At 41.4% G+C, this 72,089-nt stretch overlaps 1 protein-coding gene and 1 pseudogene across 1 annotated transcript; one reads left to right on the forward strand and one right to left on the reverse strand.

Moving 5' to 3' along the window:
- Positions 1–21,906: 21,906 nt before the first annotated feature.
- On the reverse strand, positions 21,907–22,417 carry LOC147464053 (26.7 kDa heat shock protein, chloroplastic-like; annotated as a pseudogene).
- A 46,283-nt stretch (positions 22,418–68,700) lies between these two features.
- On the forward strand, positions 68,701–69,428 carry LOC147464054 (uncharacterized). The gene is made up of 3 exons (XM_086530136.1): positions 68,701–68,800; positions 69,012–69,133; positions 69,327–69,428. The coding sequence occupies exons 1-3, from the start codon at positions 68,701–68,703 to the stop codon at positions 69,426–69,428; spliced, it is 324 nt and encodes a 107-aa protein (XP_086386262.1).
- The last annotated feature ends 2,661 nt before the right edge of the window (positions 69,429–72,089 follow it).

A 72,089-nucleotide genomic window follows, 5' to 3' on the forward strand; every position in this document is an offset into this window, starting at 1 on the left:
GACTTCCTCATCACCGGTCATTGTCAAAGTTATTTTATGGTTGTCGACAAAACTATCTTCTACATCTAAAGCTCTTGGAGTTGAAATAGATAGTAGATGTTGAATAATTAATGCACGGTACCTTTGTAAATATTCCAAGGTATAATCTTCCTTAGCATTCTGCAAAACTAGGTTAACTTATGGTCAATACTTCAATTAATAGATTTTGGAGTTTCTTTTGGGACTGGTGATAAGTTTGACTTGGTCTCCTGCATTTTTAATCCTCCATTTAATCTTGATGTGTTTATAGCTGAACAGAGTGAGCACTTGAATCTGGAACGAGAGAAGTTTGAGCTTCATACTCAAAAGGACAGGGTTAATGTTGGTGAATGGTGGCAGTCCATTTAAAATACTGTGATCCTAAAAGACAGCCTTACAAGAAGTACAATCAACTGCCTCTTATGTACAGACCCCATTGGTGCAGCTTACATGAACGGGAGTGCAAGTTGGTGAGAGGCGGAAGTGAAAAATAGACCCGGTGGCCTCTACACCAAGACTATGCACAATGGCCTCATCATGGGGGATACACAATAGGGGCACCACCTAGCAAGATATGCAGCTAGGACGCATACATATACACAATGAAGCATGCCATGGAAAACAATTTCAAGATCCACGCCCAAATGTAGAATGGGGTGGTCGGAGAATAAGGTGAGAGGAGTGGTGAATGAGTGAGAATGGGCTTGCTACTCGTGCATGTTATTAACGAAGATAATGAGGTAGGGGAAACTTGCGACTATGCTCACTTATCATACAAGAGGTGGCGAATCCGCACACCTCAAGATGGAAGTAGCAAGATAATAGGAATATGAGAGGGAGAGAGAGAGTGTGTGTGTATGGTGGCGAATCCGTACACCTTTACATAAGCAGAAAAAAAAAGGCAAGGAACAAGCATATACCATACTCACAATGAGATGTATCCAAAGCGACACAAAGTATGACACCAAGATGGAGTGTGTTGATTGCTTGCAAAAGATGAATACAATAGGTAGCGTATGGCAGGAAAATGAGAAGGGGACAAGATCGTAGGAGGCATAATGGAGAGATGGGAGTTGATGGTGAGGAATATCATGAGTCTGTCCACCCTTCTTCTTCTTGAAATTGTGCCTTCAACCCTTAATTACAAGTGGTGTGGAGGTGTGGTGCTCATCTTTTTTGCATGGTGATGGTGATGATGATGGTGTTGTGATTATGTGATTAGGGTTCATGCTACAAGCATGTAGCACAAGAGTGTGTCTGGATAGGTGTGTGTGTGTGTGTGTGTGTGAGAGAGAGAGAGCTCTCATGGCCTCCTTATATAGGGAAGGAGGGAAGGTTTTAGCAATATTTCTAATTGAGGTGAGTGTCCCACTCTGGTGACTAGGAAAATGGGGTGCATGTGATTGTGGCTCCCATCTTGTCTCCTCATTATTTAAAATACTAGAGTCAATAGAGAGAGAAGAAGAGAGAATGTGGGTAGGATGTAGAGGATAGGAAATATTTACAATAGTCTAGCTTTGACTAGACATAAGCTTATTAGGGAGAAAAGAGAGAGGTAAGAAATTTACAAGAGAGGTTGTCGAAGGTGGATAGTTGTTGATGAGGATGGATCCTCCAAAAATGGTGATAGAATCACTCTAGACTTACCAAGACCTCATTAAAAGAGCCTTGTCTTTTGTAATCATGCTTGAAGACTTGTAGAACCATAGCCATTCTAGAGTGAAGAAAATTGGGGATGGCTTGTGTCACCATTACATGAGAAAACTGGGGTCCACTACAAAAATCATATCTCCGTGTTCATAACTGTAAAAATTCTGAAAAAAATTGAGCTAAAAGTTGAGATCATGAGCTACATCTTTCATGTTGAACGCTTCTTCAGATTCGAGGTTCTTCTTTACTTAAAAAATTCAGCCAAATAATGTATTATTTGTGGCTGCAAAAGTCTTTTGGTGGTCCCCTTTGAGTGGACTTCTCTCTTTCCTTCAAATGTAAGCTCCTTCATGTGTATGAAAACATGACCTAGAGTTTTGAAAAGATTGGCAATCATCTAGATGGAGGTATTATTGAAATTTGAAAGTGGGGTTGAGGTTTGAAAATGAAAACTAGTGAATAAAATATTTGGTAGGGTGGAATAATATACATACATGAAAAATATATTAGAAAATACTAAAATATATAATGTAATTTAGAATATATATATTTAATATTTAAGTTCAAAAGAGAGATCAACAAAAAAAGCTTACTTATTTATGCTACATCGTGATTGATTAGCATAAGTCTTATTTATTTAATAAAGGCTAAAACATTTGTGAAAAAGGAAGAAAAACTCAAAAGTAACTTATATAATAGGAAATATTTTGGTGACAGGGCAAAGATATATGGGGGGGTTCCCATGCATGGAAAAGCTTGCCTCATTAGCCCTCCCCAGGAGGCTAGAGGTATTCATGCCTCTAGCTCTGTACTTGAGCATGTTGAAATAGAGTAAGATTTCTCCTTGGTGGCTGGTAGATCCTTGTAGGGAATAATGGATCCCTTTGAAGCATGAGGCTCCCCAAAGTTCTTTTCGGTGTCCACTTGGGTCCCACACTAAGCGTAAATCCATTGTATGCAATAATGTCCTCTTTAGAAGATCACACTTATAATGATTCTTGAGTCCACAAGCTGCACAAGAATTAACTCTTGCATAAGTTATAGAAGGTATGGAAAGAACTTGATCACTCCTTGAAGGTATTCCAAAGCGGGACCATGCATGGCTTCCTCGTCCAGACACATAGCCAAAAGGGAGTAAGAAACCATAATCCTCATATCTTGCTTGTTTTCCTTCTTCATGCCAAATTGATAGAGACCTGTTGCCCACATGGATAGATTGCATGGTTGATGCCTGTTGCACAAGAGAGCCCACCATGTAGAAAAGATAAACTGCAAACCACATTTTGAAAAATGACTCCATGTTACCACCAGTATGCAAAACCATTCTTCCTTGATTGGTGTGTCCTAGATTGATTCCACTGGTTGTTGATATCAATCCTTCCACTCTTGTCGCAACCCAACTTAAAGAGCTTCCCAAATTAATGTTACACACAATGTTCACAGTTAGAAAGGAAAACCTAAAGTGCCAGTAGACCTCAATTGCATTTCTCTGCATGAGTCTTTCACCAATCTCGTGCCATAGGGGTAGTTGAAGTGTCTTCACCACTTTCACATGTGGTTGCAAACTTGAAGGGTCCACCTTGTTGTGGTTGAATGTGAGGCCCATTACCTCAATGGAGCTATCACTTCCTTCACTCCTTGTTGACTCCTCCTCTAAAGTGGTTGAAGAGTCACCACTAGAAAACTCATCCATAGAGGTTTCTAGATCCATGTCGTATTGCCGACCTGTCTTCATGTCATAAAGTATTGGCTTCCTTTTTGCATCCTTCATCTGGATTATGCCGGTGTCCCAGTCCTGCTTAGCTCTCATAGCCATAAGCCAAGGCCTCCCTAGAATGATAAGATAGCCCTCCCCTTTGTGTGGCATGACAAAGATATCCACATCTACCTCGGTGTTGAATGCCTTTATCCTAACTGCATTTATGACACCAACACATTGAAATTTTAAATTATTTGCCATTTTGGCTCGGCATGGTGCCGGCCAACTAACCTCTAAACCCAAATTGTGCATCATTTTTTCACTCATGATGCATATTTGTGCGCCACCATTGATGTAGATATTGGAGATGTGTTGACCTTTGATGTAAGCATCCATCACTGGTAGTATGTCATCTAGATTCCTCCCAGAGATAGCCCCAGCTATCTTTGGCTTTGATCGTCTCGTGCTAACCATCTTTGTCCATTGTTTCCTCAACCTAGGTGCTAGGTGGAGTAACTGGGGCCAGGTGATTTTTGGGCCCTGCACAGAAACATCTTGAACCAAATCATATGGTTTAGAACATTTACCCAAAGAGAAATCTACAATGTCAATTTTACATCGTGACTTGGACGGATTTTTGCTAGATTCCCCTTTAGTCTTCATCTTTTCTTCCTTTTGGGAAGATTCACCATGCCTAGTGCATTTTACCCCTATGGAATCTACTCCTTTAAACTTGGTATTACCTTTTGCCACTCCCTTGATATCCTCCTCCACTTTCTCCTTTCCTTTACCTTCAAGACTGATGACGCTTACTGTTTGATTGCCAACTGGTGGTGGGGGTAAGGGTGGAATGAGAGGTTGTGGTGGTGGTGGTGGTTGTGGTTGAATGGGTGGTTGTAGGATTTGCACGGGTGGTGCTTGTTGTGGTGCCCTCGGTGGTGGTGGTCTTGCTCTCGGTGGTGAAACCTGGTTTTGCCTGGCTCCTCTGTTGAAATTTTGCCTCCTTGGGTGTGGACAATAGTACATGCCATGACCATCCTCCCCACAATTGTAGCAGTGGTATTCTTGGTTTTGCCTTCGTTGTCCTCTTCCTTGCTCTTGGTTGCGATTGTGTGCATGCCCTTGTTGTATCAAATGGACTGAGAGATTCTCAAGTTGATTGGTGATTCGATTGAGCAGGTCTTGCTGATCTTTAATTGGTTCTTGTGGTTGAATCCTCTGGGTGGCTGTTGTAGGTGGTGCTAGAGGCGATCGGGTCCTAAAGGCTTCCTCTTCATCGATATTCCTGGCTTGTAGGCGCAACTTCTTGTATTTAAGGCGGGCCACTTCAACTGCTAGCTCATACGTAGCAGGAAACCTTCCCTTCACCTTCTCTTTAAGAGTTGGCCATAACCCAGCCACAAACTAATCCTTCTTTAGGAAATCAGGTGCCCCCTCATCCTCTCTTAGCAATGCAACCCATCGCCCCCATAAATCTACAAACTTTGACTCATATGATGCATATTCTAGCATACTGCCCTGCTTCAACTCTGTCAACAATTGCCATAGCTTCTCTGATGTTGTGCCCTCTCCAAAACGCTCGACAAAGGCTGCTCTTAATAAGTCCCACCGTTCCTTGGTTGCTTGTGCCAAGGCATTGTACCATGATCTTGCCTCCACCTTCGTTAGAAGTGGGAAGATGCGCAAGCGCGAAGCATCATCATCTCTCGTAGAGATGACACATGCTATTTCCAAGTTGTCTAGAAAGTCTGCAGCATCCTCACCCACCTTACCAGTAAAGGTTGGAAATGCTACACTTGCCATTGTGAGAGTGAGAAAATTAACTTGACTTAGAAATATTTTTTTTTAAAAAAATAGAGATTCAATACATGGGTGCTCGGTAGATGGAAAACATACTATACAAGGATGAAAATAACTACATCAAAAGACACTTCATGATTAATCATAGGGAGGATAAAGGGTAGAGAAGAGGTGTTTATCTCTTGCAGTCGTTCTCTACCAAACATGGTTGTAATGATCTGCTGATAAAACATCTTGCGGTCCAAGATTACTTTGATTGATTGAATTCGTTGTGGTGCATAAGTTTGGTTCCTTGCAAAAGGTTGATGTGTTGGGTCCATCACATGATAATTCGGAAAGGCTCTCTCCTTTGTGGTGGAAGGTTATAGTCGGAGGTGTAGAGCTCTTGGTAGTCGAGGTCAAATTTATAGTACCACAGTACAAGGTTGTCTTCGTCTTCTAGCTCTAGGACTGCCCCTCTAGCAAGCTCTTGGAAAAGCTTGAACTCTCTCTCTTCGAGAAACTTCACTTTCCTGCAAGATAGAGTGCCATCTAGTGTATACACAGGTGTGATGAGGTAGGTGGTGAGTCTTACCACTTGTATTAATCCAAGTTGGATGGATACATAGCAAGCTGTAAAGTCGTCATCATAGCCTTGATTCACAAGCAACACCCCTTGAAGGTGGAGGGTCTTGTCTTTCCGCCAAGAAAAACCAGTGTCAAAGACCTTGTCGATGACAAGCTCCGCCACTTCACTCGGTAGACGACGTAGAATCCATGCTACTATTTCTAGTTCCTGGCTCATGAGATGAGAGTGAGGTATAGAAAGACTTTGGAGGATTTACCCTTTTGTTTTGGAGACGGGGTGATTGTCGGCGCTGGAAAACCCTTGAATCTTTTGGTGCAAGGGAGAGGGAGGGACCACGCGTTCGTAGTAGCTTCCTCAAGTTGTGAAGGCTTGTTGTGGACGTAGATGTAAAAAGGCTGGTGCTACTTGAAAGCCTACTGATGTGAGAACGCCTGTGCGGATGTCGAGGGAGAAAATGATGGCCTTTTCTTCACTTTGGGTTGCACTCATGTCGAAGGTGTGGTTTTTGGCTACAATGTGAGCATGATGCAGCTTGTGCCTTGCTTTTACGCTTGCGGAGATGATGAGAAATGTAAACAATCTAAGTAGGGAAAGAGGGTCTTACCACTTCTTCTATGCTAACAATACAACACCCTGGCAAGAATGTCTTGATGACTTGTGTCAAACCTGCTTGAAGCTCCTCCTCTTCGGTGGTCCAATTAGAGAATTCAAGAAGACACTCGTCCATGAAGAGAAGTAAACATGTCAGCCTTGTAAACTGAAGGTTTCAAGAGCCCTCCTCCGTGGGGGCACCAAATGAGAGGTGGAAGTGAAAAATAGACCCGGTGGCCTCTACACCAAGACTATGCACAATGGCCTCATCATGGGGGATACACAATAGGCACACCACCTAGCAAGATATGCAGCTAGGACGCATACATATACACAATGAAGCATGCCATGGAAAACAATTTAGAGATCCACGCCCAAATGTGGAATAGGGTGGTCGGAGAATAAGGTGAGAGGAGTGGTGAATGAGTGAGAATGGGCTTGCTACTCGTGCATGTTAGTAAGGAAGATAATGAGGTAGGGGAAACTTGCGACTATGCTCACTTATCATACAAGAGGTGGCGAATCCGCACACCTCAAGATGGAAGTAGCAAGATAATAGGAATATGAGAGGGAGAGAGAGAGTGTGTGTGTATGGTGTCGAATCTGCACACCTTTACATAAGCAGAAAAAAAAAGGCAAGGAACAAGCATATACCATACTCACAATGAGATGTATCCAAAGCGACACAAAGTATGACACCAAGATGGAGTGTGTTGATTGCTTGCAAAAGATGAATATAATAGGTAGCGTATGGCAGGAAAATGAGAAGGGGACAAGATCATAGGAGGCATAATGGAGAGATGGGAGTTGATGGTGAGGAATATCATGAGTGTGTCCACCCTTCTTCTTCTTGAAATTGTGCCTTCAACCCTTAATTACAAGTGGTGTGGAGGTGTGGTGCTCATCTTTTTTGCATGGTGATGGTGATGATGATGGTGTTGTGATTATGTGATTAGGGTTCATGCTACAAGCATGTAGCACAAAAGTGTGTATGGATAGGTGTGTGTGTGTGTGTGTGTGTGAGAGAGAGAGAGAGAGAGAGAGAGAGAGAGCTCTCATGGCCTCCTTATATAGGGAAGGAGGGAAGGTTTTAGCAATATTTCTAATTGAGGTGAGTGTCCCACTCTGGTGACTAGGAAAATGGGGTGCATGTGATTGTGGCTCCCATCTTGTCTCCTCATTATTTAAAATACCAGAGTCAATAGAGAGAGAAGAAGAGAGAATGTGGGTAGGATGTAGAGGATAGGAAATATTTACAATAGTCTAGCTTTGACTAGACATAAGCTTATTAGGGAGAAAAGAGAGAGGTAAGAAATTTACAAGAGAGGTTGTCGAAGGTGGATAGTTGTTGATGAGGATGGATCCTCCAAAAATGGTGATAGAATCACTCTAGACTTACCAAGACCTCATTAAAAGAGCCTTGTCTCTTGTAATCATGCTTGAAGACTTGTAGAACCATAGCCATTCTAGAGGGAAGAAAATTTGGGATGGCTTGTGTCACCATTACATGAGAAAACTGGGGTCCACTACAAAAATCATATCTCCGTGTTCATAACTGTAAAAATTCTGAAAAAAATTGAGCTAAAAGTTGAGATCATGAGCTACATCTTTCATGTTGAACGCTTCTTCAGATTCGGGGTTCTTCTTTACTTAAAAAATTCAGCCAAATAATGTATTATTTTTGGCTGCAAAAGTCTTTTGGTGGTCCCCTTTGAGTGGACTTCTCTCTTTCCTTCAAGTGTAAGCTCCTTCATGTGTATGAAAACATGACCTAGAGTTTTGAAAAGATTGGCAATCATCTAGATGGAGGTATTATTGAAATTTGAAAGTGGGGTTGAGGTTTGAAAATGAAAACTAGTGAATAAAATATTTGGTAGGGTGGAATAATATACATACATGAAAAATATATTAGAAAATACTAAAATATATAATGTAATTTAGAATATATATATTTAATATTTAAGGTCAAAAGAGAGATCAACAAAGAAAGCTTACTTATTTATGCTACATCGTGATTGATTAGCATAAGTCTTATTTATTTAATAAAGGCTAAAACATTCGTGAAAAAGGAAGAAAAAATCAAAAGTAACTTATATAATAGGAAATATTTTGGTAAAAGGGCAAAGATATATGGGGGGGTTCCCATGCATGGAAAAGCTTGCCTCACTAGTTCAAGAATCCTTTGGATTTCAAATATTTCTAAATGGATTGATCACAAGTCTTATGAAAGATCCTAAGGAGGTCATGGAGGAACACGACTTACCAGCAGATGAAACAGAGGGAAAGGATGAGGAATACATTGAAGTGGCAAAGATAGAGGAGTCCATTGATCTTGAAGAAGAAGCAAAAGAGGTGGAACGAAGCAAACTTCTCTCAGTGAAAACCTCAGATATCAAGCTACCTCTAGATTTGTCAGGTTTCAATGAGTGGCAAGCCACCTTAATGCTACCAAGAGTGCCAGAGTTTAAATTTGGAGATAGATCATACATTTCCTTCATGATATACAAAGTATTTTTGTTTGCGTGAGGACTTTGCACTAGCCACTATCTCCAAGTATCAGGAGGAGAGGAATGGATTTTTTTCAGATGACAGTAGTGATGACGAGGCAATGGAGATCTCGAGTAACCCACTGGACTGCCTTAAACTGTGCTTTAAAGAGGCAGAAAAGTATAGAGAAAGCCTTCGTGATGAAGCCACATTTCAAACTATTTGAAATACTCTCAAGCCATCAACTAGTAATCAAGATATGGAGGATTGGTTTAAGCGACCAGCACAGGAGTCAACCCGATCAGTCAACCTATAGAACAATGAGTTTTTTTTGCAAGATGAGAGTTTCATGGTATAACATCCTGCCCCCCCCCCCCCCCCCCCCCCCCCCCCCCCTCTCTCTCTCTCTCTCTCTCTTACACACACACTTCTTTTGTTCACAGTCATGGATTGCTGAAAAGGATGACTTTCTTCATCATCAAAGAAGACAGTTTTGTGGCAGGGATGCAGCTCTAGGAGAATATCTTCCTAGTCTATGTGAGGCACCCATCCTAGTCTTCCACAACGGAATGTCGCAAGAGGGGAATACTGCAACCTATGCTTTCAAGACATTATCTCGCTTCTTAGGTGGCTCAATTCTGCCACAAAATGCAGACAAAGCTATCCTCATCGACAAGGCTTTTGGGAGAGAATGTTTTGGTTACGAGTCCTACCATATGTTGAGCAAATATTTTCGAGCAAGGAAATAACTGAGCGAGGAATCTAGCACGCGCGCGCGCACGCACACACACACACACACACACACACACACACACACACACACACACACACACACACACAGAGAGAATGTAAATGACAATGCAATCCATTTAAAAAATCCAGTGTGGATTGTAGTACCCGTGTGTGATACAATCAAGATAGCCAACAACAATATGGTGAAAGACCATAATGGAATGACTAATTATCAAGTCTAATGAGTGAGTAAACTTTGCCACCCACCCTACTTCATCATCTTTGAAACAAGGCAAGGACATTGCTTTCATTGTAACCAAGCTATGTCTTTTCCAAACAAGACATCAATAGATATTTAGTTGAAAAATTGGAATGAATAGCCACCATGTTACAATGGCAGATGCCCATGAAGAGTCATATCTCCAATTATTTTCTTTCCCTTCTCTAGTGTGTTTTCAATGAAAAAATGAGAGCATGTCACATTTTTATATCTTGAAATTTGAGAGAAACAATGCCTAGTATCTCATAAAAACAAAATTTAATAATCATATCTCCATCTCTTTCTATTGCTTGTAACCATCATGTATGCTTACATGGGATGGGTATAGGTAATGGAAGGTAACAAAGAAAGGAGATTGTGAGCACTAGCTTTGATTTTTGGGTGAAGAGCACTAGCATCCATTCAAGGAAACCTGGACGGCTATGTGCAATATTTGTGTTAAAAGAGTGCCATCATAGGTCAACTCCGGTCATGTGATTTATAATTTTTGGTGTGTGTTAATGAATATTTTCCCCAACTGTTATGTCTTTAGCCATCAGGTTTGGCAAACTTGGAAAAACTATCTCCTCTCTCTCTCTCTCTCTCTCTCTCTCTCTATATATATATATATATATATATATATATATATATATATACATATATACATATATATGCTCTCTCATCCTTTTGTGATGCAATGAAGATAGAATTTTTGTAGGGCACCTCATGAAAGCCAACCAAGACTACTCATGTAAACAAAATTTCCACTCTTGTTGCATGCAAAAGTTCTCTTAGTAAGAAAATTATATTAGAATATCAACTAAAAGGGTCAAGGACAGAGAAGTATTCATGCACTTAAAAGTTCAATAAGTATGTTATCATTGAACGATGCAAATTAAAGGGTAAGACTTAGTCCTCATCACACAACACGGTTACCCAGACAAGGCCAATGCCCTTTGTGTCACAAGAGCGGCGACTATCTGTATTGTAATCATATTTTGTGCGAGTTGAGTAACCAACTAGACTAGCAGAGTAATAAGGCTCTCCATCTTGTCACCCATGCTTAATGTTCAAATCCACAAGCATTTTTGAGCTACTTGAAGTTCAAATGTGGACAAAGGGCTACTCACCCTGGCTACTTCTTGCCTCTCGTTGGATAGGTTATTGAGCCAATGAACGACTCTCAACTCAAACTCACACACATCTTGGTACGTGTGTGACACGGCCTCAAACTGTGACACTTATTTGATATAAAATGCAACTACATGTAGCCATATGTGCCGGCGTGGATGGCTACAGGCACGTTTCTATTGGAAATTATTGTTTAGAGTATCAATTGCCTCTAGCCATCCACGCCGGCGTGGATGGCTACTGGCATGTTTCTTGTATAAGCCTCTCTCTCACTGACTGCATTATGCGAGTTCACAAGGTCTAGCGGACTTCAGATTTCTTTAAGAGCGAGTTTTACAATTAGATCAGAGCTAATCGCACAGGTACAATAGCCAACAGACTGTAGCCCCTAGCCAAAAGCGAGCTTGCACACCACGGCAGGTAGATCGGACCAAGTTCCCCAGCAACGCAACTAATCAGCAACAACTCTTACAAAGCTGCCAAGCTGCAACTTTGAGCCGCCAATCGTCCGTTTCCCTCGGACCTTCCTGCAACGTCATGCCACTCCTGATTAGGAGGTGTCCTGATTAGCCCAAAGGCCAAGGCTGGGGTCGAGGGTTAGGTCCTTGGAGGCAACACGGTCGGGGCCGGGCTCGCGAGATGGCGGAGGCAAGGGTCCTAGTGGGCATCGCTGCACAGAGCCATCTCTATTGAAGAAGAAGAAAGGGGGGACTGATGCAGCCAGCTCCTTTTCCTACTACTGCTTCTCTTCTTTGTCACCCTGCTCAACCACCATTCTTTGGGAAGCACCTGCGCCTGAAATCTCAGAGACTACATGTGTCTAAGGTGTTGGGCAGCGTGTCAATGGTGTCCTCTTTTTGCTTTTTCTTTTTTGGAGAATTACCTAGGCTACAACTTTGAAATTGCACCCATAGGCACGGTCGTCCACTCCCAAGCCCATGGAGCATCACCCACTCGCTCTCGCAGGTGTTGGAGCGTCACCCAATAAGTTCCCTTCAATATTGCAGCAACATGCATGTCACTTATGCCTCGGCTTTTACATGGCAGTCATGACTACATCAGATATATTATAGGTACTATGCAACAAAGCAGGTTAAGGTTGTGCATGTCCAGAGGATGTAGATCTTTCACCTTATTAATGTTTGTATGCAAAATCTTGAGAGAGAGAGAGAGAAAGAGAGAAGAAGAAGAAGAAGAGAGTTTTAACGTTGTAGGAAACTATCCCAGAGTTCTAGTCGATGAGGAGAATTGTACTCAAGAACTATTATTCAAGAGGGAGAGAGCGCAAGCTTTTCCACTACGTTTTGAGAGAGAGAGAGAGAGAGAGAGAGAGAGAGAGAGAGAGAGAGAGAGAGAGAGAGAGAGAGAGAGAGAGAGAGAGAGAGAGAGAGAGAGAGAGAGAGCCCAAGCTTTTCCACTTCTTTTTAGACCCATGTTTTGCATGGTGTCACTTGCACAGATGCCCTATATAAGAGTTGTATGGTTTCCAACTTATAATAGGCAGAAAGACAATCCAGACAATCCTCACCAAGACTTTAAAAAAGTCTAAAATAATTCTCATTAACCAATGAGGTACACTAGGGTAAAACCCCCAATACCGGAACACCTAAGAGAAGTGACAAATTCTTGAGAGCCTTCTGCACTATTTTGAGCTCAAAAGGGTGCAAAGGAAGGGTGAGTGTAGCACCTATATGCAGCAACATTGGCACCACAAATAGTTAGACAGAGGTAGAGACCAACGTGATCTAGCAAATCCTATGTATCAAAAACAGGATCTAGTAGCAAGATGATCGAGTGGGGCAGTTAGAAGAGCAGGCTTGTACCCAATTGATTGCACAATATATATCTTATCTCCCCAACCTCTAACCACATGGTGGAAAATCTATCTTAGCATTGGGGGTAGACGGGTCCTTGTATAGGGGCCCATTTTGTTATTGGCCCCTTTACCCTATGTGAGTGTTGGACAAGGGGAAGGGATGGTTGTCAATAGCAAGGGGGCTCTTGAACATGAGACAACAACCATGCTCGAGTATAAAGTTGTGACCACCACCATGTGTGATAGACAAAGGCCATGGCAACCTCTTTTATAGGGCCAACTCATACTGAGGATCGTGCAACTGTACTTATATGACAAAGGCTTCAATCACAATGCCTTGAAACTCTTGTATTAACCTTTATTATCGATTAGTTTTGAGTAGATTCAATTTGGGAGAAATGTTATTTCTTCAATTAATTTACACATCCTCTTGATCACAAATCAGTGTTTCAAAAAAGTGTGTCAACTTAGCCTTGAGCTATTTAGAAATTTAGTACAACCAGCTAGGGGTAGATTGAAACAAGAAAATTTGATTAGATTTTGCCAAAAAGAAGAAGTAAATATAGCTAGAAATACAACTCACTTTGCAAACATTTCCACTTATATACTCCCTTGAAGGGATCTGTGTATGTTTGGGACACAGGTTTTTCCTAAACCGTTATGAAGGCATGCTATTAGTAGCAATCTATTGTAAGCAAAAAGCATTATACAAGACTACTAGAAATCTAAAGAAAATGAAGGTCATGTTTACAACCTTGGTAAGGTTTCATCCTCATTTGTGGGAAGAAATTCTCCATGTGCATCACAATGTGCTACTATCTAATGTCGTTAGAACTACCACTCTAAGAGTTATCTACTTCTCCCTAAAAAAGTCTCACTTTTAGTGTTGAATACCTCACTCCCTTAGCTACTATGTAACAATTGCAAGTACTACCCTTCCCTTTCCAACTTTTGCTAGAGAATAGCGTCCCATGGATAGACATATCTCTATCCTTGGTCCTCTTCTTGGCTATAGTTGCGCATTGATGTTAGACACTGTAGAATGTTTGAGATCAAGGTTATTCTTACAAAAAACATTTTGATCCCATTGTAGACCATACATCTTTGCATCCATTGACGTTTTGGAAGCACACGTGAAGTTTGGAGGCTAAAAACATAGATAATGGAGAGAATGCACAGGTGAAGTTGGAGGCATATAAATAAATGATGGAGAGGATGCTGTCTTACTTAATCATGACCTACATCAATTCTACAACATGGATATTATTAAGGTGATTTTCCAGATATTTCTCAATTTTGTGTTCGCTCGGAATGGCTTGCTCAGAGTTTGGGATTCCTCTTTGGTTACTTGCCAAGATATATTGGGGGTCGTGCAACATATAACTACACATACATAGCAATGGCATTATCTTTAGGGAAAGAAAACCCTATTGAGCTCTTAGAGTATGGTAAACATTTAATGATCAGATACAAGGGTGAGGTTCCAGATGATATTTGCAAACCATCAAAAGTTTCAAATAATTGTGGTACATATTGAATTTAATTCTACAGGCATTTGTGGTACATCCGATCATCTAAACTGTAATTCTCTTGTTCCACGGATGATTGGCATATTGCATTGTCTCCCTCCACCTCGTTGGACTTTCAAGAGCACTTGAGTTGTTGAATGCGTCTGCTTGCTTTCTTTTTTGAATTTGCAAATGTCTGATTGCCTGTACGGTTGCTGAAGAGGCCAATACTTGCTTTTGTTTCATGCGGTGAATGATTCTGCAATAAAACCACTGAAATAACTCCTTCAAATTGTTTGCCTTATTTTGAGAGCCTCCATGATGTGGTCTAAAGTAGCCAATTCTAGCCATATAATGAGACTCCCCAAGCCCTGGGTGTTCCACATACCTGGATTCCCATACTTTTGGATGAACTATGGCAAATGATTAAAAATAATGTGCTACAAAACAAGAAATTTTTTTAGAAATTTAAACACAAAATTAGTACTTTGACTATCTAAGATGCTTTGAATTTACCATGTATTGAGTGATTTGAGTGTCAGTCCATGCTGTCTTGAAGGATTTTTTCAGTAGTTGAAGGTTCTGTTTAAACTTTTGTTGAGATTATCTTGCGACCAGTCATCATTCTCACACATTTGAAATAATGTGTCAATGGAACGCCACACATCACCCTTTGCATTGTGAGTTGTTTGCTCTTGGTCTTTCACTGCTTAAATAAAGTTTTTTCCAATGCATATACTCAACTTTGCTAATGTAGGTAAGTGATATACTCTCCCTCGCTTTGTTAGCTTCACATATTTCATACCTTGAGGTTTAGATAGAAAACGGCGTGCCTTGACCCCACCTATGGATGGTTTGCAGGATACATCTTTCTCATTGCTTGACCTTTTTTCGTCCCGCTGGATTTTCACATTGCCCCTATGTAGATCAATATCTGACAAAACTAGTTCCAAAGCCTCTAGAGTGACCTGTCGTTCAGTTGACTTTTTGATTTTCCAAGCAAACCCAATGTTCAGACATACCAACTTCTCTACAATTTGGCAAAGACCATGCATTGTACAAATATGGACGTTAGCAAGTGGTATATCCAGAACTAGTCCAAAATTAGAGTTTATATTGTGACGAGTAGGAGCCTTTCTCCACCACTTTGGGTCCATCACCTTCGCAGGCTCCATGAAATACAAGCATGGAGACTTTGCCATGGCACCCATTCCACAATTATACAGACACTTCAGTGTTTTGAGGTCACCTGCAAGATGCCATAGAACTTGAAAGTCTCCTCTCCCATCTATAGCCAGTACCTCTCCTCCATTCATTTGCCTATCAATGATATCTGGAATAGGGGTTTGATGGAACACCCAAAATAAAATGTCATGGTCTTCTTTCTTTACCTACAAGATTAATCCTTATGAGATGCAAAAAATAAATCTAAAATTTATGTACAATAGAGGGCTTGCTAGAGCTGCAAATTTGGAAATAAGTGGATTACCTGAAATGCACCAAGCTACCATATGTTTGTTTTTTATTGAACAGTGAAGTATGAAGGATCATCAGTGGGACATTTGGAAAGATCCCTATTCATTAATGTGATTGTAACTTGCTCTAGCTTCTTCTCTTTAAGAATTTCACACTCATCTAGCTTCAAAACAAAATGTACAATGCCACCTGTCTCTTCAAATGTGATTTGTAGAACTCTACCATTCTATTTTTCAACAAAGTCAAGTTTATGAAGATATTGTTGTACTCATCATAAGTGACAGTAGTTCCCTGTGAGCTATAAATATCTTGAATATGAAATGGACGTCCAATAGAGCCGGTTTGTTCATTATTGAGTTGGAGTATTTCCCTCCAAACACTTGCATTTGTTGGTAAAAGCTTAGACTTTATTCCCTTCTTCACAAACATGGAAGAGATAGATTGTTTAATAGCTGAGGAACTTCTTTTACTAATGCCAAGGGAGTCCAATGTACCCTGTATTTTCTTGGGAGACACTGCATTCTTTGAAATGAATCTGCCAACAACATCCCATTGCAAAACCTTAAACTTGTTTTCATGCATTATATCCTTTGCAAGACCACTAGTTATCAAAGGCTTTAATTGCTTTCCTACATTGGCCTTCCGGTCTATGTTTTCTTTGTCTGGATATGTAGGATCTCTACAAAGAAATCATAACTAACATAAGCAAAAACTCTGATTAGTTTAAATTAATTAGACAGTTTACAATACTCACATCAATGCTTGGATTCTTTTCTTAAGGCCGCCAGAGCCTACCTTCAACGTTTGAAGATTCTGTAGTTTCTTCTTTTGCACACGAGTGCCTAACATTGTCTCTTTGTTTTGTAATGTCCTTACCTTTGTTCGCGAGACCTGGGATTCTTGTGTGCACTGCATATTATAGTCTTTCGGTCCTCATAATGCAAGTTGGAAAGTCTCTCAATCTCATCTGCTTGGTGCTTCATGATGTCTTTATAATTTTCTGATAGACTGTTTAGAGCTTTACAATAGCCAAGCAATCCTTTCTCTCCGTTACCTGCAAAGGTCAACAGGTTAGTGGGATTTGAAAATGCAAGGAAAGCATTGGTCATGGGTTTCAATGGATAGAGTGAGACTTTTGTCCAAATATCTAAGTGTTTTTCTCCCTTTCCTCTGCATCTCTCTGTCATGATTGGTGTCACTTTGATGTTAATTTTGCCTTGCTTACATAGTGGCTTATATTGGGGATCCATGTCAATATGTAGATAATAGAGGGGTCTTTTAAGGAGGACATTTGTGGGGGTGGAAGAAGAATCCATGTATGCAACATTGAAAGAAAGGGAGGATTTCTTTGAGTTCAATGCACAAACAGTGAGAGAGTAAGGAGAGAGCATGTTTGGAAGGACGGCGTCTTTTTCTCTTTAGTCATACATTCCACGTACAAGAAACTCCCTCCAATTCTATGACGTTCATTAAATGCAATTGAAAATGATTTATTCTTCAATCATCACGGACATTATGACGATGTGGCAAGAATCTACTTGTAAGTACACTTTTTGAATGGTTATTCCAAGTTTACAATTTCTTTTACCACACCTATTTTCTAGAGAGAGAAAGTCAAAATTCTATTTTTCTTAGAAGGCCCTCCAAATGACCTCCAAAATTTCCTAATGGGGGAATGTTAGCAGCAGCGGCTAACACAGGCTACACCGAATATGCATCAAGCGGAGATATGATATGGTTGTGCATAATATTTCCAACTCACTTTGTATAAGTCTTGGGCTCATTGGGAGTTCCAAAGTTGTATATGCTAGCTAGAGGGCTCAAACTTAAACCCATATTAGAAGGGATTGTGGTGAAATCCTTTATGCAAGGAGGCTTCATTCTTGAGTATCCACTCTTGAGGATCCACTTTTGAGAGCTCTCTCTCTCTCTCTCTTGAGTGTTCACTCTATGGATGGCCCAGCCTTGAGATTAATGCCCATGCTTAAGAGGCAAGTGCTAATCCATTGTAATTAGAGAAGCTTTGATTAATCTAATCCCTATTTTACTCATTAGTCGTATCTTCTCTACATTTCATTATGTCATGAAGTAATTTTATACTCTCATTATTCTAGATTTGAGAGAGGTAATTACTTCTTGCTTTGATCTTAACTCTCTTCTTCCATAAGTATTTCAATTAGTTAATGACTTCTCTAATTCTCTTTATTAGTGTAGTGTGTGTGAACTCTTGGTCATGTCATTAGAGTTTGTGCCTAATTGTGTGCTTAAGTGTGTGAAGGTTTAAGAGCCTTGAGCTCAATGCCACTTTTGTGTGATGTGATTAGAGTACCTCGGTTGGCATGTGATGATTTGGAAAGCCAACTTCAATGCAATTAGTGTGTGCTTTGATCATGGATGCTTGTGTTCACTGTGTTCTTGTGACTCCATAAGATTGTCAAGTCGGACTTTGGTGGGGTTGATGTGTGTAGGAGTTGATTGATTAGTGATTAGAGTATGATTAGGATTATTCTTGCCATGGCTAATCTCTACTTGCATTGGTGATGTATTCTCTTGAATCCTTTATTTGATGCATCCTGTGATGCTCGTGCCTCAAAGCCCTAGCCGGGTTGCCGATCCACGGATTGATAATTTTGTGTGGGTTATGATTAGATCGTTGCTACAACGCCTCCCAACAGAGAGAAAAAGGAAAAGATAAAGTAGATGATGCAAAACCTATAAAGCAGCCAAGACCTATAATAGCAGTAAAGGAACCAGCCCAAAAAGCAACAAGAGAGTGGGAAGAGAGATAATGTCTTTTGAGCTTGAGCGAGGACTTAGAGGGGACTTTGAGGAGAAATGGAACCCATCTCCTAAGAGGGTCAAAATTCAAACCAAATAACCCATGTACAACCATGAAGGACGATCCTATGGCGGGCTTAGATCATCTCTATCAACAAGAAGAATGTCAACGAGAGCAGTCCAAGGCACAAGAAAAAGAGAATATATCACCTAGAGAGTACTCACCAAGAGAACAAGCAAACACTGATGAAGGGGCTCCACATTTCACTCCTCTAAGAGGGCAACAACAACTAGAGGAGACAATTCCCATTGCTAGCAATATAGGAAAAGAATCCAAAACACCCAGAGAAGCTACAAATGAGGAAGTGGATGAACCAACCATCCCAACAGAGACTTCAAGCACACAAGCAAACCAACCAGATGACCCAATCACAACCGAAGCTCATGACACGTCAACGGATCAACTTCAAGCGAGCAGCTCAAGAAGATTGGAGATTATGGAAGACATAGATGAATACGCCTAGTATGCACATGATGTGGTGAACAGAATGAGAGACAAGATCTACGCTCGCCGCCGCCAACAACTCCACAATGTGTATCAATGGTTGTGGCACGCAAATAGAAGGATCAACATGGCCAACATTTGTAATGAATCATACAAAGAAGCATGAAATTCAAAGACAAGGAAATGGTTGAATTAACTACAAATTTCACACCAGACTTGGAAGCTCTCCAAACAAGGAATTAATAGCAAGAACATCAGTTCAAAGAGGCCATCTCTGCTTTACAAGAGTGAACTTTCACAATAAGCCGACTATAGATTCAGATAAATATTGCAAAATCTCATTTGGCATAGTCAGAAGCTTGATGCCAAGAGAAAAATACATTGCTAAATTAGCTCAAAGACAACCCTACAGTCTCCATGCTACAAGGCATAGATGAGGCATATAAAGTAATGGAACATAAGGTTAAGACCTTGAGATGGAGCTAAAGCTAGAGAAAATGCAAAGAAGAGAACTCTACATCCGGTTTATGCAGTAAGAGGAACTATATCGAAAAGACATTGACCAACTTAAAGCGGAATTGAGCAAAGCACAAGAGGCTTCCACGACACATGCAAAACCACACTGGGGGAAGAAACAATAGATTTTGCAATGGGAGATAAAGACACCCTGCAATTTATGGCTTTTGAAGTAGCTACCATCGAAGAGGCCAGTATCCTAGAGCTGGATTTTTCTCATGATGAAGGGGACCCTCAACTCTACCGAAAAGCTTGACTGTTGAGGAAAAAAAGGCATTAAAGAAGCAAGCGGAAGCGGAGACCGAGACAATCTAGAAAGAAGCCATGAAATGGGAAGAGGGGATATTTCACTCCATCAATGTCAACCTCCGCACACCGTCCACTATCAATGAGGCATGGCATCGGCAAGCTCTCCCCTTCCTGCTCATAAATTTTGACGTACTCCAAATCAAAGAAAGACTACTCAAGGACTTACAAGCCTACCCAACACTGATACATCCAAAATGGTGGGAGATCTGGATAAACCAACACCCAAGGTATCTTATTTTGTATAAAAATTCACCATTACATATCAAACAAGATCCTATGCAGTACCCGTTACTAAGAGTCAAAATCTGGCAGCAACATTCTATCATCCAACAAAAGAGGCCCACTTGGCTTAACTACTGCAGGTTTTGACCACCCCAAAATAACCAACCCATAGAAACATATATGGTGGAAAAATTATCCTCAACCATTCATCTATTTCAAGGGATTCCGGAGTTAGCATGCTTCATTTTGGTAAAGATTGCTAAAATGCTCCTAACCTGCTTGCAAACCTTTCACCACGCAAAGAAAATAGATGCAGCATGGATGTCATTCCTTGAAGGCGCCAAGGGCTTATGCTATGATTTATCTGGCCAACCTTCAAAGGAATTTCTCCATGGATTCTATGAAAGGATGATGTTTCTACCATCCTACTATATGCAGACATTTGAAGAAGCATTCTACACACGCTTCTTCACTTATAGATCCAAGATCTTTGGACCTGTCATCACCACCTGTGGGCAAGATTTGTCAGTTACTCCACAATTTGAGCAAAGAAACAAAATAAACATGTAGATTATGTCAATTGAAGACAAAGAACTCCACCTCAGGTACCAGCAAGGTCTCAAGCAGCATGCACAAAGGATTGCAACAAGGAAGCCCGACCACTACTTAGCACCCTAAGTAGCTGTGTCGCGAACGACACAAGGCAAGGAGGGTGGGAATGTTAGTTGCTCAGCTAACAAGAGCCAAAAAAAGAGCATCAAAAGAGATATTACTCATTCTTAAAGTCAATTGATTGTATTAAACCCCTTTGTATTTACTAAGAAATCCCGCAAAGTCCAAAGCCATTGTAATATTTTTTTATTTTTGCCAATGAGTCTAAAGGGGTTAAGGGCCTCCAAGTTCGTAATTGTATGAAGTTTTTAAGCTTTGAATTGAGCCCAAATAGCTAGGAATGCAGTCTTCAAACCGTGTCTAAGGTATAAAAGAAAACTTTTGTAAATATAAACGTAGGTTTTGGTATGAAAGTAAGCATTTTTTGCAGAAGCTCAACGTGAATCTACTATTTCTTCAATTCCTCGTGTCTCTCTCATACAATATTGCATTGTTATTCAGCACATGCCAATGTGTTTGCATGTGAAATCTCTTCCATTTAACATAAGTTTCTTGTGATAAAAGTGTGTTTCTTTTCCTTCCTATGCACTATACATGGAGTCTTACCATGAGACGAGAGACTCTTTTTGAGCAAGCAACTATTCCGAGCGAACACACACACACATAGCATTGGGGGGGGTGGGGGGGGGTCACAGTAGGAAACATGGGTAAAGACATAAGTTATTGTACAGTGTTAGATGGCATGAAAATAATGAAACTTTTGTGGATTTCTTAGATATGAAAACGTGCTGGTACAAGTTCTAGTCATAATTTCTTTCAAAAGGATCTAACATTTTTTTTTTCACAAACCACTCTTTCATCTCAAAATGACTAACCATAAATTGATTAAGTGGACATAAGTCATTGCATACATGCAATCATGGAACTAGGTGACCAATCACACTTCCCAAAATCTTAGAGGATTGAAAGGCATAAAGTTAAAAGACCATAGACATTTTTTCTAGGCTCAATCATGTGAGAGAGAGAGAGAGAGAGAGAGAGAGAGAGAGAGAGAGAGAGAGAGAGAGAGAGAGAGAGCTAATTTGAAACCTTACGTTAGATTTACAAGTTACTGACTCTAAAACTTCTAACCTCACACATTCCCCAACACATGCGGGATACTACTCCTCTATTGTGGTTATGATTGCCACTAGCCAATAAGGTCTCTCAAACCTACCACACAAACTACCTCACTCAATCTGTACTTCATATTTCTCCTTGGAACCCTCCACTTTTGAAGCTTGAATTTTCAAGAAATTGTCCTTAATTTTTGCCTTGATTCCATTAACATCGACATTTTTTTCTAACTTAAGGGCCTTATGTGGTACACACCTCGTTATCCTTCTTGGATTCATACTCGGCTCTCACCACGAATCACAATCTTCCAACATTATCTTCACATCTTTCTTGCTCATGCCAATCAGGTCCATTCTAAATTTAAAGCACTTGTCATCCTCCATCACACCCCATGGCATGCGCCTTTCACACTAGTGGATGAAGTGGGCACATCAAGCGATGAGAAGAAAACGTTACCATGTCCATCATCTGCATGAGGGATGTGTGGTGCATGAAAGAGGAAGTAACGTTGAACAAGGGAAAAAAGAGGCTTGGAACAAAGTTCGTTATCCATCCTCAGTTGGCAATTTCTCTCTCCCGGCCACCTTGTGGTTGCTTATTAGCTATTGCTCTTTCAAGACTCATTTCAAGATGACCCTTGTTGGAGGCAAAATATCAAGCAGTGATCACAAACTCCTGACCAAAGGAAGAGCAAATTTTTAATGGAAGCTCAGAAATGACCTTGTGTGCAACCATGTGAGCATCCATGTTAAAAGACGGGGAAAGTGGTGCAGAGATGAGTTGAGATTTTGGGAGAACAATTTAGCTCAGGGGGTTCACCTCCTAGACAGTGTAAGTTACCATGTGAGTTCAAATGAATGGGTTTTTTAATTGCAAAAAAATTTAAAATTTTAGCAAGATCATATAGCAAAAGGGGTTTTTTAATTGATTTTAGAGAAAACTCGTAAGTTTTGGAAGAAAAAGGGGTCATTTTACTACCTTAAGCATGTAAGTAAAGGGATTTTTTTTAATACCCTTTGAACGCACGTTAGAGTAGTTTCTTAAAGGTCCACACCTAAGAAATTTAGTGGGGATGGAGAGAACATCATGTATATGATGACAATGGGGAAACATTGAGAGAGAGAGAGAGAGAGAGAGAGAGAGAGAGAGAGAGAGAGAGAGAGAGAGAGAGAGAGAGAGAGAGATGCAATTATTGCTACCAGTATCCAACAGTTGATTCCCTCTCTGGTACTATTGGGTAGCATGTTAAAGCAGAGCATTGGGGTCGTCATCCTCAGGGGGTCACTTAATAATTATGTGACTATCACGTGAGTGTAGTAGAAGGAGTTATTAAATTTTAATTTTTCTCACATTTTCACATGTTAAAGGGTATCATAAATGGATTCGAGAAAAAAAAATTATAGATTTAATAGAAAAAGGGTGTATTTCATTTGTAAAAAATTCACAGATAAGAAGTTTTAAAAATAGTCCTTGAATGCTTGTGATAAACACAATCTATGCATAGTGAACCCCCCAACCCATCATCTTGTGCATTGTGTTTACTCCAAGCTTCAAGTTTCAATCGAAAGACACATGTGTCATTCTTGGTGAGGGACGAGAGTTGTAGAGAGTGAAGGGAAGAGGTCTCAATTGCTTGGTACCTTGAAAAGCCCATCGCCATTGTAGGCCAATTATGTGAGAGATAGATAGATAGGTTTATTATTGTCTTCCTAGGGTCGTATTCATGGGGTCAAATATGTTCCATAGAAACATGTGATACACTCTATATGGAACTGATAAGTGATTCTCGATAATCCATCATTGTGGTGATAAGAGTCATAATTGAGAGCCCACACTATGGTTGGGAGAGGAAACTGTGTCGGTCTAAGTCATGGGGAGGGAAGCAAGTTTGGATGTAAGAAATCAGATGTGAGCAAAAGTTGAGCATTCTAATCGTGTGTGGTACACAGACTCTCAAACTTGAAATGAGCATAATTTGCAGAGTCAATTTGACTCTTCTTCATTGCCTATGTGGGAGCTAAGCCAAATGGATGTGATCGTGCACATAGCACCGACAAGGAAATAGACTCAAGCATATAAGGGTAAGTACGATTTCCGCTTTTGGCAAAGAACATAGTTTTGTAGTCAAGGGCAATATGTGTGGTGTAATGTATGAAGCACGGCCCAACAGATTCCTCCCAAACGGAATTACATTGCTTCGTTCACTTGGTGTAATGCATCCCATCTCCGAAACCACTTCTTTACTTCTTGCATCCATCTCTTGCTCAAGATCTTGCTTTTATGTGTCTTTTGAACTTTTTGCTTGCTTCCCATGCAATTGTAGGAAGTCGATGTAAGGGGTTTTGACACAACTTTATCATGTACTCTACAACCCCATGCCCATAACCTCCATTAAGATCCTGACTCAAGGTGTAGGGTCATATATTGGGCTGGGGGAAGAGAGAGAGAGAGAGAGAGAGATAGATTTTATTATCGTCCACGGAGGTCAGATATGACCTATGGGACCAAAAACAAAACATTACAAATGTAAGGGATTGTGGGATACATCTTAGTTAAGGACTGAGGGTCCAAAAAGAAAGTTAAGATAAGATAAGATGAACAAAATCTATGCAGAAGGAGGTGAGGAGGGAACCGGTTTGGGAGTTCGAAACTCTTGAATAATGGCTCTACCTCCTTGGTAGACTGCCCATTTTCCTGCTATGCGTGCTTCTCGCATCTTCTGTAGTTCTGCCTTCTTTTGCTTGAGTTGAGCGGGTGTAAGATCTTCTGCAAACCACACTTTGGTGTCCTTTAGAAGTCTTGATTGCTCAAGAAATTTGATCCGGTCCCTCTTGGTTTTGAAAGTGTAGATTGCATGATTGGTGCGATTCTCGTGTGCAAGAGAAGTAATGTTGTTGGATCACACTGTACCATAGGGATTGCGGATTGGATGCGGGCAAATGACTCGCTAAACTTGGGATCCCCCTCCCCTTTCCAATCGCTTGGAAGCCCACCAATGCGAATGTTGAGGGCGATATCCTCCTTTCGTTGCCGTTCACGTAGCGTGAAAGCCACACGATCTTCGACCCTGCGAGAGATTACCTCTTGTACTTGAGTTTTGACCTCCTTTGTGACGGTCATCTCTACTTCTTCTTTTGCCTTTGTGAGTTTGATTTTGATCTGTTTTAGCTCCTCCTCCTTGCGGTTCTCTATTGTGGCTAGCCGAGCCTCGAAAGCTGCAAGCCTTTGTTTCAACTCGTCATTCTCCTTGCGGAGGCTTTCGACTTCCGTTTGAAGGCGGGTGATGTTGTCTACCTTCGGAGGTGTTTCCACGACTCCAGCAAAACTAAGCTTACTTCGAGACGCGGCCCGGGTAGCCATGAATGCAATGAGCTGCTTAGGTCGGAGTAGTAAAGACCGAACTTCTTGAAAAATCCGGCCTTCTTGAGGTCGCAGTGCAGAGACAAGACCTTAGGAATGCCAACCTTCTTGAAATTGTTTGAAGTTGCTCGGGTGAATCTCAAGCAGTGAACCAGGCCGAAATCAGACTGTCAGGCGGTGGTGAATCTCACGCAGCAAACCAGGCCGACAGACCGAAATGAGCTAAACCTCTTCGAGGGGCCGAACCAGGTTGTCACATGCACGAGACATTCTCGCAGGGCACTTTTTCGCTCGCAGGGTTACACAGACGACTCTATCTCGCAGACGAGAGAGAGAGAGAGAGAGAGAGAGAGAGAGAGAGAGAGAGAGAGAGAGAGAGAGAGAGAGAGAGAGAGAGAGAGAGAGAGAGAGAGAGAGAGAGAGAGAGAGAGAGAGAGAGAGAGATTTAGAAGAACTTTGAGACATTGTAGTATGCCATTTTTCCCTCCAAGCAATTTTTTGCTGAGAAACTCCAAATACTAGTTAGCTGGTGTGATTGGAGGTGGGGGATCCCCATGTGTCTCATGCAAGGGGATTGTCAGCCTGCCAATAACTACACTTAACTAGGTATATTGGTGTGCCTTCATTATAGAATCTAATGATGTGGTGGAAAGTTATAATGTGAGAATTATTGTTGGACTTGGCCTCAAGCTTGTTTATTACTAGTCCTCAAGAGTTTAGAGGGTGAGTTCCATCAAAAGCCTATCACCAAGGCACAAAACTTGAGAGAGAGAGAGAGAGAGAGAGAGAGAGAGAGAGAGAGAGAGAGAGAGAGAGAGAGAGAGAGAGAGAGAGAGAGAGAGAGAGAGAGATCATTCATTTGTGTCTACTCTGCTTCTAGCATTTGGTCTAGAGCTTCAAAGATCCCTTGCCTTCATTTTTTATTTCACCTCAAGCTTGGCTCCTGCATCCTTCAATTCTTCATTTGTTTTTGAGTTTCAATGCAGCACGACACAATGCAATTAGAATTTGTGCTTGAGAGAATGTGAACAATATTTTCATAGATACAATTTCCTACCTCCAATGAAATTGAAATAGCTATGATCCATAAAGAACAATGCAGCAAGGTAGGACCAGATTGTGTCATATAAGTATGTGACCCTCCATGGATTGATGGTAACCACATGGCACATGGAACATTCAAAACAAACCGAACATTTTGTTGATAAAATTTTCTTGATCAATAGGTGTTACTTGTTTTGCAATGGAATCACTCATATGTGAATCATTGTGCTGAGAGGCTGTGTCATCCTCTTGACTATTATAATCCTTTTCTTTATATTTCTCACAGTTATCCACCAGATAAAGAGCTTCTTTGATCAATTTATTTAGCGTCTTGCTCCTTATCATAGGTAGATCCTTCCAAAGATCCGCATGTCTAATTCCCTAGATAAAGATCAACATTAATTGTGCTTGTGTAGGAAGTTCCGCTCTTGGACAGAACTCTACATATCTCTTGAGCCATAATGCCGCTTTGCATACTGATTCACCCTCATGAATTCCTCAAACAGCTCATCTAGAGTCTCAAAATTCTGTCTTTCCACTGAGTCGAACCATGTACCTACGTCCTCTTCCAAAGTCAATCCAAATCCCCCAAACTGTGTCGCAAAATTTAAAACTTCCTCTGCTCTAATTACTCTTCTAAAAGTCGCTACGTGATCTCTCAGATCTTTATCTCCGACATATTTCTTGTTTACCCATTTCTGGATCTAGGATGGTCTAACTAGCCGATTGTCTACAAGTCTAACCATAGACTCTCCCAATGCTTCTCTCGCTTCAGGTCTCCTACTATGCCTAGGTTCTTCTTCAAAGGGATTAGTCATTCTTCTAGAAATTGTTCCTTGAGAAAGCATGTCTGTCATCTTTGTGATCACTTCATCTCTCATTATTGCTTCAGGTCTTCTACTATGCTTAGGTTCTTCTTCGAAGGGATTAGTTGTTCTTTTGGAAATTGGTCCTTGAGAAAGCATGCCTCCCATCTTTGTGATCACTTCATCTCTCGTTATTGCTCTAGAAGGGAATCCAGATGGCTCCCTTTTTGCAATTTGTGTAGGAATTCTTGTGTTCGGTGGGGTAATCTGTGGTCCTTCATTGACCAAATCTCCACACATTTTTAATGCAGTGCGTTGGTTTGTGCTTTCTACAGCTCTATATTCTCATCCATACTTGTCAACAACCATAGACTTCCACTGATAGGAGTTAGACCATCCCAGATCCAGAAATGGGTAAACAAGAAATATGCCGATTGTCTACAAGTCTAACCATAGACTCTCCCAGTCCTTCTCTTGCTTCAGGTCTTCTACTATGCCTAGGTTCTTCTTCAAAGGAATTATTCATTCTTCTGGAAATTGGTCCTTGAGAAAGCATGTCTGCCATCTCTGTGATCACTTGATATCTCGTTATCGCTCTAGAAGGGAATCTAGGTGGCTCCCTTTTTGGAATTCTTGTAGGAATTTTCGTGTTTGGTGGGGGTATCTGTGGTCCTTCATTGACCAATGTCCACCCATTTTTAATGCAGTGTGTTGCTTTGTGATTTCTACAACTTTGTATTCTTGTCCATACTTGTCAACAACTATAGAGTTCCATTGATAGTCGACTCCGTATGTATAGACATATAAGAGCTTCTAACATGTCAGCTCTTTTGGGTATGGCTCTGAGCACCTATAAAGGTTGACATCATTCTTGTAGATATGTCTATACAATCCTTCACTATCAATTCCTATCATCCAAAATCTCTCAACAAAATTGGTCTTTATCCACTGCAAATTTGGAAGATCCATTGAGGGCGGATGCTCCTCTATTGTTGGGATCTCAAAGCTCGTGTAAGAGCTGAGTTTGAATCTAAAGTGTACATTATTTCTAGGCTTAAGTGCTCTATCTTGATGTAAGTAGACTTAGTCCACTGAATTCAGTGCTTTGGTCAAGGAAAGGTTGAAACTATGTCCAAAACCTTGACCATTCTCTCACAATTCTCTCAAATTGTCGGTTGTAGACACCCCTAACTTTCGGATGAATTTTGAGGCCTTAAACGACGTTTTTTCGGGTGCTATTACTTAGGGTTTACATAGAAAGTTGTGGAGCTACTCTAAAGCTTCGTTTTGATTTTTAAAAAAAAGTTTTTGAATCCGATATCGGAAGCTCAAGATATGGCCAAAATATTTTCTTTTTTACTCAACCTATGCCTGGAGATACCGAAAGCTCAAGCTATGGCCAAAATATTATTTTTTTTACTTAGCCTATGCATGGAGACTTTACGTGAATAATGTCTTCTGACTCAGATTTGCTCCAAACTTAAATTGTAGACTCCCCTTGATGTCTTCTACCCACTGCAAGTCTCAGTTTGTGATTATGACCTTTATTTTGACATTTGAGACATTCTACGTGTAAAATGTCTTTTGTGGAAGAATGAGGTGCCTTTAATCCCAATGATTCCTTATCACTCAAGCAACTCTCAACAACTTTCAGAATTCAATTTGGAAATCTTTTGGGCAAGTTATGATCAATACAAGCATGAATCTATCCAGATCTGTCTTCTGGCTTTTACAAGCTCAAATGAGCTCCAAATGCAATGAAATTTCTAACTAAGGACTTCTTTTATGCTCTAGGACATTGAGGTATGCCCAAATGTTTGTTTTGACCAAGATCTGGCCACTAAGACATTATACGCGTATAATGTCTTTTGGCTCAGAATGACATGAAATTTTGTAAACATGCTCAAAACATCATTTCCAACCCTCTTATGTGGTCAAAAGTGAAATTTGACTTCCAGATCTTGGCATGAGACATTATACGCGTATAATGTCTATGTGCTAAGATTTTGACAAAATTTGGTCTGTGAGCTTGTCTTGTGGTGCTTAACACCCTGGTATGCTCAGATCTCAATTTTGGTCTCTAAAAGTGTCCTTTAGACATTATACGTGTATAATATCTAACTGGTCAGATGAAGCAAATTTCACTCCAAAGGTTCCTCTTCATACTTAGCAACTCACAGCAAGTTTCAAAATTCTATTTGGACATTTTTCGTGCAAGTTGTGATCAATTCAAGCAATCACTTGCCTAGATACATCTTATGGCCTTTGCAAGCCCAAAAATGCTTCAAATTTGATGAAATTTGGCATATATGCTTCCTACATGCTGTAGATCACAAGGGTGCACTCAGTTGTAACTTTTGACCTTAGATCTAGCCTCTAAGACATCATACGTGTAAGATGTCTAGGTGGTCAGAATTCAATTATGTTTCTACCAAAGGTGCCCCTTGGTGTGTACAACAAGAATATGTACTCACAACAATTTTTGGACATCAAAGATACACAAAATCATCACTTTTTGACAAGGGAATCCCCTGAAAGAGTAAAATCCCCTTAAATCTCAATCTATAAGCACAAATGAAACGAAATTTGGTGTATGTGCTCAACACAACATGCAAAAGATGGGTATAATGTCAAAAGTTTATCATACGCGTATGACTGCTGATGATTTTTTGGACAAAATTCATTCACAGGCATCCCCAAGTCTCTAGCACTAGTTTTCAAGCACTTCTACCAATTTTCATGCAAAAAAAGTGCTCAGAATCTATAAGGTCTCTACCACCCTTGGAAAGGGGATTCCCATGTAATGGAATACATATCAGGCCATTTTGGTCATAAACAAAAAGTTACTATTTTTGGCAGTTTTTGTTACAATATACATGTGGTAGTGATGTGTGTGAACACACTAGGACCGCCGGGGCATTTTTTCCCTCTTTAGGAGGTTTTTTCCCCCGAGCATTGTATATATGCCCATCCCTCTAGGGCTATCAATCTTTCCATTGCACACTAAGTAACACACTCTCTATTGTGTGCCTTGAGCTTCCTTCGTCTTCTCCAAGCTGTGTGTGTTTCTCTGCAACCCTAATTCCAACAATTGGTATCAGATCAGGTCATGTCCTCCCGGGCTTAGTTGCCAGCTACTCCAGCACACACCTGTTCACTTTCTCCGATTTCAGTGAGCTTTGGCGAGCGTTCGCAGGTCGACAAAAATTTTGGGAAAACTCAAAGAGCTTGGTCTGCTCAGAATTTTGATTTGGGCTCATTTCGGCCTCCATTTCCACTACAAGCAGTACTGCACAGGCTATTTCGTCATTTTGTACAGAATTTCTATTAGTGTCGTTTTCTGCATAACAGGTGCCTTATGGTCTTCTACGGTTTTTGCTATATAGCACACGTTGTTCCCGCTCCGTTTCTCCTATTTTTGGGCCGTTTTCACATCAGGTGCAGCATTTACCATGACTGACAACAACAACACAGATGTGTTCAAGATGTTTGTTGTTGAGGACAGGTTGGATGGAGACAACTACCCTATGTGGGCTTATATGATGCAACATGTTCTTGTGTCAAAAGGTGTCTGGAACATTGTGCAAGGCATTGATGTACGTCCTGGTTCTGAGGATGTAGGCGATGTTGAGGATGTTGCAGGTCTTGTTGCAAGGATTGCAGTTGTTAGAGTTGTTTTGCCTACGGCAAAACAAGCTCGTTGGGATGTTAAGGATGCGCAGGCTCATGCATTGATTGCGTTGTCTGTGAAGCGCACCATTGTTCCTCACATCCGTTCAGCAAAATCTTCAAAACAGGCTTGGGATATTCTAGCAGGTCTTTATACAAGCCGCAATGAGGCTAAAATTGCTTTGCTTCGTAAAGATCTGGAGTCAAAGATTATGCATGAGGAAGATGATATGGACACTTTCCTTGCTAGTGTCAAGGATATCAATGAGCAGCTTATTTCTGCAGGTGAAGTCATTTCAGACAGTTCCCTTGTGCAGACTGTTCTTGATGCCTTACCAAATTCCTACCAGACTTTTGCTAGTAATTGGAGACTGATGACCCAAGGAAATCCTGAAGTTGTCAAGTTTGATGCATTATGCACATTGCTGTTGCAAGAGTCACTTTCTAGAAAAAACAGGACTAGGCAGCGTGCAGTTGAACAGGCTTTTATTGCTTCTCAAAGAAAGGGTGGTAATAGCAATGCAGCCACTTCTTATGGTTCTACTGCGAGTGGAAAAAATTATGTTTCTAATGCTTCTGCTGGTAGCACTTCGTCTGGCAACAGCAATATGCATAATGCTGGTTGCAGCTTGTGCATAGTGATGTTTGTGGGCACAAGCAGGTTGCAGCTTGTGCATAGTGATGTTTGTGGGACCATGCAAACTCCGTCCTTGGGCAATTACGTGTACTTCGTGACTTTCATTGATGATTACTCCAGGCATGCATGGGTATTTCCGCTTAAAGCGAAGTCCGAAGTTTTTATGTGCTTCAAACCTTTTCTGGCTATGGCTGAAAATGTCTCAAAATGTACTATGGGCACCCTCCGTTCTGATCGAGGGGGGGAGTATATGTCTCATGAATTTAATGCATTTCTGGCTAGTCGTGGGATAAAACTCCAATGTATAGTGCCTTATACACCTCAGCAAAATGGTGTTGCTGAGAGGAAAAACAGGTCACTGACGGAAATGGCACAATGTATGGTCAAAAGTCAAGCTTTGCCGCATTCTTTTTGGCTTGAGGCCATTATGTGTGCCACTTATGTACTTAACAGGTGTCCTACGAAAGCTTTGCAGTCTATTACTCCATATGAAGCATGGCATGATAGAAAACCTTCTATTGAGCACATGCGTGTTTTTGGCTGTTTGGCATATGCTTTGGTGCCACAAGTGCAGCGCAGAAAATTGGATGATAAGACTGTCAAATGTATTTTTGTTGGTTATAGTGCTGAAAGCAAAGGTTACAGGTTGTATCATCTGCAAACAAAACGTATTCTGGTTTCAGGGGATGTAGTGTTTGTGGAAGATTCTGTTCAGCCCTTGCTATCATGTACTAGAGACAGTAATGTAAGCTCACATGACATTTATGACACTTTGTTGCCTCTTTTCAGTGGTGGAAATACGAATGTAGGTTCCAATGAGGCAAATGTACAACCTATGGGGGTTTCTGAAAATGTTTTAGATCAGCCTATTACTAATGCAGATGTACATGATGTACTTGATGAGGAAAGGGCTGAAAATGAGCAGGCTAGAGGTATGCCAAAATGGTTGGTGCACACTTTGCGTGACAATAAATTGGATGCACCTTTGTCTAGTCGTACTCGTTCAGGCTCTTGCCATGCATCTTATGCATCAGATTGTTATGCTTTGGCTGTGTCTAGCTTACATGATGTTGAGGAGCCTCTGTCTTTTGATGAAGCACAGAATTCAGAAAATTGGATGGCTGCCATGCAATCAGAATATGATGCACTTATAGAAAATGACACATGGACTTTCTGTCATTTGACTCCTGGCAAAAAGGCCATTGGTACGAAGTGGGTTTACAAGTTGAAACGCAAGCCGGATGGTGAGATCGATCGCCATAAGGCTCGACTTGTTGCAAAGGGTTATGCACAGAAAAAAGGCATAGATTATGAAGAGACTTTTGCTCCCACTTGTCGTATGACTACTGTGCGTTTTCTATGTGCATTGGTAGCTCATTTTGGTTGGGATGTACATCAATCAGACATTGTTACTGCTTTCTTGAATGGTGACATATTTGAGGAAGTTTATGTAACGCAGCCTCGCGGTTTTGTCATAAAAGGACAATAGGACAAAGTGTGCAAACGTAACAAGGCTTTGTATGGGTTGAAGCAATCTCCTCGTTCTTGGTATGAGAAATCTGACACTCATTTGGTCAAACAATGCTTTCGTAACAGTCCAACAGAAAGCACATTGTATGTAAAGCGTGAGGGTGATGTACTTCTCATTGTGGTTCTTTATGTTGATGATTTGCTGGTCACTGGACCAAATGAGAGACATATTTATGAATTTAAGGCTGATTTGAATGCTACTTTCAAGATGAAAGATTTGGGGCTGTTGCATCATTATTTGGGTATACAGTTTAAGCAGTGTGATGGTGGTATTGCCTTGTGTCAGAAAAGTTACATAGAGACATTGCTATGTAAGTTTGGACTTGAGGATTGCAAACCTATTGCCACTCCCATGAAAAAAAGTTTGAAGTTGAGTCTACATGATGCTTGTGATCCTACTGATGTCACTCTTTACCAAACTGTTGTTGGCTACCTCATTTATGTATGCAACACGAGGCTAGATATTCAGTTTGCAGTCTCACAGGTCAGCAGATTTATACATAGCCCAGGGTCTAAGCATTGGCAGGCTGTCAAGAGGATTTTCCGCTACCTTAGTGGCACTTTACATCTTGGCTTGTTTTATCCCAAGGGGGGATCATTGCCGCCAGACTTACATGCTTTTTCGGACTCAGATTGGGCTGGTTGTTTTGACACGCGAGTGTCCACAAGTGGTTTTTGTTTCATGCTTGGCAGTTCATGTATATTATGGTTGAGCAAGAAGCAACCTACTGTGGCCACTTCGAGTTGTGAGGCTGAGTACAGGGCAGTCTTCACAGCTACGGTTGAGTGTGTATGGCTCAGACGCCTTATGGCTAATTTTGGGTGTTAGACAAGACACTGTCAACACTATCTACATTGAACAGTCAGATGCGCCATAATGGGCAGTGCGAGGAACACGTTTTTCATTCTGCTAAAAGCAAATTGAGGTGCATTACCACTATGTCAGTGGGGAGAGGCTTCAGCTGCAGGAGAATCAGCTTGGCTTATGTGCCAACACAGGACAACCTTTGCAGATGGATTTTTTTCCAAAGGCATTTGTTATGAGAAGCTTGGAAGCTTTTCCACCAAAAGCTTTGGGCTTGGCTTACTCCTTTTGTGGACTGATCTATCCTCAGGGCATTGGCAGCTTCCTTCTACCTCATGTGCCAGGCTCTGTTTACCGCTCACTCCAGGGGGGATATTCTTACCATATACATGTGGTAGTGATGTGTGTGAACACATAGGACCGCCGGGGCATTTTTTCCCCTCTTTAGGAGGTTTTTTTTCCCCGAGCATTTATATAGCCATCCCTCTAGGGGCTATCAATCTTTCATTTGCACACTAAGTAACACACTGTTGAGCCAGCAGAGGATCACACCCACATTTTTGCTCACACCCATCATTTTGTAACCATTGATTGTAATAAATGTCTTTCCGACATTAATTTTGATTTGAGCCATTCATTAAGTAACGGGACTCAATTGAGTTTCCAGCTTGTAATCCCGAAGTAATTTCACTGCTGATGTAAATAATTAGAGATGTTCTCACCTCCAAGGCTGAGGTATATAAGCCAAAGTTTTGTAACCTAAGGGGGATTCAATTATTAATCAAAGTGAGTTTTTGAGCGCCGTGACTGTGTCTGAGAGAGAGAGAGAGAGAGAGACTTATCTTCTTGCTACGCGAGCTACGGGCCGCCATTGGAGAAGCGACACCACCATTGTGTTAGCAACGGTGAGAGCTACGCACAGATACCAAGAGTGCGCGCTATCGGCTTCTATGTGTGGTAAGTTCCTACGAGCTTCGGTGTGAGTTTTCTTCCAACTCGTGTGTCGGAATAGAGCGTGCAGCATATCTATAGAACCACAACGAGTAGAGCTACACATTAGTACCATCGGGGTCAAGTTTCGGTCACCTGTATTTTTCGGCCTGTCTTCATACGCGTTTACCGCACGGAGTGGTTATAGGTTGATTTTGCAGTTCAAGTCTTTAGGGTGTTGTTCTTACCTAGTGTATAGACTTCCCCTTGAGTTTGAGATCGATTCAATGATTCTAGATCCTGTTTCGTATAGCATTCGTTCGTAGTACGGATTTCAGTCACTTGCGTATTTTAGAACTTAGATTTGATTTCCTTAGTAGTGATTGTCATTAGAAGGTCGAGTAGGTGAATTTGACACCCACCTAGTTGTTTCCATGCGCCTGCGGGTCAAGCTCGTCCTCGTCTGACAAATTCTGTTGTTGGTTGAGTTCTCGCTATTTAGCTTCCGCTAGCGGCGTAACCGCCTTAACATTTGGCGCCGCTGCCGGGGACGAGAGCCCTAAGTAGGTGACCTTAGACTAATCCTACGAGGTGAGTCGTATAAACTACTTTGTATACTTTAGTTAGAAAAGATCTAGGAGTGGTGGACTCCGAAGGTCTCGAGAGATACTAGGAAGTGGGTATTCCTGGGTCTTCCGTGTTGACAGTATTTTTAGTTTAGCTTAGATTAGATTGTTTTTGATGGTGTTTAAGTGGTTGTTGACATAAAAAGCATTTGCTACTCCTTGTGTGGTAGTAAATCTCTTTATATTTTCAATTGCAAAAAATCCATTTTATGATTAGAAGTAGCTTAGGTAGGGCCTGATTTGATCCTGATCTAGAGCTATCAATTGGTGTTCTATTTGCTTGATGTGTTTGATTGCATGTTAGATCACTAAAAAGTCGAGTTGTAGTGAAATGCAATAAACAAAGTTCAGAAAAATTTTCTGTGTAACTGATTGTTGCTGAGCACTTAAAAGAGCTATTGGAAGAGTTCTGTGCAAAAAACTGGAAATCTGCAACTTTAGACATCATACGCGTATGATGTCTTAGGACCAAACAGAGACTAAAACAGAAATTTTGACTTTGCCAGAGTGTTTAAAAGGGGGGTTATACCCTAAGATCAACTTAAAACAAGAGCATTAACACTCAAAGAAACCCGAAAAGACAAGTCGGAGTCCAAGAAACGCAAAGAATAGGAAATTTTGGATTCAAATCTTGTTTTTACATTCAAACCTGACAAAAACACTTGAAACTCAATTATAAACATTGGAGAAGGCTTAAAACCAAAAATAGTCAAAATCTGGGACAAAAGACATCATACGTGTATAATGTCTTTTGGCACATCCACTGCTTATTTTTGATATCTGACCTGACAAGATTGTTACAGGCACTGTAGGAAGCATAAATATCAAGTTTGGACCCAAATTGATGAAAAAGACATCATACGCGTATAATGTCTTTGACCTAATTTTGGACATATTTTGATACTTTGCTAACACAGATCCATTGTAATAGCTGTCTAGAGGTTATATTTCAAGTTTCATCCCATTTGGATCACAATTGACCCAAAAAAACAAGTCAAAAGCGGAAAATTGCCAAGAAAATCCTAGATTAGCCATAACTTGCTCAAACAGAGTTCAAACTGAATTTTGTGAGTGAACAGAGCATAAGGGGGCTACTGAGAGTGAGCATAACCAAAATAGTCTAAATCTGTGAAAAAAGACATCATACGCGTATAATGTCTTTTTCAGCATAACTGCCACAAAATTCTCACTTGATGAAACAGAAGTTGTCCAACTGACAAGATTAAACAATTGACCAAGTATCAATCAGTTTGGATCAATTCTGACCACAAAAACTTGAGGAAAACAAATTGCCGAGACGGAAAAGTTAAAGTCCTTTAGGGAATTGATGAATTTGAGATCGGGCAGGAATCTCCGGAATAATCAACCAAAACAAGGGGAACCAGCAAGTGTCATATCAACCGAGGGAAGTGTAAACCAAAGTTGGGTGCAACCATTAGAGCCGATCTTTGAAGGAAGTGTTTCTGATACTTCTTCGGAGAGATCTTACGAGATTTTCACCGAACACTTGGAACACTTGAACCTGAACAACAGAGAAAATATGGCAGCAGGATCATCAAACCCTTCCGCCACAATGAAGCTATTGTTCATAAAATACCAGTACGACAATGAGCAAGGTGCCAAGATCTACAAAGATGGAATGGACCGCTATTGTGTAAAGATAGAAGATAGACCTAGTGAGTTCAAGGACTTAGTGCCTGTGAGCTATAGCGGAGATAGATATCTAGATGACGAGGGTACCATGTACTTGGTAGTCCTAAACCCTAACATTGTGGACAAGTGGGGATTGATGGGCACCAAAGCCAAAATAGATGAAGAACTCGAGGAGAAAGCACCAATAATGAACTTCCCTAATGCGAGGTTAAGAAGAGAGAATGAAACTACAAGGATCAACACTGATAACATCTATGTGGGGCTATACAAATATAATAATGGGGAGCAAGATCTCTATTATAGATGTGAAGAACCCTACACCGGAGAGTTGACAGACCAAAAAAGACTCTATGTCTTTACCTACACAGAGGGATCGGAAGTGAAAATTGCCGCTTACGATAAGTATGGCAGGCAATACTCAACAATGGGCAAGAAAGAATTAGAAGGATATACATACTTTGGGGGACCACTACATCAGTATTATGTTACTTCTAGCTCACATAGACCAGCACCAACAACTGGAGTGCAAAACTCAATGACAACAGGAGGACAAAGAACTCAGGTTGCTGACTCTTTCAGTCAACCTTGGGACTCGAAGCTCGGACCAATGGGATCATTACATTCCAGAGAGTCAATGGAGACGAATCGAGGTAGTGCAGTTCCAATCCCCACCTATACCACTCCAGGTCCAAGGTTTGAAGCGGAACCATCACATTTACCTCCCAGTAGTAGATTCAGGGCAGAGGAACCGACAAGGGTAACCCATGAAGTCCATGATGCTAGAGAAAGCTTTAGCCGAGACACAGGAGCAATGAGATTGGTAGCAGATCATAGACGTATGAGACCATCTCAAGTAGCCAAGTGTATGCCAAAGAAGTATGGTGGTTCAGGAGATCCGTATGCACATGTGTCACTCTTTAAGCAAGTCTTAAGAGCTGAGCAGATAACAGATTTCCATACACAATACGAGGGATTTGGTCTTACTCTAGAAGGTACTGCATTGACATGGTTTCAACCAATGAACATAGGGGGATTCCATGACATTGACCATTTGCTAAGAGAGTTTGCTGAGGAATTCTCAAAACGAGGGATTAAGCACAATACGGTCTCACAAATATATGCTTTTAAACAGAGAGAACACGAAAAAGTGAAGGAAGCTTCACTTCGCTTCAAACAATACATTGAGAGATGTCCAGTACGTGAACGACCACAAGATGACAGACTATCTGTTCTCTTTATTGAGGGACTGAGGAACGACACTCTCAAGAAGGACTTGCACTTGAAAGCTTGTACAAGTTTCGAGCAAGTAACGAGAGAGGCATTGTACTTAGTGGATAACTGTACGGTTTATGGAGAGGTGTCAGCGGATACAGATTTTGCATCCAGTAGCTCCTCCTCCGTAGCGAGCGAGACTACCACTAAAAAGAATGTTCAAACAACAACCATGCCAAATGTAGAGCAAATGATAGAAGATGCTCTAAAAAGGATGGCACCATACCAAAAACCATTGCCAAAAACACTGAAATGGTGTGCTATTGAACAAAAATGGACAAATCATCCAACAGAGGAGTGTTATTACAACAAAGGGTATGTAAGGGAGCGCCAGTATGCACCTCCTGCTCAATTAGCACCACCTCAGATACATCCAGTACCTCGATACCCAACGGGAAATGTACCAGGACCTATGGGGATAGAAAGACCGCAACCGGTATTGGGACAACAACCACCTTTACCAGGAGCAAGACCAGTGGGCATTAGATATGCACCAACCTTAGAGAATCAGGAAGAACAAGCCTTAGTGCCTGTTCAAGCCTATTATGAAGAATCGGGTGCACACATGTCTCCGACAGTGTATTACCCACCAGAAGAACCAAAACAACCAGAACCATGGGGCATGATGGGGAATGTTGGAACACCAACAGTTACAAGTGCTTCTGATGAAGAGAGATACAATTTGGACGCAAGAACATTGATGTTCATAGCTCATGGAGGGTTAACAGGACAAAGACCATCCTATCCACAAAGGACGAATCAAATGGGACCAAGACCAGCACTAGGACCCTGTTACAAGTGTGGAGGTGACCATCTGATGAATGTTTGCCCACATACGGAAATCATTAGAATTAACGCTTATTGCACTGAGTGTGGGGTTACTCACTTCATTGAGGATTGTTCAAAGAATCCAAACAAAGTGCAAAAGACGACATTGAATATGTTAGAAACTATTCCTACCAGCAGTGGGTCTGAAAATGAAACTCTGATACCAACGCAAGTTGTTACTAGAGCTCAAGCTAAGAAAACCACTAGAGAACCTGAGAATGGAAAGTTAGCGACTGAAGTGGTTAGTCAAGGACCGCGGAGTCAGAAAAACACATGGAAAGCTAGAAAAGCACGCATGAAGTTGAGAAAAGAACGTGAAGACGCTATTCTAGCTGAGGAACTAAAGCAAACTAAAGCTAGATTAGAAAAACTTGAGAGTCAAAACGGGAAACGAGAGATGAGCCCGGAAAGAACGAAACAAAAGAGTATCAAAGAAACAACGAGCTTAAGCTCAGGGGGATCAGTGCTAGTCGACAAAGTACACGAACCATTGGACGCACTGATGAGAGCTTACGAAGCTAGGTTAAAGAACAACCAAACACAAGAACAGAGGTGGATGACATACCCAAACGCGGAATTGGAAAAGCAGAGACTTGAAATGTGCCAGAGAATGATCGAGACTGCACAAGCCTTATTAGAACCACCAAAAGAAACAATGAATTGTGGAAAGGAAAACCCAATTCAGCAAGAGACTATCGTTTCACGGGTAGCTGAAAAGACTCCCAGTGCACAAAAGCCTGAAAATACACAAAAGGATGACCGCATAGTATTGAACACAACCGATCAGGAGATAGAGAGTTTTCATCCAGTCATACAGAGGATTTACGGAAAAGATGAGGATTACAATGAATTTTGGAAACAAGTGAGAGAGGCAAACTTTGCAAACGAGCTAAGTTGCCAAGCTAATCAGACAAATTGGGAAAAGGACATCAGGAATCCTCCCATAGTGGAATTTGAGGCAGGATCTCAAGTGGACTTGGATCTGCAATCTTACTGGGGAGATGGGGGCTCTGTTAGAACAATGGAGAGCAAACCTCATTCACTGAAAACCTTACCTTCATACTTAGGAGAGTATGAAGCAAAATCCGAGATTAGAGCACTTCCCTCACGAAAAATCTCATCAGAAAAAGTCATGGACTCGCAAGGATTGATAGAGATTTTGTCAACACCAGTGACATGCACTATCACTCTAGCTGAGCTTTTGAGGCTAAGACCACATATGTGGACCACTGTAGGAAAATGCTTGGAGAAATTCGGGATAAAAGATCCAACATCGAGATTGCAAGAGAGCATAGAGGAGCTGAGCAAGCCACAAAAGAACGCTAAGCCTGTACCCTTAAACAAGGTCGGAGAGTATTGCGAAGGTGAAGAGGGGAATACAACCTTACCAGTTGAATTCCAAGGAGTGAAGACGATGGCAATACTAGACAGCGGAGCAGGGGTAGCCATTGCTACAAAAGAAATCTGGAAAAAATGGGGGAAACCAGCAATAAGGAAGACTAGGTTGAAACTCCAATTAGCAGATGGACACATGGAGAAACCTATGGGGTTATTAGAGAAAGTTGTAGTGACTTCTTGCGGCATTGAATACGAACATACTTTTGCTATTGTCGATTTTGGCAAGGAGAATAACTATGATATCATATTGGGAAGACCATTCATGAGACAGTTGAAAATGGTCCAAGATTGGGGCTACGATCACATATACTTGAGAAATATGGAAACCACTACACGTGTGAACCTGAAAGACCATAGCTACAAAGATGTGAACCGAACACCGGTAGAGGAGTTTGATTCAGCTACTTTGGCGGGATCCGAATTTCCAGCTTGGTTAGGTAAACCCAAGGAGTTATGGATGTGTGGAGCTTCGAAATGTGGAAGTCTGAAACGAGAAGAATGTGTTTTAGAAAGGGCTATCGAAGACGAAACTTATGTAGGAGAACCCTTTCCAGAGGACACGTTTGAACCATTAGAATGGACACACATTCTAGCAACCCTAGATGTTTGTGCAATTCCGGATGGTCCCACAACAAAATTTTGCGACAAGGACGGGTACGACGTGGTTCCGTATTTCATGTTGAGAACTGTACTCGAAAAAGAAACTGAAAAGAACGATACACTGGAAAAGGAAGATGAAGAAGAGGTGTTTCACGACATTCCCAATCATCCAGAGTGGGGAAATGAAGCAGACAACGAGTCAACGGACAATTCAAGCGGAAACGAAGAAACTATAACGGATGTCCGATTTTATGATTTTCCGAACCAAACTAAACAACGCCAGAAACACTATAGAGCAAAGAAAAAACAAAAGGGGTTAGAACCAATCCGATGCCTAGAATAAGAGGAAAAAATCAATTCCTAATGCTAGTAAAGGCTGAAGATTGTGTTAAGGATAAGATTTCTGGAAGAATGAGAGGCAGTGATCAAAAGAGCTTACGAAAAGACAAAAGAGGCTCAAGAAATCAAGTTCAAAAGAATGGAACGAAAACTGAAACAGAAAAATCAGAAAAGAACAAGCGCAACAGAGAATACACGGAGTCCAAGTTAGAACGTAGAAACAAGTACAGAGAGCTCAAGAAAACTCTGAAGGAAGTTTGGACGACAGAAATTGAGAGTGGAGAGGACGAAAACGTCAAAATCAAGGAAAACATGGATGTTCCCTCTCACTATAGGAAATTCACAATAGAGGATAGGAAGGTGATATTAACTCCACCTATTCGAGAGAGGAAGGAGAACGAATCTTATGACGGACCGGAGGATGCAAAAAAAGTTGATTTAGCAGCTCCAGGTGAGCCACCTAGACCGGTCTACATAGCCACAGATTTGTCTCCAAGCGAGGAAGAGAGACTTTTGAGTCTTCTCAGAGAGTACAGGGATGTGTTTGCATGGTCTTATAAGGACTTAAAGGGAGTTGACCCATCGATATGCCAACACTCAATCCCACTAAAACAAGACGCAAAGCCTAGCAGACAGAGACCATACACATATAATGATACTTTTGCTAAGCGAATCAAGGAGGAGATAGATAAGCTAATGAAAGCTGAATTCATATACGAGATTGAACACACTGATTGGGTATCTCCGATTGTGGTAGTACGTGAGAAGAACGGAAAACTGCGAGTGTGTGTCAACTTAAAGAAAGTGAATGCTGCAACAATCAGGGACAATTATCCCTTGCCGATAACTGATCATGTTCTAGAGCGTGTATCAGGGAAAACAGCATACTCCTTTCTTGATGGTTTTTCAGGATATAACCAGCTAGCCATAGCACTGGAAGATCAACATAAAACAGCTTTTGCAACGGAGTGGGGAGTTTATGCTTATCGGGTTATGCCTTTTGGTCTAACCAATGCTCCCGCAACCTTCCAGAGGCTGATGACGCATGCTTTCAAAGCATACTTAAGGCTGTTTCTAGAAATCTACATGGATGACTTATGTGTACATTCTCTACTGAGAGATGAGCATCTAGAACACCTAAGAAAAGTATTTGAGAAATGTAGGACATATCGCATTTGTCTCAATCCTGAGAAATGTGTGTTTATGGTCCGACAGGGCAGAATTCTGGGACATATTGTCTCACAAAACGGAATATCCACGGATTTAGAGAAGATAAAAGTTATAGTGGATATGCCTAGACCAACCAATGCGAAACAAGTACAGAGCTTTATGGGACATTGCGGATATTATAGACGATTCATTTACATGTACGCTATAATAGGCCAACCACTTTACAGGCTAATAGTGAACTTTGAATGGACAGAGGAGTGTGAGGAATCGTTCAAGAAATTGAAAGAGGCACTCATTACTGCTCCAGTCTTGAAATCACCAGATTGGGAGAAGATATTCCATGTGCATATAGATGCTTCGGCATATGCAATAGGATGTATTCTGGCTCAGCCAGAAGAAGGAAACATGGATTTTCCTATCTGTTACGCCAGTCGACAGCTCAACAATGCAGAGAAGAATTACACCACAACAGAGCGAGAAGGATTAGGAATGATCTATGCTGTGAAGAAATTTCGGCATTATCTTCTAGCCAACAAGTTTGTGTTTTTTACGGATCACCAAGCCTTGCTCTACCTAGTGAATAAACCATGCAATACCGGGAGAATAGTGAGATGGTTCATTATCTTACTGGAATTCGACTTCACGGTAGTAGTAAAGAAAGGAAAAACACATCTTAGAGCTGATCATCTTTCGCGATTGACGAATGGAGAAGACCCTATAGGAGTAGATGACGACATGCCAGACGCGTACTTGTTCAACATAGAAATGATACCTAAGTGGTCTCAAAATGTCGTTAACCTATTAACCTATGGAGGAGAGTTCGATAGAAGAGAATACAACCTGAAACATATTGCTATTCAGCAATCCAAGAATCTTCAATTGATTGCAGGAAGGTTGTATCAATTGGGAAATGATCATGTTTTACGACTATGCATCAATCCTGAGGAATATAGTATATATCTGCGCGAAGCACATGTTCAGGAATGTGCATTTCATTGTTCAAGAAGGAACACATATAGGAATTTGTTACAATTGGGAGTCTATTGGCCAGGAATGAAAGAAAGCGTACATGAATATGTCACTGTATGTATTGTATGTTCATCAAAACCGCCAGCAGAGTATTCGACATTATATCAGATAATGATCGCTCCAGAATGGAGTCAGTATATTGTTGAATATCTCACAAATAGAACTTTCCCAGAAGGAACGTCAAAAGCTCGTCAGAAATCTGTAGAGACAGAAGCTAGAGATTACGCTTTAATAGGAGATCAACTCTATAAGAGAGGTAAAGACAACCAGCTTAGGATTTGCGCATCAGAGTCTGAGTATGTGATAATCCTGGAGCAAGCTCATGGAGGAGTAGGTGGAGGCCATTTCTCAGGTGATAAGACAGCAAAACTTGTCTTAGCCGCAGGAATATGGTGGCCAACATTACATATGGACGCTGAGGAATACGTTAAACGGTGTGATGACTGTCAGCGGACCAAAGTACCACTTAAAAGAGATGATATGCCGCTTAGACCAATGATGGGGGCAAGAGCTTTTGCAAAATGGGGATTGATTATGTCGGACCCATTTCACCTCCTGCATATAAGACTCATGCACAATACATCATTGTGGCTACAGACTATCTAACAAAGTGGGTCGAAGCAAAGGCAACTCAAAAAGCAGATGCCAGGACCACGGCACAATTTCTGTATGAATACGTCTTTGTACGATATGGATTGCCAATAGAAATTGTGAGTGATCGAGGCACACATTTTATAAATGAAGTGATAGAGATCCTTCTAGATGAATTCATGGTAATCCATAGGAAATCAGCCCCGTATCATCCACAAGCAAACGGACAAGCTGAAGCAACAAACAAAACCATATGCACGGTCCTTACGAAGATTGTATCTGAGTCGAGAACTGACTGGGACCAGAAGTTGCATTCAACATTATGGGCATATAGGGTAGCATATAAAACATCAATAGGAACGACCCCATATAACATGGTTTTTGGGCTAAATGCTATCTTGCCAATAGAATTCTTGATTTCAACCTTAAGGGTGGCTAAGGATCTAGAGTGGACAGGGCACGAGCTCTCTGATAGAATAGATGACCTGGAAAAGCTAGATGAGCTTCGCCTAAAAGCAGTAGCTTCCATCTACGCTCAAAAAAGGCGACAAAAGGAATTTTTTGATAAGCATGTGCAGACTAAAGAGTTTAAAGTTGGGGACTATGTCCTAGTTTACACTCTGAAACAGCATGCTAAGAAGCTTAAAAAGCGAGGGATGGGACCTCTGGTGATTAAAGATCTATCACCAAGTGGAGCCGTCAAGCTTGCTACATTAGACGGAGAAGAAATGCCCAATTGGATTAGTGGATGCAGAGTGAAAAAGTATATGTTGCCGCTAACACAAGACATGCTTCTCAAAATACATCAAGAAAAGCTACGTGTCCAAAAAAAGAAAAAGATTGAGGAGGAAGCGCAAGCCGAGGCGAAGGAAAGAATGGAGAAAAGAAGACTACTGCGTCAGAAACAGCGCAATGAAGGAGCAATACGAATAAACGCAGTCAGTATAACAGAAATGGATAATGACAAAGAAGAACCCATCATTGAATGCAAAGTAGGAACCAACCAAATCAAAGCCAGAGAACTATTGGATTCAGGAGCTCAAGCTAACCTACTTTCACTCAGTTTGTATAGACAATTGACAAATGACACTAAACTACAAACTGCCAAGCAAGAGTTAAAGAGTTACTCTGAGAATTCAATCAAAACTGTCGGATGCACAGTTTTACATATACAGATTAACCAATATGTGTATCCTCATATGTTTTACGTGGTTGAAGACCAAGCTACACAACCTCCATTATTGCTAGGACAACCATGGCAGAAGCAATACAATGCAATGATTGACTGGAGTTCTAAATCAGTGCTTATCAAATACGAAGGTGAAAGTCAATCAGTTAAGTTCACCAAAGGAGAAGAGCCAACTCCAAAGGACGAATCCAAAGACAAAGATAAACAACAACCAGAGAAAAAGAAGAAGCAATGGCAACCAAAAGTTTCTATACAACCGGATTACTCTTCGACGAGGAATTCTCAACAGTGGATAAGGAAGACAAGCAATAATATAACAGCTCAACCTTGGAATAAAACGGAGTCAAAGTTGGTATGGAGACCAAAAAAGGCTGTGCCAGAGAACACAAAGGTGGAAAACAGAGTCTTCAATACCAGACAGCAGAGTGATTCCCGACAATCAAGGACAGTGAAACAGATCTGGATTCCAAAGAAGTTCATGACGGCACAAAGCTATAGCAGGCAAATTTGGATCCCAAAGATTTGTAAACAGGAACTCCCTTCAATACAATCAACGGAAACTCCTAGGTATTTCAAGGTGAGGAAATCAACACACAGAACAAAGCAGGTTTGGGTCGCAAAGAGTTTGTGGCAAGCACAATTTGGATTGTGAACAAAGACAACAAGGTAACGAAGAATCCATCTACTGATTCTACTACCAACGTGCCAAAACCAACCCAAAATCCGACCACCAATCCTTCAATCAAACAAAGAGCAGCTTTATTGGAAAGACTGTTGTATCATCGCTCTACAATTGCATTGGGAACTTATGACCAAAACAACTACAATGCTTCACCCACAGACACTTCATAGTCGTCCGGGAGGACTCAGACTAGGAGGGGGGAGGTATACAGGAGCTACAAAGCAGCTACAAGCGGAAAAAACAAAGAAAAACAAAAATTATATTACAAGGGCAGTGTCTTACATGATTTTGCAATTTTTTATGTTTGATTGCGGATATTGATAATATTTATGCCCTTATATACATTGTTTTGCAACAAGAAGAGATCAAATGATGAATTTGGGTCTCTAGATGTGTAAATATCACTAAATAAGAGTGTTTTTGGAGCTAAAAAGTGGAAAAAAGTGGTAATCCAAGTCCAGAAATCACAAAGAAGTGTATATTCATATACACAGGGTTACCAGCTATTTATCGTGTATGTTTGGAATTTTTTGGCTTCAATTTGCTATTTTCCTTTATTTTTTATGATTTTCTTAATAAAAATAAAAGAAAAATTAAAAAGCAGGTGAAATGAGATCGGAAAAAAGAAAAGAATAGACGGTGATGATCCTAATGACAAGGGCAACCCATGGTAAAAATGGTGTACAATTGTGAAAAAGTTGCGGAAAGCCCGAAATGACAGAATTTTGGCAAAGTGGACAAATTTCTCAGAAACAGGTCAAACGGAGTCCAAATTGAGAAATTTCAAATCCTAAAGTGCATTTCACGACGAGATAGGAGCACATGTCAAATTTGGTAACAAGTGATCCGGGAAGCCCGAAGTTAAGTATTTTTCACTTCACTATCAAGCTCATTTCCACTATTACCTTCTTGGAGAGAGCAAAGAGCACACAGGAGCATCCGACCTTCTACCGCCTTCTACGACTGCTACGAGAGCTCAGAGGACACCAGACATGAGAGGTAGATTCGTTGCCATAAGCTTTTGATGCTTATCGTTAACTTTTGTCGCGAAAACTCACCAAAACCAAGAAACAAGAGCAGACGGGGAATGGGGAGGAACGCTAGGTAGAGGCACAACCGCCTAACCAAACCTTGCAAGAACTTAGAGGTGGGTTACCCTAGTATAGGAGATGAGTTTCTAGCATTCAAAGCTCGAGAAAGAACGACTGGAAAAACCCTAGGTCAGCAGAGCCTGCAAGAGGCAAACAGAAAAAAATTGTCGGAACGACACAAAACTTCTCAGGAAGCTTAACAACATCGAGGGCAATGCAACCATGGAGTATCTCCGGGTTTGGATCACCAAAAGTAGGTCGGAACAACCGATTCGGCGGCGGACACACAAAGCGTCATTTTGGCATAATGGCTAAAATTGACGACCAAATGACATGAAACTTCACAAGCAGCTTCAACTATACATGGATGACTTATGTTTGCAAGCAAAACCCAAAAGAAAGCTGGTTCACTTACCGAGGGTGAAAAAGACGCTTTCGGGCAACCAAATGGAGAAAGATGGAGAACGGGGAGCCAAAGTCAAGTCCAACCAACTAGATGGCTTCACAACATATCCAATGAGCTGGAAATGCAACTCTCAAGAAGAAAAGTTGAAGAAATTCAACTCCAAGGCAAAAAGACGACTTCGGAGACTGAAATGCCTATAAGGGGGCTTTTTAGCTAAACTGATGACTTTTTAAGTTGAAAACTAGTTAGCAGGGCTTAGGGCACTAGCACAAAGCATCCTTTGCACAAAAAGACCAACATTTCAAGAAAAGACATCATACGCGTATGATGTCTCACAGCATGATTTTCAAATCCATGTCAACATTTGAGTGCATAGCCTCATTCCACATGTTAATCACATCCTATGAACCAAGTATCATGAGAATTGGAGTTAGAAAACCCAAGGAAAACCAAAAAGACGCAAAGTAGGCCATAAAATTGATTTTTGGTCCTAATTTTGTCAAAATAACTCCAAACTCATTGAAACTTTGTAGGATTGTTGATTAACACATCTACAAGCTATCTGGAACCAAAAAGCACCATTTTGACACAAAAGACATCATACGCGTATGATGTCTATTTGCACTTACAGAGCCAAAAATGCTCATTTGTCATCATACATCCATTATATATATCTAATACATGCTACATATGAAGTTTGGAACCATTTGGTCAAGTGGATCACCCCATTAGCCCAATTAAGAGAAAATCCTTCATACAAAGCCTATTTTTGTCCCAAATCCAACATATTCAAGTCCAAACCAAGATTTGAGTATAAACAGTCCTTCACTAGCATATGGAGAGTCCACAGAACCAATCCCATGAAAAATTGATGAAAAAGACATCATACGCGTATGATGTCTCCAGAGCCATTTTTAGTCCAAATTCTATCCAAACTTGATAAATCCACTGAATAAGCCTATCTAAAGCCAAAACCAAGCTTATAGAGAAAATTGGTCCAAAAATGCACTAAAAGACATCATACGCGTATGATGTCTCACTATGTGATTTTGGCACCTTAGGGCTTCAACCACCAAACAGAAGTGTTCTACATGCCATTTGAAAGTAATCCACCAAGTTTTACCCAATTTGGATCATAAAATCCATTTCCTTTTCAAAATTTTGCCAAGAGTCTGAACTGGACTAAACTCGCCAAAACTTGACCAAATGGGATCCAAACTCAAATCCAAGCATATGATACTCATGTATACACTATCAGCTACAAGCACAACCAATATGAAGTCATTTTGAAACAAAAGACATCATACGCGTATGATGTCTCCAGCATGATTTTGAGCCCAGTTTGCATATTTTTTCACCTACATTGCATCCTTAGGCCCTGAATAGCTCATGTTTCAATTTTCAAGTCATTTGAATAGTTAAAAGCTTCATTTCGGTTTTCAGTACTAAAAAGACACTAACTTCTGAAATTGGAGTTACAGGATCCATGGATTCCGCCAAGTTATCGGCAACGAAGAGAAAAAGACCAACCATCAAGGATGCTCTTGCAGAAGCAGAACCTTTTGATATTCCAACAGAAACCCTCAAGCCAACCAAGACTTGGGTGGAGGAAGTAGTACTAGAAAAAGAGAGAATAAAGATCTACCAGGGGACTTTCAGAGATCCTCAAGGGCAATCGGTCGATGTACCTATGATCCCACGAGAATTAGTGGATTATAGCAGATCAGAGAACATCAGCAGATACCTGGAAAAGGCTGACTTACACAGGTTCTTCACCTCGAGACAATCAGGTGTAGACACAAGAAGAGTGTATGAGTTGGCAACATCCATTCAGAAGGATGGGAAAGCCACGTTGACAGCCATGGATGGAGAAACAGTTGAAGTACAGATCACTCCACAGCTCATTGCAGATGCATTGAAGCTGCACAACAAAGGGAGTTCTGTCAGAGAAAGAAGGGAGGCCATAGAGGTCTATGGATCAAAGAAACAAAATACAACCTACGGAGATATGGCAGATCAACGAGCGGCAACCCTTTGCCGATTATACAACCAGTTTTTCCATGTGTGCAGTAAAAGACCGCAGAAGTATACTACACCACCTCATGCCATTGCAACAACCATCACATGGGCATTGAAGAGCAACATGCAAAAAGAGGTGAATTATGCTCAATACATCCACGAGCAAGTAATCGCCATGCACAACCAGAAGCCAAAGTATATAGGAGGAGCTGAAGTTCTGACAAGAATAGCTTATGAAGCTATTGGAGCCAGAGATCAAGGGCCACGGGTTCCCTCCCAGAATGAGTGGCTTAGAGAAGCCGATGAGGAGGAAGAACAGCAAGAAGTATCCAAGAGGGCGTCCACAAGAGCACGCCGAAAACTAGAAATAGTTTCAGAACCTGAAGAGGCTGTGGACGAGCCGCTCAAGAAGAAAGCGAAGAAGAAGGCCGATCCCAAGCAAACCAAAAGTCAAAAAGCCGCAAGAATGGAAAGGCTGGTAGAGCAGTTTAGAGCGGAAAGAGCTCTAAAGGGGGACTTTGAAGAAATGTGGGTGCCAGACCCCAGTAAAGTCGGAACCAGCTCAGCCAGGCCACATGTTGATCAATATGATCAATATATTAGAGCTTATGAGGAGTCGGAGGCCATACTGGAGCAGCAACCTGTCGAGCCTTATATTGAAGAGGAAGTACAGCTTTTAAAAGCTGAGCTGCAAAAGGACGACAAGGGGAAGAAGAAAGTAGATGAGTCTACTGAACCTCAAGAGAAAGACGGGCAAGCAAACAAAGGGAAAGCCAAGCTGACTGAGGACAATCAGCCCTCTTTTACTGTTGTACCAAGCCTGAAGAAGATGGAAATTATTGTGGAGGAGACCACAATAGAAATAGAAACAGAAGTTATGGAAAAGCCGGAGGCCGGGACCAAGGAAAAGGAGATAGATCCAGTTCAGCAAAAGAAAGATCCAGAGCAAAGGAAGTAGCACTTGAGACAGCAAAACAAAAGGAAGCAGAGTTGCAGAAGATGTTAGAGAATGCTATGACTGAATTTGAAAGTCATAAAGCATCACTCTACGATGCAAAAAACGAGAGAGACGGCTTGATACTCCAACTAGCCGAAGCTTCAAGAGAGGTAACAAGTTCACAGGAAGCAAAGGAACGAATAGAAGATGAGTTGGAGGCAGTCAAGGATGAGCTCATTGAGCTAAGGGAAAGAGTCGAACTTCAAGAAAGGACAATCATGAGACTCAGGACCACCCCAAGAGCTAGCAGAGCAGGAACAGAACAAGAGGGAGCCCTCGTACCAGCTCTAGAAGATCAGGTCAGAAGTTTGCAAAGAGAGCTAAGGTTAGAGCAAGTGCAAAGATTGCACATGGCGGAGGGATCATTGGCTGCAGAGGAGAGGCTCATATCAGAAAACCAAACACTAAGGACAGAAAATGAGGCCCTCCGCAAACAGCTCCAAGACCTCCAAGAGCAACAAAGAAGAGAAACAGAGCCACCACAAGAAGAAGCAGGGGGAGCAGCCATAGCGCTACCAGAAACTGGAGAGGCAACCACAATTGAAGATCCAGCCCCAGTTCAAGAAGTGGCCTCGACTTCAGGAATCTCTGAAGAAGAAGAACAAAGGCTCCAGGGCCAAATAGAAAAGTCAACAGAGGAAAGTGCCAAGGCGGAAATGGAATGGGAAAGGAGACTCCTCATCTCCATTAGACTTCAAGGTTTAGACACAAAAGTGCTCCATGAAGAGTGGATGCAACCCAGCCTGCCTTTCCCTCTGATGAAATTTGAAGTGATAAAGGCGAAAAAGAGAATAGAGGAGGAGCAGTATGTCGCTCTTTACGAAGGCGACATCACAAAGGATGAACAATCAAAGAAGATTGTAGATTCTCAACCTAGATGGAGGAAAGGTTGGCTGAACAAATACCCAGCCTACCTCATCTACTTGGTAGAGGCTCCAAAGGAGATTCGGGAGGATGCAGCCTTCTGCCCGGTGCCAAGAGTCAGAAACTGGAAAGAGCATGGCAGGATTGCAGAAAAGAAGCCAAATTGGCTTAATTACCCAAGGATGCCAGGACCAAAGGCAGGCGAGAGAATAGGTAAAGCCTACATGGTGAAAACCCTAACGGGCACCATCAAACTCTTTACTGGCTCTCCTAACCTTTCGTGTCAGATGCTAAAGAAAATCTGCAGGACTCTCTTAGCATGCATTGAAGTGTTCGCGCCAGACAAAGCCACGACCTCGAGTCTACTATCGACGGCCGACACAGTGACGGATATGATGTATGATCTTTCATTGCAGCCATCCCCAAAGGTGTTACATCTCTTATACCAAAGAATTATGTTTTTGCCTAGCTTCCACATGCAAACATTCGAAGAAGCTTTCTACACCGGTTTTTTCACTCACGAAAGCAAAATATTCGGCCCAACCTTGACCATCGGCAACCTACACTACGAATCACATTTGCAGATGCTCAAGACGACAGGACTCTATTGACCAAGCCTAAAAGTCATGTCAGGGACGACATGAACGCGGAGGGGGGGAGTGTTGAGCCAGCAGAGGATCACACCCACATTTTTGCTCACACCCATTATTTTGTAACCATTGATTGTAATAAATGTCTTTCCGACATTAATTTTGATTTGAGCCATTCATTAAGTAACGGGACTCAATTGAGTTTCCAGCTTGTAATCCCGACGTAATTTCACCTGCTGATGTAAATAATTAGAGATGTTCTCACCTCCAAGGCTAAGGTATATAAGCCAAAGTTTTGTAACCTAAGGGGGATTCAATTTAATCAAAGTGAGTTTTTGAGCGTCGTGACTGTGTCTGAGAGAGAGAGAGAGAGAGAGTCTTATCTTCTTGCTACGCGAGCTACGGGGCCGCCATTGGAGAAGCGACACCACCATTGTGTTAGCAACGGTGAGAGCTACGCACAGATACCAAGAGTGCGCGCTATCGGCTTCTATGTGTGGTAAGTTCCTACGAGCTTCGGTGTGAGATTTCTTCCAACTCGTGTGTCGGAATAGAGCGTGCAGCATATCTATAGAACCACAACGAGTAGAGCTACGCATTAGTACCATCGGGGTCAAGTTTCGGTCACCTGTATTTTTCGGCCTGTCTTCATACGCGTTTGCCGCACGGAGTGGTTATAGGTTGATTTTGCAGATCAAGTCTTTAGGGTATTGTTCTTACCTAGTGTATAGACTTCCCCTTGAGTTTGAGATCGATTCAATGATTCTAGATCCTGTTTCGTATAGCATTCGTTCGTAGTACGGATTTCAGTCACTTGCGTGTTTTAGAACTTAAATTTGATTTCCTTAGTAGTGATTGTCATTAGAAGGTCGAGTAGGTGAATTGACACCCATCTAGTTGTTTCCATGCGCCTGCGGGTCAAGCTCCGTCCTCGTCTGACAAATTCTGTTGTTGGTTGAGTTCTCGCTATTTAGCTTCCGCTAGCGGCGTAACCGCCTTAACACACACTCTCTATTGTGTGCCTTGAGCTTCCTTCGTCTTCTCCAAGCTGTGTGTGTTTCTCTGCAACCCTAATTCCAACAGTTTTTCCAACTTTGATGAGCCAATGTTAAATATATTATTGTAAGATTTTCAAAAATAAAATTTTTACTTGTTTATCAGTTTGTCCAAAAATAGAAAGTTTTGAGGTGCTTACACCCACCTAGACACGACCGTCTCGTCTAAATCTATCCCATCTTGAATTTCCATAAAAGTAGTTGTCTATCTCAAAAACTATTGAATATAGCAGGTGTGCATCTGACCCCTTAGTCTGTCATCCTCAAGCTCGTCTTTTAATAGAAAGTTTCAAAATTGAATTCTGACAAGCCAAGCTCAGTTAGACAATTAAATTTCATCCTAATGTTAATAAATTAAATCCTAAGCCTAAGGTATGCATATGTATGCATGTGCATCAGCATGTATGTACATGTGTATGTATGGGTATGTGTATGTATGACCATAAATGACCCATGGCCATAGCCCATCTCTTATGGTATGTTGACCCTAAGCATGGGTAAATACATGAGGTGTATCACTCAATTGGGAAAAGGGGACGCCTCTAGTGGTAAGTGAGAGGCTTGTGACACCTCTAATCCTTCATTTGGCAAGAGGGGGCGAGCAAGGGAGTTATGGGCATGCCTTGGACCTCAAGCAACCTCCAAACCCCTATATAAATTCCATTCACACTCAATTTTAAACACTTGAACACACTTGGAGAAGGGAGCTCTGCTGCTGTGGCGATTAACCTGGTGGTTTCTACATCAAAGCTTTGAGAGATCAATACCTCCAAATCACATTGGGTAATGTAAATCTATTGTTTAATCATGCTATTATCAATCTCTTCTCTCAATTGGAATCCTTTCCAATTGCTACTCTAATATCAAATGCTATACTCTTATTTACCTATCCTCAATTGGAAATCAACAATCATTACATCTATTTTATGGTAATTCTCTACAAAGTAATGCAGGTCTCACCGCTCGATCACTTAATTGATTGTGTTGACTGCATGCACAATTCTTCATCAATGTAACCTAAATATTTTCATGAATTAGCTAAGCATATTCAAGAATTGTCCAACTAAAATGATGGATTGTTCTTGCAAGTATATATAAGTGATTAATCATGAGATTAGTGCATAAATGGATAGTGTGAATGAGTATTGTCTATTAGAACTTACATAAAATTTATTGCCTACCATAAGCATAAATCATTGGAATAGAAGTGTAAGAATAGAGGAAATTAACATCCCATCAACCTTATTATCAAATTGGTTTTTGCACAATTAGTTCTTACACATTTTCAAGTTAGTTAGAGACAAGATGGACCCAAAAAGGATCCGTGTTAGCGAGACTCACAATGATGAGGTTGGCACTAGCCGAGAAGCTAATAAAGGAAAAAGAATTTCCTTGGAGGATGTGCCACCAAACTCTCCAGGCAATGGTCCTGCATTAGACAAGGTTGGAATTAATTTTTAAGTATTTGCATTCATTGCATAGACGATAGAGTAGAAAAAGGGAAAACAATCTCTATGGATCATAAAACCATCACAAACTACGGCATATGTTTTGTATAATTTTGTTTGAAGAGTGAAAGATTGTTTGGAAATTAATCTGTATGCTCGTAGGAAAGAAATTTTTGCCTAGTAGAAGAACTCTCGAACCTTCTTCATTCAAAATCCTATACTGATATAGTCAAAACTCCCGTTTGATATCCAAGGAAGAGAGCTTAGCAGTGTGAACGCTAAAGCAGTGCATATGGCTGCACACATCTTGCGGGTTAGTGCCAAGAATGCAAGATAGTACTTGCGGGTTGTTGCCCAGATTGCAAGTTAGTCACTGCGGGTTGGTGCCCAGATTGCAGGACAATTTAGTTGTATGGGCAACTAAAGACACCGAGAGCAATAAACTCTCGCTAAGAGGAGTGAACTCTTGGGGTTGGGATATTTTAATGAAGAAGGATCGTATGTTGTTTTTCTTCTAGAAGGATTGTCTTGGTGCCGATTTGAAATTGGTTGAAGGGCTGTCTTAATGAACTTGTGATGGAAACCCAGAAAAGGAACTTTGTGTATGAACAATCATGTGGTAGTAATTAGAAAACAATTAGAACAAAGTGTGAGTGTAGGGGTGGAAAGTGGGGACTCCCTCAGGTTGCCAGTCAAGGATGGGTGGTCTTGATTAGTCGAGAAACTTTCCTTTCCCTCTTGTAAAAGAGTGAATTAGAGACTCATTGTGCCAAGAGTTGAGAATTCCAATTGTACGTGCATCTAAAAGTATGGGGAAAAAGGCAATTGGGGTTTCTCTCTCTCGGAAGGTGAGAATTAGGAACGTCATAGTATTGTAACAGTTCACGCTTTTCCTACGAGACAGGGCTAGGAATCCTTTTTAATGATTCGGACTCAAGTTACTCAGTGACGAGAGTCTGTCCATTAGAATCTTGTCTATATTGACTATGTTTTCTCGATCGAATAGGGCCTAGCGACCTGTCAGGTGCCCTCTTGTTTCCAAAAGGTTATGGTATCGGGGTGGGGACCTCACAGAATCACAAGCTTCTCTTTTTCCTGTTTTTGACACTCCGTCTTTTGTCTTTTGGGTGTCAAGAGTTGCTCAAAACTTTACTCTCAATGTGTACCTAGGGTAAAACCCCACACTCTAGTGCAGTCAAATTTTTCAAATTTGGTCTCAAGATGCCCCTTGAGACATCATACGTGTATGATGTCCAAGTTTACAGAATTTCATATTTTCCTCACATAACCCTTGCACATGCCCTCTTATATGCTCAACATCAATCAGCCATGAAATATTATCCACGAAAGCTTGTTTATTGCATTTTTACCTTCAAAAGTAGACTTTTTTGTGATTCCAAATGCAAACAAGCACTTCAACAAATAAATTAGTGATGAATAACTCTAGAATCTAATCACTTACCTAAATCTACTCCTACACATTATATGGGATTTTGCATCTATGGTAGAAAAACGCTTCACTGCCACACACATACTAACAAACACTTTTAGCACCTCACAAGTCACTCAGCCACCAAAAACTGCTCTAATCTACAACTAATACTAAAAATCCTAACTAAATCTGCCTAGTTGCATACCCTCGGCAAGACACATGCTTCCTAGCTATCCACTTGATTTTGGAATAATCTCTTCCGGATCTACTTAAGAAAGATTCTTTCTTTAGCCAAAACTAAATCAAGCAACCATCACACGAGTGCTAGTAGGAATACCTACCTAAGTCCTTATGTCCCCAGCAATGGCGCCAATGTTGCGGGCGCAAATCACACCACCTATAAAGTGCATGCAACACAACCTAGATCAACATAATGTCAATTGAGGACACAGATGACATGATAGGCGCACGGAGGCAATCTCTTTATCTTATCAGGCTGAGACCATCCTACACATACAACACTATGAAAGGCCAACTAAACCACAATCTAGAATCTCACTGCTCCCAACTACACCACGTACCCATATACACACAACGGAAGGAAACCCATCAAACCATGCCAAAATCATACAAAACTTAAGGAACACCATCCCCTCACTAGGATACACCTGTCCCAAAGCCTCTACACTCAACCCCTCACTCTAAACCCATCTGTGAAAAATACGTATAAAGATAGAGCAGAATTCTGAAATGCCCAAAACTGAAATCTGTGAGTACCTATGCATAGCTTATGTTGCCATGATTCTAATGACTACTTGCATGCAAAAAACCAACATCATTAGATATACTTACGACCACAAATAGCTCGTAGATGTGCGAGCAAGTTCGCTCCATTCTGTGAGGAATGCTTGGCATTGTCGTGTAGCTCTCGTGGATCCTAGAATGATGGTATTGTCGATTCTCTAATGTGATGAATGAGCAAGGAGTAGCTCCAAGATGAAGCTCACGCTCTCTCTCTTCCCCTCTCACACATCGTCAATAGCAACTTAAAACTTAGATTATGATAAAAGTTCTCTATACAAAATGACCAAGATACCTTATATACTAAGGCTACCATAGGTTAAACCTAAAATAGAGTTCAAGGGGTAAAATGGCTTTGTATTTACAATCTGGGAGTGCCCTTGCACCCCGGCTTCTACAACTAGACTAGCTACTTATTACAAATGATGTTTATAACCATAATCCTCAGCATTCCATAACTCTCAGAAAATAAGTCCTTGTTGAGCTATGTTGTGTTGTTGACCCAATGGTCAACACTCCCCCCCTCCAATTTCATGTCATCCCTGACATGACCTAGTTGTCGATGTCAGTGCGGTCTTTGTTGTTGTTTTACTGATGTAAAGAAAGTATAGGCTATAGCCTTTGAATGAGCTCGTCTTGTTTGTCCAATCTGACGTACATATTCTTCACATGATTCAAGAAAATCATAAGTTATTACAAATGTATGTCAATTTTGTGTCTTTCTCATTGTCAGAAACAACCTTTACAATCTGTAGAATTGAATGATTAGCTTTTAGATCTTGTGAACCAATGACAACTTTGTAAGGATTCTGTAGAAATTGTATGGATAAACCTTCAACTTCTTTAGGCCAAGTTGCACTCCAATGCAATGTTTGTCTGTCAAGCCGAATCTAGGAGATAATTTTTTTGATTTGAGGTTCAAGACCCATGTCCAGCATTCGATTTGTTTTATCAAGGACAAGATATGTAACCCTGTGGAGGTTGGTTTGTCTACCACTTGTGTGTGCTCTTCTTTGTTGGTGACTCTTTCCTGTATCAAGGTGATCAAAGTTGCAACTTGCCACTGTTAGCTTTTGTGCATTTTGTAAATCATTATACTACTTCTAGTTCATACATGACTTAATTAAAGCCTGGCAAACCCCAGTTAATTCCCCAATTTAGTAACTTGATTCAAAAAAGGTATTTTGGTGATGATTGAGAACCTACGGTGATGGGAGGTCGTGGCCAATGGTTGGCGATGCCGCTCGCATGAGGGTGATGATGATGTGGCATGCTAATAGGTGGTGTTCTTGCGAGAATGCAAGGGGGGCGCTCACACACAGCCCAATCCTTTTATTGAGATATAAGAGGCTCCCTTAGGGTTTTCATGGCACCGTTACAACCAAAGTGGGTCCTTTGAGGTGCTTCACATGCGAGTGGGAGCTGGAGACTTGATAATGTGTCACCATCCTATCAAGCATAGTGAAAATGCAAGGACGAGTGCATGTAATGTGGGTCAAATGTCAAAAACGAGCTACAGGAGCCAATCAAAACCCTTTTCTTTTTGTTTTTTGAAGAGAAGACTCCATATAAGAGCTTTTTTTGTAAAATTAAAGGAGGCTTTTTGAAGTCGGGTCTTTTGGGAAGCTGCCATTTCAAATCCAAGGCTTGGGGAGCCTTTTGAAGGTGAAGAAGAAGTGGCACAAGAGGATTGTGCCCTTCTCAGCATGATGGTGCTATCGTATAGAGGTTTTGTGAAATGTAAAGCTTGTCATTGCCCCATTTCTTGCGTTGGTTCCCCTTTCCCGTTTTTGTTGTTTCTTTTCTTTTGTTGCCAGTTGCGACGTGGTTGGGTGCAACCCCAAACTGAGGTCCGTGTATGCAAACTGAGAGAGAAAGAGAGGATTATGTGTGCTAGGTGGTGTGGAACAAGGGTTGTGTGGGTGTGGAATGTGCTTCAACTTTTTAAAAAGTCTTCTGTATGCATTGGTACACCGAGAAGGGTGTGTGTAGCTAAGATTGTGAGGATTTTGAAGGTGAATCCCAGTGGATTTGGGGGTTTGTGTGTATCATGGGCTATAGAGAGACAATATGTTGTGTGTTGGATGTGTATCCCTTTCTTCCTTTCCATCTTCTAGTGTCCCCCATGGAGGAGCACGTTGATTGATCCCCGGTGTTGAGTTTGTGATCAAAGATGTGGCAAAGTGTTGGTCCAATTTTCAACGGTGTTGAAGATGTGGACAATGGCGATACATTTCAAGTTGTTCATGATGTCACTGCAAATGTGGAGTGATGAAGAATTGATGAAGAGAAGGTGAAAACGGTGCCATTGGTATTGCAAGGTAAAGCAAAGGCATGTTTTGATGGTCTAGAAGGTACAGATAAGCAATATTGGATTGCTTTTTGAGATTAATTTCTACACAAATTTTGCAAAGTGGTATTGACTGCTGAAGTGGATGCAAAGATCAAAGGGCTATGACAAGAAGTAAGTGAAAATTTTGATGCTTTTGTGGGTAAGTTTGAAACAAGCTAGAAGGATATGGTGTATGTTACCCAAGTGGTCAATGCAGATTGTTTCAAGCTGGAAAAGTTCCTAGCTTGCATGCATCCTTGTGTTCAAGAGAAGGTTGGTTATGAGAAGAACTAAGAAGCTATGCCAAGGCTATCAAAGTTGTCAGGGTGAAGAGCAAGAAAGTGAAAATAAAGCTAGAGTTAGGCTTGTTCAAGCCTATAGATTGTATGCATGTTGCAGCAGTAGGGTGTTCTGTAGACCAGTAAGGATGGTGCCAAGTGTGCAAAGTGTGGAGTTTGTTAGGGTAAGGCCTTTGATTAGTTATGTTCCTTTGGAGTTGCCTTTTTGTGAGGTCTCTATGTTGATTGTGGAGGATCTTGTCAACAAAGATGAGCATTTGTTAGCGGGTCACCGCGATGAATGTCGACGGCAACATAGCTTTTTTGTACTAACATAATGTCAATATGCAAGGAAGTGACTAGGGATGGGGACGGAGACTTGATGAGAGTGTTAATCTCACCAAAGTGAACTCAGAGGGCTACTCATACTACGACAAAAGGAAATCAACCTCTTCATAGTCAGAGAATCATTCTGCGTCCAATCTCACCGCTCTAGGTCATCACGCCTTTTCTACATCCAAACGAATTCGAAATGCAACGAAACTTAAGGAGAGGTATTACAACGCCTAGGGGCACAATCTTACCAAGTTCTACAACCATCTGGGAAGGCACATAAATCACGATCCATCACAAAAAATGTGCAAAAAACTAAAACAAAATATACGAAAAGGTCCCCCCTAAGCATAGAAACACTTATCCGTGGTCAAAACATCAAAAAACAACCATTTAAGACCTCAAATCAATGCATTTAGCTCACAAACAATGCATCGTGAGCCCCATCAGAATTGAGAATGGTTCACTCAAATTGTAGAGCAAGAGACAAGGAACACAATGTGGTATTTGGAAATGAATTCTGATTACGAGTCCAGGAGAAAAATGGATTATAATTTGTAGTAGCAAGAGGCTTCTCATAGTGAACGTTCAAAATCTTCCCACCTAATGGTCCTGTGTTTTCTCAAAACTAAGGGTTTTGACTTAAGAGCTAAGGGAAATTTTCCGCGGCCATTCGGCCACTTACAAGGGGTGTAGACTCAAAGAGGCTAAGAGGGCATGACAAAATATATTACAAATTACGAATCCTCATTAGCTGAATTACATCACTTGTTTTGAAAAAATGAGTGAGTACTACAAGGTTTGGTGTACATCCGCTTTTTATGTGTTAGTCCACTGTGTCCACCAAACATTCCCCCCTTTCTATTTATTGCACGTCCTCATGCAATCTGTCTCTGAGTGTCCTCTACCGTCTTTTCTCTAGCATTGCAGTGAGTGTCTGAACTTCTGCGCTCTTGCCTTGATCTCCACTTTTGCTGCCAGCTCTCTGAAAGGATAATTGCTGAGAGTGCTCTGATATGCTACATGTCGGGTTGGCAGATCTTTGGTCATGGGATTGAATATGGAGGAGTCTACCTCAAAGAACCCGATCGTGAACACCTCCTCAAAATTCTACATGTAGTGGGAGGGCCAGAACATGACTCTTGTATAGAATCCCGTGATGATGTTTTTGCTTGGGATTTTCGTCTCCATATTCCAACAGAGCCCTCTTGTGCCTTCCACAAAAATCTGTCAGGGATGCTCTACTGCCTCTATATCATTGAAAGCTATTATGCAGGTGATTAGCATCTTGGAAATTTTCATGAGCATTTGGCATGCGAGATTGGGGATCTCCTTCATCATGTTTATGACCCCTCTGAGCGTCTGAACCATATACTTCTCTGATGGGGGAGTTGTTATTGATTGGCTTTGTTATAGCTGGGTAGTTCAATACCGCTTTGCCAAGAGTAAAAACTGTCCCAAGATCGTTGTCTGTTGATGGGACAATAAGTTGGGTCAATCCTGAGGTGTTGTGAAGCATTCTTGTAGTATGTTTCATCTATTGGTCGCTGCTCAAACCATTTCTTTTGCCAGAGGAGTGGATTGTCAATGATAGTCTGAATTTGTATTGCTATTGTTGTGACAAGAACATCTCTATAATCCCCTCTACTGTTTGGTTCAAGGTCAGGTAGCATTCTTTGTTTCCATAATCTAGCCTCCTACTGCATCAGTGACAGGCCAATCATCTCATGCCCAAGGTTTTTTTATCACCTCATCTGGAGTGATCATGAGCAGGGCATCCAATTCAAGTACTTTCAATTCATACTGCAGATATTCTTTGTGCGAGGGGTCTTTGACTTCTGAGATCCAGCGTTGAATTTCTTCCTTGGCCGTTGTCTGGATCTTCACATTCCTACGTTGTTTTGCATGTGCTTGTCGTTGGCACATCTATGTGGTGAGCTTCAAGAGTGGATCGCTCAAATCCTCCTGTTTGCTCAATTTCCACTGGGGCTATTTGTTGAGGCTTTGCTTGTGTTTCTCTTGGAGTCTCCAAGTCCCCCCGTGCCTTTGCCAACTGCTTCCTCAATTTCCTGGTATTTGGCTTTTTGCAGTGTTTTATGTCCTGCTGCCATGATTTGTCTGTCATACTTTTCTTGGGCAAGGACCTCTTTTAGATCTTGAACCTCTTTGTTTAGCGAGGTTGATTTAGCAATCATGGTTGAGGAGGTTGGAGTTTCTTGTAGGGCTAAAAGCTGGCTCAGCGTCTTGCTCACCACCACATAAGACTCTTGTAGCTTTTCACTCTGCTCTCTTTCTCTGGATAGCTCCTCCTCTAGTCGTTGCTGCTCAATTTGCTGAGTAGAGTTGGCCTCATTAAATTATTGGACTTCTTTGTAGTAATAGGTAGCATTTTCCTATTCTCTTTGCAACTCTGCTTGGAGTTGTAGCTGAACTTTTTGCAGCTCCTCTATTTTGTCTTTTAACTGCAGAGTGTTTTTAGCTACTTTAGAAGCCTCCTTTTTGGTATCTTCTAGCTCTAGCTTGCGCAAGTTGTAGAGAGCTCTTTGGCATTGGAACTGGAGCTTGATTTGCTCTAAATAAGCATCAATGTCGAATGATTTGATCGTTTCTGTTCCCTTCTCTACTACCACTTGTGAACGAGGTGATCTTGGTTTTTGCTGGCTTCCTTGGCCCTTTTTTGATGTCCCAGCCTCTTCAGTCATTTTTTCTTTCATTTTCAGTACTTCAATAGCAATGAAATTGTAGTAGTCTTTGGTTGTGCTGTCTTTGTTGCTTGATCTGTCTTTTCTTTCAACAACACCTTCTCTGGTCCTTATTCAGGGAGGTCTATAGCTTCTTCTCCTTTTGTTGCTCCATCCTTCAAAGGTATCTCTTTGTCCTTTGTAGATTCAAATCTCTGACCCTACTGGTCGAGTGTGTCCTGCTCTCTCTTCTCTTATTGGTTATCATATTTTTCCTTGGTCTTACTTGATTCGTCAGATGGTTCAAGATCATCGATGCATGTCCGCTTTGCCTCTTCTCTTTATCTTTGCTCCATCTTTCGTTTGAGCTCATTCTGAATCCGTTGCCACATGGTATTGGCAATATTTAGATTCTTTTCCGCTTCCTATCTATTTTGTTGTTTCATCCTTTCCAAAGCTGATCTTTGCCTACGTAGTAATGGAACATCTTCTTCTTTTTCTTCTTCCTCCTTTTTATCGTCCGCTTCTGTTCCTTTACTTAGTTTCTCTTCCTTTACTTAGTTTCTCTTCATGCTTCTGCTGACAGATTCTTTCTCTCAACGCATGCGCTTCCTCCATTTTTCTCTTGGCTTGGGTAATTGGGATGGCCTCCGCCATATGGCATGTTCTCTTCTTCAAGCTTGTATAACTGAGGGAGAACTCACTCCCATGCTCCTCTTCTGAATACTGGTATTCCGAAGGGGTAACTCTTTGTTGACACCCAGCTTCCCCGCTACTTGGAGCATGTGACTTTGTCTTTTCACTCTCAGTGTCCGTTCTTGTGGCGCTTTGCCTTGTTTGTTTAACTTCTGGTTTTGACCTTGTGGATGATCCGGCCACCGTTTTTATTGCTCTTTTACATTGTGTATCCAATCTATATACTCTTCTGCAAGTGGTAAATCATTAATTATCCCCAATGCCTGGTAGGCTATTTGTGTCAGCATTGGTCCAGCGTTCATGTAGGTTTTTCTCTTTTGGCTCCCCTTAAGATTTGCTTCAACGATGTTGTTGAGGAGGTAATTTCCAAAGTCGTAGCTGACCACTCTTCCTTCTATGAAGCCCATTGCCATTACCACTGCCATGTACAATAGTGGTTCCAAGTATCTTGGTGGCTTCTGTACTTTGAAGTGTTGCGATATGAGGCGCAACATCAATTTGGTTTTTGAGTAGATCCTTGATATGCTAGCTTGTGTCCTCTTTGCTTCAGGAAGGCTTTGTTGTTGTCTATTGCTTTTGTTTTTTGCAATAGATTTTGCATCCCTTGCTGCAGATGGAGGGGCTTCATTGATTGTTTCTGTTGTGATCTTAACCTTGACTGTTGCTCCATGTTTGTCAATCAGGGTGGTTTCCCCATTGTACTGAATCGAGCTTATGAGTTCATGAGTTCTTCTGAAGTCCGTTCCCCAACTATAGGCACCTTCCCCCTGCTTGCACTTGTGGCTTTTGGTGTAGTGTCCACATTTCCCTTGGGAAGATGGTGGTCTTCACTATCTCTCCGTCCGCGGCTTGAAATCTTCTGATGAATATGTTAGCCGGTATTGCTTTGAGCACCTATTCTGTGATATGGGTCTTCTCATTCGAGGATATATCGGCTATCTCATATGGTGTTGTTTCCCACTCCCTTTATGCTTTCTTTTGAGGCATCTTGTGGTCAGTTTTAATTTGGAAATAGGGTTTAGCAGTTGATCAAAACTGTTGAAAAGTTGAAGAAAATGCAAACTTTGGCCATAAATTAAAAATGAGCATAACTTGGTCAAAACTACCCCAAATTTGACTAAATTTCACCAGTGCATCTAGGATTACTATAGGCACAAGGGCGTAGGGTAAAATATAAATTTTGGCAAAAAGGTACATGGATCGCAATCCATGTTGGGAAGCATTTCAAAAATCCAACTAGGGGAGGTTATTCCTGGGCATATGAAGTGCTACTGTGCAAATTCCTTTGGTTTTAGGGTTTGAGGAACATGGATCGCAACATATTGAAGATCTGATGATACCATCTAGTAGGGTTCATCAAGATGGTGCCTTGGTCCAAGAATTTTGGGATTTGGATCATTGATTTGTTAAGTAGGCTAATTTTTGGAAATATTCTTCAGACTTAGAGAAATTTGGCATTTTGATATGGATTTTGGAATCCAAATGGCTTGAAACTTCATGGCTTGACTTTTTTGAACATACTGGGCCAAATGGTATAAATTTTCCTTTGGTTGGGCAAAAAGGTATATGGATTGCGGTCCATGTTGGGAAGGATTTTGATATAGCCTTGTGCACACATGCTCCTATAGGTCTTCCTAGCACACTTGTGAAATATTTTCAGATTTGTACATGTTTTTCCTTATTTTACTCAATTTCCTAGTTTATAGCCATGTTTTTTCCGTCTTGACCATATTGGTTTTTTTGAACCACTTTTGGGCACATCCTTTGACTAATATCTGTTATTGCCTCGATTCTAGATGATTTGTGCTTGTAAATCACAGCTTTCCCTATCTCCATACCAAATTCCACCAGAATTTGAATCCATCTGAGGGGGAAAATTGATCCAGCAAATTGCACAACTTTATAGGTAACCTTTTGCTTAGTAGAATCAACCTCTTCTAATTGTCCATCAGTTTGTGGATGAAACGAAGACAAGAAATTGAACGTAGTGCCCATGTTCTCAAACAATCCTCTCGAGAAGGCATCCACATCTCTCCTCAAGGTAGGCCAATAGAAGAATGTCTACCGCTTTAACTGTCACATCAATACCACGAGCCCTACATACGGTGGGACATGACTCTCTTCCATGACTTTATGTCGAAATGGCCTAGTGACACAAAGTCTGCCATGCATCATCATAAAATCATCTCTGAGGAGGTAGTGCTCAAGATGTTGCCCTCCTTGCAGCTGTTCAAAAATCCTTGCAAAATCTTAATCTGTAGCATATTGTTCCTTTATGTCATCAAGCTCATGATGATAAGAAATTGACACAGCTGAAATTTGTGGCTTCCTTGATAATGCATCAGCCACAACATTCTTCTTGCCTTCCACGTGCATAATCTGGAAGTGGAACATAGAAAGAATGTTTGCCCAAACCATATGCTTTTCAGATAACTTTGACTGCGTCAAGAACTATTGCAAGGTCTGATGGTCTCTTTGGACAACAAAATCACCACCTAAGAGATAGTGCTTGCAGCTAGAGAGAGCATGAACTACTGCCAAGAGCTCTTTCTCATAGACTTGCATAGTCTTCTCTGGACTTTGCAAAATTCGGCTTTCATAAGCTACTACTCGTCCATCTTCCATTAGCATTGCACCAATGCTACTGCCACACGCGTCACACTCGGCCACAAATGACTTCCTGAGATCTGGCAAAACAATTACTGGATATGAAGTTAACTTCTCCCTTAAGAGACTAAAAGCTGAAATCTCTTTTTCGGTCCATCTGAAAGTGACCTCTTTCTTTTGCAAAGCGTGAAGAGCCGATGCTTTCTTTGCAAAATTCCTGATAAACCTTCTATAGTAGGAACACAATCCCAAGAAGCTTCTAGCGTCGTGCACAGTCTCCAAGTCTCGCCATGTCTTAATAGCTTCAACCTTTGCGGAATCCATTCTGACACCATCCTTTGAGACTATGTGGCCAAGAAAGTGGATCTCTTCTAAGAAGAATTCACTTTTCTTAGGATTGACAAGTAGCCTGTAACTGCACAGCTCTTCGAACACAATGGTCAAGTGATGCCTATGCTCCTCTTAATTCTTCAAATAGACTATCATGTCATCGAAGAACGTCCCAACAAACTGTTGATGCGAGCGGAAAATCCGGTCCATCATTCGGTTGAATGTGACGGGCGCATTTCTTAGCCCAAACAGCATCACTAGGAACTCATAAAGACCAAATGTCGTTCTAAACGCAGACTTGTGCATATCCTCTGGCCTTATAGGAATCTGATGGTACCCACTCTTAAGGTCTATCCTGCTGAAAACTGCAGCACCCTCTAAACAATCGAGAATATCATCAATTCGAGGAATAGGAAACCTATTCTTGATGGTATTCTTATTCAACCCACGGTAATCAATACACATGCGCCATGAGCCATCCTTTTCTCCACTAGGAGCATTGGGGAGCATACTAGTCTTTTTATACCTTTTACCCTCAGTTCGGATGCATACTCTTGGAGCGGTCAGCAGCAGTACCTTCTGCAAATGCTGGTTGTGCGACTTGTGAGTCGGTTGGCTTGAGGAGATTCTTGATAGAGATAGATTTACTTTTAGCGGACAACATTATTTTTCTTGGATGTCTTTTGGGGGTAGTGGTTGGATGATACAACGGTCGTGTATTGATTCGACCTTAGAGTTCTTATAGCAGATATCCTCGTCCACGAAACCCTCTCTTTACAGTTGGAGATTGCTCACTCTAGCCCCTTGGACTCGTTCCCGTCCAGGATCTGAGAGGGGTTGTTAGAGTTCATTTTCGTGTCTCGTGGTAGCTCCTGTATCTCCCAGGAGAAGATTAGGGAGTGGGGGCTGCTTTGTGGTTGTGCCCGCCAGTGTGAGGTAGGTCTCTGATGTCGGGTCGTGTCTAGCCATGTTTAGCTCGGGTTTTGGCTCAGTTCCATAGCCAAGTAGGCTCCTTCTGCCGGAGAGTATTCACCCCCTTTGCAGTCCATTGACTTCCCAGGACCCTAGAGGCATTCAGTCCCTCCTTTGCTATTTAACCCAGCATGAGGCCTTTTTATGGCAGGTCGTGGAGGGTTGATCCCTGGGTCGGCAGCCCTCAGGCTGGTCCTATATATGTGGGCAGGGGGGGACACCCTTTGGTCATGCAGTACAGACCCTCCATTTGGGTGTCCCAGAGGGGCAGCCCAGCGTTTTTGGCAGAGGGTCCAGCCTAGGCGGGCGCCCCTGAGGGCAGCCCCTTCCCTTGTGCAACCAGCCTGGAGGAGGTTCATTTGCTTGCGTTTTCAGCAGGTGTAGCCTAACATTTTCTGGCAGGCAGTAGGTCAGTGTTTTTGGCCTATGCAGAGGGCAGCTACCATGATGATGTGCAACAGATGCATTGCTTGGCTATCACCTCTACGGCGGCCTTCCACAGGCCTTGTGATCATGTAGTGAAGGGATTTCGTCCAAGATCTAGATCCTTATCTTGATCTAGCCAGGAGGAGATGCACCACATCTATGATCTTAGAGCATGTCGGAGGTGATGCACATGTTGAGACCGTGGCAGTGGTCTTGTGTGCAGTAGCAGTCGTAGTCGCAGTCGCAGTTGTGTGTCCTCTCGGGTCTATCCATTCTGCATGTCAGTTCTACCCCCCTTGGTCACTTGTATGACCAGATTGTTATCAACATGGAGAGCCTTTCCCAGATCTCTCTCTCTCTCTCTCTCTCTCTCTCTCTCTCTCTCTCTCTCTCTCTCTCTCTCTCTCTCTCTCTCTCTCTCTCTCTCTCTCTCTCTCTCTCTCTCTCTCTCTCTCTCTCTCTCTCTCTCTCTCTCTCTCTCTCTCTCTCTCTCTCTCTCTCTCTCTCTCTCTCTCTCTCTCTCTCCCCCTCTTCTTTTTGTACCCAGACATGGTATCAGATTCACAATTTTGTAACAGTTTGGTCTCATCGATCATTTTGGCCTTTTGAAGACGTTAATATAACATTTCATTTCATTTCTCTCTCATTCTCAATTGTCCAGTCTCTCTCTACCTCAGTGATCTCTCTTCTCCACAGGTGTCCCTTGTTCATGTGTTTGGCAGTGCAGGCGTTCTAGATCGGAGTCGAGGTACCCACCAGTTCATGAGCCTGTTCTGTTCTTCATTGCATCTTTCGCTGCCACCTTCGACAACAAGAACTTATGGAGCACCGGCCGTGAGTCCTAAACCCAAAAGTATCAAAAGCTTGCACTCTAGGCTGATTTCTGTAAATCGCACTGGCTGCCACATGGCACATCTGTATGGATGGCAATTTTGCATGAGCTTTTGGTAGCGGACGCTTTTGGGGGAAAGTGCTTTTGGATCTGATGCTTTTGGGCAACCCTTTTACTACTTATAATAGACCTTGGAGCCTCACTCTGCAAAGCTTTTCGACGTAGAGTCTGAGAGCAAAGGACCCTCAGAGAGTTGTACTTTGCATGCATAATAATAAAGAAATATCTCTGGGTGCCAACCTTTGGGGCTAGTGCATTTGGGTGCAGAACTCCGCCGTGCTGTCTCGACTCTCTCTCTCTCTCTCTCTCTCTCTCTCTCTCTCTCTCTCTCTCTCTCTCTCTCTCTCTCTCTCTCTCTCTCTCTCTCTCTCTCTCTCTCTCTCTCTCTCTTCAAAGTTCAACGATTTTGCAATTTCTAATCGTGTGTTGCTATTGATTTCTCGCTTGGAGTGTCCAAGCCTCTAACAATAGTCCTCTCTCTAAGGCTGGCTGTCATGGAATGGGGTGTGGGTGGGTTCCTATTTTCTCTCCGTATAGCTTATGGCCCTCTGCTGCACATCGCAGGGATTTTTACCAAACACAAAGTAGAGAGGCCAGAGGTTGTCGCCTTGGCATAACCTCGGGCCCTTTTAACTCGACTTGCCTAGTGCTCTAGTTTGAAGGCACCCTGTCTCTTGAACTCTCCCCTCTGTAGGGGTTCATTTTAGTATTGTTTCTGGTCAAGGATTAGTAGTATCAGTGAACCAAAATAGAAGACGTTCTAGAATTTCATATTGATGTTCAAAGAGTAATAAACTGTCTCTTTTTCAGTTGATGAGGAGAACTGGGAAGGTTTGATAAGGAGTGGCCTTGTCTATGGAGGTGGCCAGATTGAGCCAGAAGAGTTGTTCAAGGTCGTGAAAAAGAGGGTGGAGCGAGTTGACATGCGCACGGTGAGTTTTCTCTACGTTTCATAAGAAATCAAGACATATTTTTGAATGGATTCACACAGCACGGGTTGTGCATCCCAGAGACTTGAACATGATTCCATCCTATTGTGATGATGCGTAAAATGTTTACTCAGTTGAATACATTCATCACTTGGCAGTAAACCCATTTCTTGTGCATTTTATGTTTGTTATGTAGGAGAGTGGATCATACCAACAACGGGTTGTGTTAGAATATCTGAAGGAGATAGAAGAAAGAGCACAAGCTGTTATAGAGGCCTTTCAGACCTCCAGAACATGAGGCGTATGATTATGGTCTTAATAGCATGGCCGATAGTTGTGAAGGGGCTGAGGAATATTATGATCGAGCCAGCTAATTTAATCTGGAGTGGGCTGTTGTATATATTAGTGCCTGGAGTGGGCTGTTGCATATATTAGTGCAAACACAGACTTCCCGTTGCTGGCCTCTTCCAGTCTCATTTGTATGACTAGGAAGGACCAGTGGTCGATTCTCTCAACCGTCAGTCAATTTTTGCTCGTAATATCTTGCCTGTACTCATTGAGTGTAAAGTCAGTATCTTCAGCCTTTTTTGGAATGAACTTAGGGTGTGCAATGTCAAGTTTTGAAGCTTTACAATTTGATTTAGTATCGTGTAATCCTTACTGTGAAACCTCCTGACCATGTTCCTCTGTAGATCATTTCTCTGCTAGCCAGTCAAAACTATGTATTGCGCTCTCTCTCTCTCTCTCTCTCTCTCTCTCTCTCTCTCTCTCTCTCTCTCTCTCTCTCTCTCTCTCTCTCTCTCTCTCTCTCTCTCTCTCTCTCTCTCTCTCTCTCTCTCTCTCTCTCTCTCTCTCTCTCTCTCTCTCTCTCTCTGTGTGTGTGTGTGTGTGTGTGTGTGTGTGTGTGTGTGTGTGTGTAAGCATTGCAAGTTCTTTGATGATTCATGACTAAGTGTCTACGAGCTATATCTTCAATTTTGAGTGCTTAAAGCTTCACTTTATGTCATTTTGACTAGAGAAAAGTGTTATTAGACCAATTCAGATAGTTCTGTTGCAATCTTAATGATTTGGTTAATGATAGATCGTGATTTTTGTATTTTGTTGGAATGCTGTCAGACTTGTCCCCTTAGATCTTCAAGGTCTCTCGGAATAGTTTCCTACGACGTTAAGACTCTCTTTTTCATAGTATTTATATTTCATCATTTTGTCATTTCATTTTGTTATTCTGACTTTGTATCAGATCCACATTACATTGTAACGATCTGGTCTCATAGGTCATTTTGGCCTTTTGAAGACATTAATATATCATTTTATTTCATTTGAAGACAGAGTGCCTACGTTGGAGGACATTGAATCTCTATAGCCTTTTGGATACTGATGTATATGTATATGATGCTTCGACTGTCAGAGAGCTCCATTGTATCAGCTCACCCTTTCTATTCCCTTTGTATCAAGCTTTCACCCCTCCCCTACCCACTATTTTCTTTTCAATTCTTTGTACTTTTTGTGATTAGATTCACCATATGTAACCTTTTGGTCTCATAGGTTATTTTGGCCTTTGAAGACGTTAATATTACATTTCATTTCATTCTCTCTCTCTCTCTCTCTCTCTCTCTCTCTCTCTCTCTCTCTCTCTCTCTCTCTCTCTCTCTCTCTCTCTCTCTCTCTCTCTCTCTCTCTCTCTCTCTCTCTCTCTCTCTCTCTCTCTCTCTCTCTCTCTCTCTCAATATCAACACTTTATTGAAATCATACCAGAGCGAACATGCGCTGAAGGACTACTATGCCTGAAACATAAGCGTCCGAGTAACAACGGAACATAGTGCGAGTGCCACCATTGAGAACCACGTTTTTCCTGAAGCAGTAAGGCATTACCGTTGATAGGAGAAAAGGGAATCACCTAGCACAGACGAACAATGTTATCTACTGCTCAAGGCATCTGTGTGCTTTCCTACTACTACTACTAGTTCACATGTAGAAGCTCGCTTCGCTTCTCTAGTCTCTTAACCACCCAGCTCTCTTAGTCTTTGCTCATAATAAATTGAATAGTCAAGAGAAGGTGTGTGCCAAGTAGTTGGACTTTCTTTGTGTGCATATCCTTTGTTTGCTTTATAGAGCAAGAAAGGACACATACTGAAGAAGGAATTGCGAAGTTGAGCTCAAGAAGAAGGTGAACAGAAGGTTGTTTTGCTTATAATTCCTTCGCATAGAGCCGAAGTAGGGTAAGCCAACTTCTGTTTTTTGAACTAATGATAGCGGTGAACATAAATCATAATTGGGCTTGTGAAATTCTAAGCAGCCATAGTACGAGTTTGTGCAATCTTTCAAAAATGTGTCAAGAAGAAGAGGGTGGAGAAGAGGACTTGCAATAACCAAGAGACACCTTCAAGGAGGGAAGAGGAGAGCCTACATTACCACCGAAGTGTAAGTTTGTAAGAAGTCAGAAGTCCTCCCCATGCCTCTCATCTGAGCAAGAAGGTTAAGATTATTCATGTAACGTTTGTCATATCTGCGGATCAAGCTAGTGGTCATGTGTTGATTTATATTCATATCTCGGGATCAAGCTAGTGAAGTCTTGCCTAGATTACTTTTTTATTCTTAGGATATCAACTATTGTGAGCCCTAATGATTTGGGTGATTCAGGATTATTCCCATGCTGATACATTTAGGAGACAAATGCTGAAATTCCTATTTGACAGTTTCATGAGATCCTCTCGAGGCTCCACCTCAACAACAGCTTGAATGCAATCTTCTTCATGTCTTGCACACAACTAAGAAGTAGAGCATTTAACAATAGCATCAAGAAACTTCATGAAAACCAAACACTAATATAGAGTCCCTCAAAGATTGGAGGGCAGTCGTCGCTTCAAAAGCAATTTGACAAGCCCACTTCACTCATAAACATAGCCCAAAAGCTCAACATAAAAGCGCCTACACCTATGATCATATCAAAACGATAGCC

This window comes from Adiantum capillus-veneris, chromosome 2 (assembly GCF_014529385.1).
Source record: "Adiantum capillus-veneris isolate H3 chromosome 2, ASM1452938v2, whole genome shotgun sequence".
Classification (NCBI taxonomy): Eukaryota; Viridiplantae; Streptophyta; class Polypodiopsida; order Polypodiales; family Pteridaceae; genus Adiantum; species Adiantum capillus-veneris.

Bases quoted from the DNA above. Each gene is read 5' to 3' on its own strand.
- LOC147464054 (XM_086530136.1), top strand. From the start codon at position 68,701: ATGGGGTGTGGGTGGGTTCCTATTTTCTCTCCGTATAGCTTATGGCCC. The intron at 68,801-69,011 runs GTTGTCGCCTTG...TCTCTTTTTCAG, and splicing joins ACAAAGTAGAGAGGCCAGAG to TTGATGAGGAGAACTGGGAA. The intron at 69,134-69,326 runs GTGAGTTTTCTC...TTTGTTATGTAG, and splicing joins AGCGAGTTGACATGCGCACG to GAGAGTGGATCATACCAACA.